Raw genomic sequence first — 71092 nt, forward strand, 5'->3', positions numbered from 1 at the left:
AAATGTTCCATATGTAAGAAAAATATTTATATTTTAATCTTGTTAATTTTTTTTTACAAATAAGTTCTCGGTGCAAGTCTCTTTGATGCGCCGTCAAGTTAGAGAAGCGGTTGAAGAATGATTTTTTTTACTTCATAAAAGTCTAATTTAAAAAACCATTTAAAGAGGCTATTGGAGATACTCTTTACCCCAATGAAAGCAGGACGAGGAGAGGGAGAATCCGAATCTCTGAACATTCAGAGGGCCGAACGATTTGGATGGCTAGAAGTGCCCCCTCTTCCTCTACATGGAGATCGTTTCTCCTTTTGAAACAGGCAACGATTCTGCTTTTCCTGTGCCCTGCCTTTTTATCATCAATCAACTTTCCTTGTCATTCATTCAAGTTGAGAAAGAGTGGTGATGGTGAGAAGGCAATGATGGATGATCTCCAAGCTGAATCGCTCTACATCATCATCATTCTCCTGCAGAATTTGTAATGGCAAATGATTGGAGTGAAACCCTTTTTATGTTTGGGGTGGGTGGTGAATCAAATCCGAAAGCAGCACCTGCATCAGTGTACTTGAAATTTTTTCTGAACAAAATGAAGTGCAGAATTGGAGTAGCAGCATCCAGCAATGGTGTTTCAGATTCAGAAACTGAACCTGTAGACCCAATAGAGTAGCCGTACGGGACAAGCGCCAAGCGGTGATAATACCAGCCCAAATAAGCCCAATGGGCTGGAAGCGCGGAAATCGATCGCTGTGGGCCGTGGAGGTGGTCAGGAACTCAGGATGTCTTGGGCTCTCGCCTCTCGGGCGGACGCCATCAAGCCCACTATCCAGTGTCCTGGACGGCGGCAGCTTCGCCTGTCCTAGGTTTATAGTATACGGAGTATTTTACAGCGGGGGAGTAGTAGCTTCGCTTCGTACATGTCTAAGTAAAACTCACTATTCCAGCAAAGTGGGAGCAACAAGATCAAGTCATACATAGATCAAGTCATCAAGATGATGAAATGTAATATGACTTGCAGTAATAAATGATATATCAGGAGGCCCAGATGAATTTTAATTACACATTTCACACAAGGTTCTATCTTCTATGTATACAAGGCAGTAAGGTACTGTACATAGTTCCCAAATACTCCTATAAATATATGCATTCATGATTGGTGTTCTATGGAGCACATAACATACACGCATAACCTTTTTTTTGTTTTGTTTTCATATCCTTCTGTGAAACCTATGAACACACAATACCCAAAATTCTTAGTATCGCCGTGGATCAGAGCATCTTGGGCTTGGACGGTGCGAGCATGGCGACGTGAAGAAAGCCACAACCAAGCAACAGAAGCACGAAGGCCAGGAAGACCGCCACTGGTTCACTGACGAACCCAGACCACAAGGCCAACACTGATAAGACAATCATGGCGTAGCCGCTCCAGGCTAGACTGCCCCCATCCGGAATGGTGTTCTCCTCCACAGCATTATTCACCATTCCATCACTGCACGTTGCAAGAGTAATGTAAGTTCTGTATGGTTACACCCACAACCCAATTTATGAATGGTGTGTGAAAATGTTTACTCGCATGGGATCCCATATGGCATGAACATGACACTGAGGGTTTCAGGGCAGCACACACGAGTTTTGTAAGAATAAAATCAATTTTAGGTTAATTAGAAAGAATATCGCATCCTGTGATATAGAATTTTCAACAAAGCATGGTTGATGCATTTCCAGCAACTCATATAGGATGGTTTGCAACAAAAGTGGTGGTATGTGCCTTACCGTCCTGCTCCTGCACTTGCTGGTGCTGCTGCACCTTGGTTGTTGTTGTCACCGTGCCAATGATAATATACAGGAAAAGCGATTTGAAAACCATATAGCCTGAGGCAGCCGATGAACCAGGTCATCAACGCAAGAAGCAGCAGAGGCCACGGCACATGTATCACTTGCCAAGCCAAAACCATTATCTGGGCTGCACCAAGCATGAGACTGAACCCTGACCAGTTAAACTGCTGGGCACCATTGGCTGGCACCCCGCGGTTATGGTCAGGGCCTGCATTCACCCTGTTGAGATCAACAAGCTGGCCACCACAGAGGCGGTGCACGATGTCGATGTGCACCGGCATCTGCACGTACAAAAACAACCAAACATGGTAAGTGAGCACGAGAAGTCACAACTATACATGGAAATCGATATGCACAGTGCTTGTAGATGGTAATAATCTAGCTGCAGTGATAAACATGAAGTAAACAACTAGCAAACAGCCACCACATACATATAGGTCGATTGTGTTAGGATGTCGGTTAAACTGCTAGATTTCAGTGTTCAAGTTATGGCTGAAACCAGTGGCCATTGATATAAGAAGTGGTGAATTTAGAGAGTAACTAACATGCAGATGGAACAGTAAATCAGGACGAATCACAAAGAAGCAGATAACAAGTAATCTAGTGAAATTTTGATGTAGATAATAATCAAGTGGAATCTGTATCAGCAAAACTACTGGAAATGCTGATAATAATAATCTTCAGATAAACGATGCGGCATGCCTAGCAAATTTTTTTTCCAACAATATAAATTTCCTGTTTCGATACTTAGAAATGGACTAGGAATACTGTCCAATCATAACTATAGTCTACATTAGCTGGTCCAAACAATGATTATATCGAAGTCTACGTGAACATGTGCAGTAACAATCTAGTTCGAACTCACCACCGTGGGACAGCAAGTCAGCAACAGCACTAGAGCAAAATTTGCAGCGACCAATTGGCCGAATCAAAGCATAGCACATAACAGCTCAAAAGGGATTAGTTATACACCAGAAGTGATCAGAGTATCAGACCATAACATCAACAGATCTATATGGATCTTAGATTTGTGATCACATAATTTCAAGTAAATTTTACAATTCTAGAACTGGGTTTTTGCAACGAACTGTCTCAAAAACCTAAGACCTACAATTTAATTCATACAATGGAACTTGTGGGTTTATGGATTTTACTCTATGGTGTTCCTTCGAGCCTGTCATATTAAACCCGGCTACCAAAATCGAGCTCCACAGACACACATCCAAACCAAGAAATTTCGTTATATGTCAATTAATTCGCAACCATTTTCGGAATTTACCATCTAATTCGCGGCGGCTTCTAGAATTTACCAACAGGGATGCGGATTGTTTTGTTCCGTGCTATCTATCTTTCTCCCCTTCCGTCCGTTCGCATCCACCTCATGGCGCCGCCGCGCAATCGCTCCACTCCTCCTTCCTTCCGCTGCCTCGGTTCGCCCTACCTCCTCCTCCGGCCGCGCGCGCGGCGCGGTGGAGGGGATATGAGCCGAGGAGCAGCAGATCGACGAGCTAGAGCGGAAGGGGGGGGAGCGCCCGATATCTCGAGGTCGGGAGCCCCGCAGCGGCGACGCCCACGGCGCAGTCAAACGGAAGGGGAGAGATCGAAGACGGCACGAAGAATTCAAACTCACACATCCCCCATAGCATATATTCCAATAAACGTGCGAATTGGGTGACAAATTCCGACAATACGAACCGGAATTCCTCGATCCGAACAAAGATATCAGGGAACATATACTGGAATGAACGCATCGGGGGGTTTATGATGCGTACCTTGATCGATCGATCAGAAGAAGCAGCGGGGCAGATCGGCGAGGCTGATGAATCAGGAGAGGAACTGGGAACGGGGAGAGGATCGGAGGAAGAACAATGGGCGGATCTGAAGAGGGGATTCGGAGGCGGAGAAGAGAACCCCACGGAAACCCCAAGCAGCGGGGTGAAGCGGAAGCGGAAGGGTTTATAGCTACTAGAAGGATCGATCGACTAGCCTTGCTCACAGACTGACAGCTGGGACCGTGGTGCGTGGTAGCGTGGAAGCTCCCATTCAGTTCCACGTCTCCGGGCCGGGCCTCTACGAGCGGAGAATGGGCTCCGAGCCTCCGAGAAAGGTTCGAAAAACACAGTTAAAAGCAACTTTCAAAAAGACACAGTTGTAAAACACAGTTACTTTAAAGTAACTTCTCCCATCCACAGTTACTTTAAAAGCACAGTTACTTTCGAACCGTTTTTCGAGTAACGACAAGAACTTTAAGGCCATCATCAATGTGTAGCCCTAGGTCGTCCCCGTAGTCCCCTCCGTACGTCGCCGTTTGCTTTATCGTCGGCGCCGTCCCTCCACGATGGAACGCGTCCCTCGCTCGCTTTTGGCAGGGGAACGCAACTGAGGGGGCGCGTTGGGTGCAAGCATGGCCTGTGGACACCGTTCCCACCGAAAAAATTTCCCCTTCCACCCCTCGCAGCCGCAGGCGACAGGAGAGAGAGGGAGAGAGAGAGGCCAGCGGTGGCGGCGAGGGAGAGAGGTGCGATTCGGCGGTGAGAAGAAGAGGGAGACGAGAGGCGGAGACGATGCCGGCGACGATCTGCGCAACCTCCTCCGCCGGCGCCGCTCCATCCCGATCTGCCCGCGAGGGGGCCAGATCCACGCATGACGGTGCCAAATCTGCCGCCTCCGGCCGCCGGTGGCGCCAGTGGGGTGAGGCTGGCGTGAGGCGGCGACGAGCGGGGGTTTTGCAGCCTCTGGCTGGCGACGACGGTCGGCTTAGGTCGTGAGCCCGACCCGGCGACGACCGCGCGGCACCGCTTGCCATCGGCCACCGCGAGGGAGAGAGAGGCGACAACGAGAGAGGGAGAGAGAGGCGGTGGAGAGAGAGAGAGAGAGAGGGGATCCGGCGCCGGCGAGGTGGAAGGGGAGGACGAAGGAAACGGAGCGGCGGGGGAGGGCGGTTGAGGCTACAGGGGTCGCGACACCCATTATAGGCTTGAGTATCTTCATCCAGTGGCCTCATATTTTGGAGAGCCCATCTAGGGTGTCTTCCATTGTGAGGGGAGTGCCCAAGAGAGTGCCTCAGTTAGTGAGGGCACCCATGAAGTGTCCCTAATTGTAGATGCCCTGAAAATATCGAGGGGTTTACTTTAAAAAGCATAGAGTTCGAAAAAAAGCTCTATATGAAAGTTACTTTAAAAAAACACATCGTTTAACGGTTCGAAAAAAGTGAAAAAACGAACGGACCCATCGTCAATAAGCCAAACAAATAGTAATTTTTGAATAAAACTTTTATATGCGTGTTTTTAACGATATAAAAGCAAATGTTGAAAAATAAACTTCGATGAAAAAACCTCAAAATCAGCTTCAAATTTAAGTTTGAAAATTCAAATTTTAGCTGATAAGCATAAACATAAGAGAAAAGATGAGACTTAAAGAAATAGAAGTTGAAAGGAGGACGATGAACACAGCCGTAGAATGTTTTGGAAGAGATGGTGTCCTAATAGCAATTTTAGTACTTTATCTGTCCCAAAATAAGTGTAGCTGTGGGTTGTCCAAAAGTTGGATAAACTTTTGGATAAAAGTAGCACGCTTTTCAAATTGCTGAACGATACGTTTCGTGCGAAAACTTTCTATATGAAAGTTGTTCTAAAATATCAGATTAATCTATTTTTTCAAGTTTATAATAATTCAAACTAAATTAATCACACATTATTACCACCTCATTTTACGTAAAACGCTTAATTTTTATCTTCATTCCAACACCACCTCTGTTCCACCATTGGTTTGCGTCCTGCGTGTACCGTGTACAGTTTATATATTTTAAGGCAATATGGGAATCTAGTCAAAACCCGTTCTGTGTCGATTGCCTGGACGCGAGACCGTTCTTCGTCACTTGATATGTGGGGTTCATGTATAATCAATCCAGAAAGTTGTCAAAGTCTACGGCTCTCGTCTGAAAGGGACTTTTTTTTTTTTGAGAAATGGATGAACTTTAAAGTTTGTTTATTTCCTGTTGTTACCAATGTCTTACAAACCCTTGTCCCCTAGTACTTAAAACACACATAATTCTGTTTTACGTGCCCAAACTACACTAATTCCTTGCTTGCGTCCTTATCCTCTTTTCCTACTTTGTGTACTTGACAAATTTTGCGTCCTTATCCTCTTTTCATACTCTCTGTACTTGACAAATTTTGCTATTTTACAGTTCTAGCTTCTGGAAACAACAAATGTCAATATTTATAAGAAAACACGTTTGAAATATAGATATTTATTATTATACATAGTAGCAATTATAATATTTCTTTCTGATTAAATAATTTGAATTTAAACCATAATTTGGTATTGTTGATGCTAGAAAGGGTGAACATAGCATGTGTCTCGGTGAAGATTTAGGCTGTGTTCTTCCCCATTTTTTCCCAACTCACGTCTCTCATTTTTCACACGCACGCTTTTCAAACTAATAAACGGTAAACGGTGTGTTTTTTTGCAAAAAAGTTCTATACAAAAGTTGCTTTAAAAAAATCATAATAATCCATTTTTTAAAAAAATTAGCTAATATTTAATTAATTTTGCACTAATGAATCGCTTCGTTTTACGTGTTAGACCGTTTTACGTGTTAGAGGGATTAGTTCCCAACCGTGGAAAACGAACGCAGCTTAATAGAGTGGTAAAATTTTCATCGTATTCAAGCCCATTTTAGGAATTTACAATTAAGATTATCCTGTTTTCAAGATCTTGACAGCCTGGCTTTGTCTCTGGTCAGCAGTTACATTTTATATGGGATTCAGTCCATTTCCAGTAAGGCAAAATAATTCACATTTTGATCAATCATGAGGGTAAAATGTAAATTGACGTACAGTAATAGGTGGTACATCACTAAGATCAGGAGGCACAAGTAATATACAATACGGTATTTATATTTCACACAGTAAGGTTTTGTATTCAAATACAAGGCATATCGGACATACACCACACAATAATAATACACAAGAAAATAAAGTTCTATGATGGACCCTCTGACCCTGCACACCACACACAGACTTTTTTGAATAGTTATATGGGACATACACAACATAACTACTAGTATAATACCACAGTACAGCTACAGAGCCTACAGGTACAGACATTGCGGGGATAACTGACAACTCACAAACAGTTTGACACATGTTTTTTTTTTTTTTTGGTGGGACATACTACTATACAAGATGTTTAGCTAGCTTCTTTCTTTTTTTTTTGATGTGGGCCATGAAAATGTTGCAAGGACATCTTGAACTTGGACGGTGCGAGCATAGCAAGGTAAACAAACCGGCACCCAAGAAGCAGGAGCAAGAATGCCAGGAAGGAGATTTCTGGTCCACTGATGAAGCCAGCCCATACGGCCAACACTGGTGCGGCCATCAGGATGTAGCCGGACCAGGCCACCTCCGCACGGTTCACCAGTTCAACACTGCAAGGTGTAAGAGAAGAATAAAAATTTCCACGGGTACATCCACACCTCAATTTATAAGTAGGGTACGATTTTACATGCACAAGATAATATATGGCATGAACATGATATTGAGGATCTAAGGGACACTAAGAAGAGTGCATTCATTCTATGTGAATTAGAAAAGGCAGCCAATTGTTCAGCACAAACTAGATTGAAGTTTATTTTAAAGTATAAGATGAGTGTTCGCAAAAAAAAAAGTACAAGATATACTTCACAACTCTTACTTTCATATTTACGCAGACGATTGTATTTTCTTTGTATAATTATAGTTGAGCAGTCCTGTTATAATTTGGGAGCATCATATGATCCATAGTCTAGATATTAGTCCTCTTTTCCCCGATTAACATGACAATTTAAATGCATTCATAGCAAATGTGGGGCTCATTTTAGTCTTTCTATAATAATACTGTATATAATAGATAGATTATCACATCCCGTGCTCTGAGAATTTCAATATCACAGGTTACAATTGGTATTTTTCGTGCTACTTTATACAGGACAGTTTGTCAACAAAGGAACTAGTGGTATGTGAAGGTCTCTCATGTCTTACCATGCTGGGCTTGTTGGTGTTGCTGCTCCCATGCTGTGGTTGTCTCCATGATATGCTGGAAACATTATATGGAGAAGACCGAAGAGCTTGAAGCAGCCGATGAGCCAGATCCCCAACAGAAGTAGCAGAGACCATTGCAAAGGTTCTGCCTGCCAAGCCACAGCTACCATTGGGGAAGCACAATACAGCAAGATCACAAATGCCGACGTGTCGACCTGCTGGGCATCACATATATATAGGACGGTTATGTAAAGATGTAGCTTAAACTGCTAGATTTGAATGCTTAGGGTATGGCTGAAACCATCAGTAATTAACATAAAGTAGTGAATCTAAACAACTAACATGCAGATGCAGCACTCCATCAGGACAAATCACTAAAGTAGTAAAATCTAGATGGATAAATATTAGCCGATTAGAACCTGAATCAATAAAACTAGCTGACATGCATCTTCACATTACTTAGAATTTAGAAACGGATGTTCAATCGCAAATAGGATGTTCTTCAATCACAAAAGGAGTAGTCAACATTAGCTGGTCCAACAATGAATAGATCAAAACCTACATGAACCTTTGCAATAATAACCTATCTGAATTCACCACAGCACAGCAAGTCAACATTCAGCGACAGTATTGGAGCAAAATATGCAGCTATCAAAGGCTAAATCACGTCATAACAACTGGAACAAACCCCATAAGGACTTGTTTGGTTAATCCCTCCCACAAGAGGATTGAGATGGATCTGGAGGGGATTTATTCCACACCTATTGTGGTGTGGAATTATTTCCCCTCAATCCCCTCCTCTTGGGGATTAAACAAACAAGGCCTAACACAGTAAAAAGGGGAATTTAGTAAACAAGGCCTAACACAGTAAAAAGGAGAATTTAGTAGCCCGGGAAGCGATTAGAACGTACAACATCAACTGGACTACATGGATCTGGGATATGAATCATACAATTTTGAGTTAAATTTCATATTAAACCAGGTGAGGCATGGATAACGCAAAATAACATGTTCCCCTTTGGTTTGGACGGAATTGAAGGGGATTGGAGGGGGGGATAAATCCCCTCTAATCCCTCTCTCACGGGGATTAACCAAACAAAGCCTTAAAAGTTTATATGACTAGATTTCCCGGCAAAAAAGAAAAAAAAAAGACAGAGTGATAGATATGGAAGCAGGATGTTTCACAAAACTCAACCTTACAAACAACGAAATAGCCAGTAGGCCAAATTCCCCTTCCCCTTCGCTGTTATGGTCAAATTCCACGTATTGGTGTCATAGGTCGAACAGAAACATGAGGCGCCAGCCAGTCGGGCCACATCTTCCTCCGATCTAAAATTTCTAAACCCGCACTACCGAAATCGAAGCTCGGCACACCCGCACACATACGCATCTCGAATTCTCGATCGACCGGATCAAAACACCATGAGCAAAATACTGGAATAAACGGATCGAGGGGGGGTCGCTGTACCTTCACCATCTTGAGGGGGCGGAAGGCGGGCGGAACGAGAGGCGGATCGGCGAGGCGAGGCGACGAGGCTGCGCGCAAAGGGAATGGAATGGAAGGGAGTGAGGAGGCGATGGAAACGGGGAGTAGTATATTTGAATAGACTACTCCGGCCTCGGCCCGGCCCGTTTTGACCACTCCGTGAGTTGCGGCTGCCTTCTCTCCTAAGAGCAGGTAAAATAGCAACTACAAACATATTTTAAGAAGATAAATGAGGAGAGAGAAAAAAAACGGGCTACAGATTTATAGCCAGCTGTAGCACGGACTTCAAGACGCAGTGTGTGTATGGCAGGTGGGATAAGTATTAATAGTGTAGTATATAACTATTGTATGAATGAGCTATTCAGATTAGCTATAAATGAATTGGAGCTAGTAGTTGGCTATACTATTGAACTTGCTCTAAGCCTCCCTTGGAAGCGATCTCATCCGTCCATCTCTCCACGATTCGCCGCAGATCAGGACGAGGAGGGGAGGAGTTGGCGTGAGGAGGAAGACAAGCTCGGCTGTGTTCTTTTGCCCTGGGTTTCCAACCCCCTCTTTTTTCCGCGCGTACACTTTTCAAATTACTAAACGGTATGTTTTTCCAAAAAGCTTCTGTAAAAAAATTGCTTAAAAAGAATCAAATTAATCTATTTTTTTTTAAAAAGATAATACTTAATTAATCACACGCTAATGGACTGCTCTGTTTTTCGTACTATGGAGATGGTTCCCAATCCCTATTATCGAACACAGCCGAGAAAGTTGATGGAGACCTTTCTGTTTTCTATTTTCATTCATCTACCTAATGCAGTATGTTTATTTTCTAGGCAGCCTTATTCTCGAGATCATTTTAAATAAGATGGACGATTAAAACATTCACCAAAATGCTTGATATGAGACAGAGAGTACTATTCATCTTGATTAAGTTGAGTGCGTAAAAACAGAAAATCATTAGCATATAATTAAGTTTTAATAATTACAAACTCCACAATATATATGTTTGATATTTTAAAATAATTTTTATATAGAATGTTTTTCGCACAAAACATACATTTTAATTATTTGAAAAGCATACTAACGGAACCAAGGTAAAATCTAAATCTTAATAAGAAAAAATGGCCTTAACTATTTGTCACTCTTACTAATGACAATTAAAAATTTATTACTAAATCCACATAACATAGATGTGAGTGATAAAATTTTAATTACCGCATCTTAGAAGTGATAAATAGTTAAATGTCCGCTCGTTCTCACACATGTTTCGAAGGCGGAGTGACTCGCCGCTTTGCTGTTGGTGAGGTCGGTCAGGTTGGCTGGCATGATGTCAACGCTCACCATCGTTAAAATCAGGAAAACCCAGAAGGCCAGAGTTATTTTTCTTTTTAAAAAAAAGTATTTTTTTTCTAAAAAAAGGGTATTTTTTTTCCTAACCACATGTATATTGGGAAAATGCTTCTCAGGATACGTCCGACGCGGGATGATTCGTCGGACGCCAGTACGCTGCTTTTCTCTACTATATTCTGTACTGCTCAAGTCTTTGCAGCTGAAAAATATACTCTTTGTAGGCTGCTCCAAGTATATAGTAACGGCCTTTGCAGCTGCGTACTTTAGATAAATTATGGGAAACTGATCTGAAGTATATATGGCCCGAAGCCCGATGGCCTGGCCCAGGCACGGCATGGCCCGATTCGACTCGTGCTCGTGCCGGCCCTGCCCAACAACCGTGTCGTGCATAGGCTGCTACCTCAGCATGTTGGGCTGACACGGTCCGACACGAAGTTGAAGGATGCGAAATAGACTTGTTTCAACCATATGTAAGGCACGATGCAAAGTATAAAGAGGAAAAATAGACATTATATGTCACAGCCCAAAGAGTAGGGATGTAAAATAAACTTATTTTAGCTATATGTGTTACAACCCAAAGATGAGGCAGGGAAAATAGACTTATTTTAAATAAGGCACAATGGGCTGCCCGTGCTTTCGGCCTGAGGTGCAGCCCGTGAGCCGGTATGTAACGGCCCGAAGTGCTGGTCGTGCCGTGCCGGCCCGATCGCCTCGGGCCATGCCTAGGCTGGGCCATGTCGAGCGGGCCTTATGGCCATCTATAATCTGAAGGGTAACTAAATAGAAGCAGGTTGTGTTCTTTTCTTCTGAAGATAAAAATAAAGATGAAGATAAATACTAAGGACCTATTTGGTTGGTTAGGCAACTTCGGAGAATTGCATGTGCTTTGCCTGGCCACTTGACTGAGAGAAAAATTTGATTGGACTTAGATTATTTCTATTAATTATGTGTTCAGGGGAAGAAACAAAAATCGACCAAACTCGGCGTCCACTCCAGATGTGGATGCGGATCCTCTGACTTTACTTGCTAAAGTCACGGTGTGACTTTCGGCTAATCTCCACCGTCCGACTCATCCGACGGAGGACGTCTCCTGCGGGCTGCTTTCGGGCCATTAAATGCCATTTCATTGCTGATCCTAACCAGCGATTAGTGAACCTAATTACCTAAACAATATAATACTACATGAGATTAGTCAGATAACTGTAAATTACTTCTAATCTGTGTGCTAAATCGCTGATTCCATGTGAATATATTACTGTGTAATCAGCATTATTGAAAAATTTAGTGTAAGCAGTACATGTGATTAGTTTTCTCGCTAGAACGTATCGATTGATATGTTGCACGTACATAAACGAGATCCCTCCAAACATTTTATTAAAAAGAAATTATAAGCGTGGTGGGGATTGAACACGGGACCTCGAGGTCAAAATCAACAAATATCAAGTGCACCTCTATGTTTCACGTATATAGCAATGTATTTTTTTACATAGTTATTTGCTTAAATTTCTGTTGCTATTAGAAAAAATATGCGTGCATTGCAATTTTTTCTCGATCTTTCAATCCACTTGATTTTCATTTTTTCATTTCCCGTAAAAACGCGGGAAAGCAGCTTTATTAATTTTAGTCACCAAAAAAAAAATTCATGCAGTTGCCGGACTAATCTCTCATGGAGTAGTATTGTTTAGGTTTATTACTCGTTGGGTAGAATCAGTACTAAAATGACATTCATCTGCAACAGATTAGAGGTAATTTTCAGTTATCAGACTAATCTCATGCAGTATTATATTGTTTAGATAATTAGGTTCATTAATCGTTGGTTAGGATCAGCAATCAAGGCATTTAATGGCCCGAAAGTAGCCCGCGGGAGATATCCTCCGTTGGATGAGTCGGACGGTAGAGATTGGCCGAAAGTCACACCGTGACTTTAGCATGTAAAGTCAGAGGATCCGCGTCCACTCCATCCACATCTTAGCTCTGAGAAATTACTAGCATACTCACAAAGTAGGGAAAAATAAATAGGATGCTGAGAAAGAGATCCCCAAATCTAACAACCGGCAAATTAAACTTTCAATTCCCAGCCGCATGCAAATCAAGTCAATAATTAACGAAACAAATGGAGGCAGCCATCTCCGCAAGACGGTAGATCCAGCTAGACGACAGGGGCTGCTTCATGCGAGAAGGTGAGAGATCTTACTATACCGTATGCCACAGCAAAAAACTAAACCTAGCGAATCGGCAGGTTCCTCCGTTCGACCTGGCATGGCGATGGCTCCGCACGATGGGCGACGGTGGCCGGCAACAGTGGCTTTGCGCGATGGTGGCCAGCACAGGGGCTTCCCACGATGGCCGGCGGCGGCGGGGGCTTCGCTTGACGGCAACGATACCGATGGCGACGGCTTTGGCTTCGTGCAGTGCTAGCTGAGCATGCATGGGACTTCGCGAGAGATTAGGCTGGTAATCCTCGAGCAATGCTACGCCTCGAGCTCAGGCGCCTGACTCATGCTAGTGACATACCGGGTTTAATCATACCGGGCGAGTGGAAAGGAGGCTCAGGGTGGCAACCAAACAGAGGGTAAAATAACTCAGGCTTGTCTCAGGCTAGGCAAGTTTTTCTCAGGGTAACCAAACATGTGCTAAGTGTTTTACGTAAAATGAGGTGGTATTATCGTATGATTAATTGAGTTTTAATTATTACAAACTTAAAAATTGATTAATATGATATTTTATTGCAACTTTTATATGTCGCACACGAAACATACCGTTTAGCAGTTTGAAAAACGTGTCATGAATATCCAAAATTTTATCCACTTTTTATAGTGGAAAGGAACGGGACCTCAGGTGACTTGCAGTTTGGACCTCTCTTATCAAAATTTTATCTTGGAACCCCTTTCTGCATATTGAATCTTTCTCTTTTTTAGCCTTTCCATCTCTAAATTAAATAGGCGCGGCGGATGGTAATGGTGGATTCAGAACTATTTTCAAGCCTGAACAAACTTAAGTATATACCTTATCATTTTCTATAGAAATTCTATCTTCAATCATTTGGACAACTTAAAAAAAGTTTAACAGAACATTCTTTAACGAAGATGATGGCGGGCGATCACTCTTTAAAATAAAAATATTGGATCAAAAGGTTCCAGCGTGAAACTGCGTAAAAAGATGTTCAAATTGGAATCAAATCGATATATATTACTAGTATCATTTTTGGATGATAAAGTTCTATATTTACATGGCGCGATGACAAGTAATTGAGAACTACATCGCGGCCACTGATGTGCTAATGAGTATGTAGCCGCACAACTGCAGGGTGCCCTCGTCAGGGAGAGCGTCGTCCTTCACCATCCCGCTCTTCTTCTTCTTCTTGTTCGCTTTCGATCTCGTGTAATGTATCGTCGTATTGGCCTGGTACCGTATTTAAGGCGGGGGAGCACATATAAGAATTACTCCATCCGTTTTATATTGTAAGACTTTCTAGCATTGTTCACGTTTATATATATGTCAGTTATGTCTAGATTCATTAATATCTATATGAATATGTAACAGAGGGAGTAATTCGTGCGTCCAGCGATTGAAATTTGAAAAGGTCACTGGCTACAGCTAGATTGCTTCAAAACGACCTGTCGTTGCTGTAATTTATTTGCTCAACATAGTATTGTCATTTTAAAACCTTTCGTACAAATATTTATTATGGCCTTATGGGCATAACCCGCGGCCGTGTCAACAAAATCCATGGGTTATTCTAATTGTATATATAGCAACTTAAATTATCCAGTTAGATTACTACTTACTAGAGCAGCCTTGATCAAAGCGTGCGCCCCAAAGAAAGAAGCTTCGAGAGTGGTCGAGAAAATGAAATATAATCCATTTCTAAAGAGAAAAATATGTGGGCATTATCGCCTCCTATAATCTCAAGTATACCCGTTCTATTTCTATGAGCACCTTAATACGAGTAACCATATTCAGTCTAGAGCTTGAACAGTAGACATATTCCACAACAATAGAACTAAGCAGCTGAGATTCACCTAGAACATATATTTAGTTTAACTTATCATTATAGAATTTAGGGTGAATAACCAAAGTGATCCTTCAAGTTTCATCTTGATGTTTCAATCTATCCATATTAGTCCTTCAAGTTTTCATTTTAGTTCAAACTTATCCTTGAACCAACAACTCTCTTCATAAATGACACTTATACCCCTCATCATTCACATATATAAGAGAGAAATTGCATGCTTGAATTTTTTATAGATAATACATAGTATATTATGTAAAACGAAAAAAAATTATGTACTAGCAAGTGTATACGATAGCAATTGCTTAAGTTTCATGTGCACATGTCGAAATAATGGGAAGTAGATCTGTAATGTTGTTTATTCATGTTGGCTTTCTCTTTTCTAGTATATAGATGTATACAAATTAAGGGCAAAAAGGGCATTTTCTAATAGAAATATTGACTAGAAATAGCCATATGGCATATTAAGTGGACCTAAGGATGATTTCAAGCCAAAACAAATATTTGAAGGATCTATGTGGACAAAATGAAACGTGAAGGACCAAATTAAGCCTTCGCTGAAACTTGAGGGACTAAATTAGCTATTCACCCTAGAATTTATATGGTTGTTTTCTTTTGAAATACAGTACAAACGTAGACACTCACAATGTGTATATATTCACCCTATAAACGTACATACTCACACCCTATTTTTATAAACATCTCTTAAAGACTGGATTGATATAACTTAAGATTCACGAAGTCGTTATATAGGCGCCTCGTTGTCTCGATATTTTCGTTGATTATCTTTAGGAGGGAGATGGGGATTTGTCTCGTAACATTGAATCTTTTTTATTTAACTTTTACAACTCATTGACTGTATGTCTATTGGTGGAAGCCGTAGATGCGAATGCTTTTCATTATTAAAAACTTATTTAATTTAACGACTTATTCGGTTAGCATGTCTTAATTTTGACCAAAGCCATGTCAAATTCACCAGAGGTGCAAGATACATATCTTCTCACTATATCATTTTATAAGTTTTAGTAGAATCTGTCATTACAACTTAGCCCGGCTAACTCGATAAAACCCATCGATTTTATATCGTGCTGTATATGAAGAGATATTCTAATAGTTTAATTATAAGGTTGTCTCTATTTTTTCTCTCTACTCTTTTTCTCTCACTATAAATTTAATGTAAATATTCTAGTGTATAGTTAGCTCTTCTATAAAATTCAATACTCATCACTTTTCTTTAGCTCCTCCATTTTAGTTTATAGTTAACTTATAGTCCATTATTATTATCTGAAGCCCAGCGAGATAGTCGTCGGCGAGATCACTGGAATGCACAACACACACCTACACACGCGAGGAAGACACAGTTGCACACAGAGATTGTGCTGCATAATACGGCGTAGCTTTTCTGTTGCTTTACTTATCCTTTTATTTGCAAAATACAAGACGGCGTGATCAATGTGATCCGCATTGCCCGCCACACAACCCAGTGGGTCGTGCGCCATCCCACACGATCTGATCGTGCAGCGAGCGACTCGCTACACTACTGCCACGTCGTGAACATATATACGCACGGTTCGGGCTTATGGACACGCTTGTTCTAACAACTGAGCCCTGAAAACATGTAAGTACTAAAAAAACATGAGCTAAAACCTAGCCTAACAAAGCGGTAGAACAGGTGGTAACTTAATCAAAGTATCCAACATTATCCTTTGCTCTAACATATACTAGCATGCATAAGAATTTTTTTTAAAGAAATAAATACAGGACTATATAAAATTATCCTATAGATGGAAGTCAAAAATCTGAAGACATTGTTTAAAGGTGTGGTGGATAATATTGAATGGTCTCAAAGGTTCAAAACGCAATGCCGTCCCTCGGATTCACCGGAAGTTGACTCCCGGTGGTTTAACGCTCTGCAAAGAATCCAACGGTCGCACTGACTGCGGCTGGGCTTTGTTATGGTAGCGTGGTTATCGTTGATTGTTCATGGCTTTTCTTCTCATTTCTTTGAGCTGAGATTTATTTTTTAAGCTGAGAATAAAGAATGGTGGTGAGAAATGGGATTGATCTCCAAGCCGAATTGCTTCTTCATCAATTATGATCATTCTCCTTCAGAACTTGCAAGTTGTAATCAAATTATTGGAGCGAATTAAACCCCTTTCAAATACTTAAAAATATGGATTAATATGGTTTTTCAAGCAATTTTGCTATAGAAATTTTTGCTAAAATACACACCGTTAAATAGTTTAGGAAGTGGGTGCACGAAGAATGAGAGAGTAGAAGTTAGGAAAGGGGAGAAACGTACATATCCTAAGGCTGAGTTTGGAACAACTCCCACATGTTCTCATCTTCTACTCCTCCATTTTCTGCGTGTATGTTTTTTAAACTATTAAACGATGCGTTATTTGAAAGAAAAAATAGTGGATCTGAACAAGACAGTTGACATATAATAGGGACAAAAAAATTTCACATGATAAAGTTATACTATATATAGCCGTGGTTTCAAGTTCTATATCGTACATACTTACAATCATTTCAAGCTATTCAGTACAAGTAAAAGTATTAGAGCTATAAACAGATGGCTGATCACATGGTGAGAAGAAAATAGCTATACGGTCGTTCTTTGGTTCTTTCTTTAAACCTAAGCCACACACGCACGCATATGTATATATGTATGAGGGCTGTTACAAAACAGAATCCCGTTACAATGGGATAGACATATTAACTATTCTCTTGCATGAGTATCACAGGTATCAAATCCTAGGTATTATAGGTATCGGGTAACAGGTATCACAGGTATCGGGTACCATGCAGCTGGTACCAGAACATATATTAGGTATCAGGTACTGTCTCATAGAAGGATATCTCATTCCAACGGGATACCGTTGTCTAGGTTTTCTGTATATGTATGTACCAAGAGTAACAGAGGCAACACTCGAGATGTCATGGGCTTTGGACCAGGAATCCTAGACCCATTGGATAGAGTTAGGGTTTGTAGGATTTAGATTAAAGAGTCCTCTATTTATAAGGAGGGATCCTATCCCAGACCAGTTAGACATTAGATCAAGATTTTGCCTTCTCAGTACTACGGAGAGCGTCGCACCGTTTAGGTTCAGGGCTATTCCTTATTATTTCCTCTATTATAATCCAATCTATTTCCCTTCACCACGTTTCATCCAAAATAATCCTAGCACGCGACAACTTGGTATCCGAACTAGGATTATTTGGGATGAAACGGGGTGAAGGGAAATAGATTGAATTATAATAGAGGAAATAACAAGGGAATAGCCCTGAACCTAAACGGCGCGACGCTTTCCGTCGCACTGAGAAGGGCGCGACGCTTTCCGTCGTACTGAGAAGGCAGGCCCATAGGCACTAAGATAAATCTTGATCTAGGAACCCTCCCAATATAGATGGAGGACTATTTAGCCTAATCCTAACAAATCCTAACTCTATCTAATGGGCCTAGAATTGCCGGCCCAAAGCCCATGACACGAGAAGTTCACAATCGTTAGGTCTAGGAAGTCGTATAGTAACTATAGTTAGCAATAGTTGTGCTAATAGGGACGGTCGGGAGTGCAATCGATTATAGGATTCATAGCATCTTGGGCCTCGACGGTGTGAAAGGGAGCAGAAAATAAGCCCGCATCCAAGCATCACAAGCATGAAAGGCTTGAAGGCGGAAGAAGGGTACTGGTCCATGGCCCATACCAGCCCACATGGCCCAACACAAGCAGTAGTACCGCGAGGGCATAACCGGGCCATGCCAGACAGCCATCGTCACGGCCCAACGATCCGTCGTCGCTGCTGCCTGCCACGGAGAAGCACAAATTTTATGCGTCTTGGCGTTTGTAACGTGATGATCTGTTCGAATCAGTAAAACGAAATTAAAGAAAGGAATTTACCGTAGTGTGTTTGCCGGTGCTGCTTCCATGTTGTTGATCATCCGCTGGTTTGTTGAATTGTGATCCAAATTCATTTACACTTAATAAAGGCCAGCTTCTGCCGTAGCGGAGCTTTGTGGAGTTGATTCTTACATTAACTTGTTTTGTGACAGTCAAAGTGCTATATGCCTCACCAAAGATCAGATGTTTCATGAGAGGACAAAGCACATTGATATCAAGTACCATTATGTTCGCGATGTAGTCGCGCAAGGTAAGCTAAAGGTATGCAAGATAAGTACTTATGATAATCCTGCTGATATGATGACAAGCTTTGCTCAAGCTTAGTTGGTATAGTGGTTTAGCCCGAGAGGCTATTTGGCGCCGAAAGTGTTTTTTGTCTTTGTTGTGTTCAGGGTGAAGGATTGATTCATGTTATAAGAAGGAATTTGTCTCAAGGTGGAGTTTTGTTGAATTGTGATCCAAATTCATTTACACTTAATAAAGGCCAGCTTCTGCCGTAGCGGAGCGAAGGCTGAAGCTGGCCCATTGGGCTGTGCGCCTGGGGACGCCCGGGGGTGCGGGGGCGGAGCCCCCGCGGTACGGATCATCATCCCTTTTAGGGTTCCACTATATATATACCTCTTGTAAGCCGCCGTGCAGAGATGTAACCTCACCTCAGATATAGTGAAGATATTTTGCTGGCTGGCGCCCGTGGTTTTTTCTCTCCTATTTTAGGAGGGTTTTCCACGTTAAATCTCGTGTCTTTTGTGATTGATCTATTGTTTTTTATCGTTTGTTCGCCTATCGTTTCCTAACATGGTTTACTAACGTTCATGGGTTAATGTGTTACTGATCCATCTCGGCGACCTATTTATAGCGCGATAACGAGCATTGAAAAGGTCGTTACTAAATACTGGCCATGTTACAAATACTGTAGACGGGTACAGCACATCGATAATCACATTCTAATGAGTCGTTCCATTTTGTTTTGTGAGCTAGCTCGAGCGAAAAGTCCTACTGGTTACTAGCGTTGAAGTATATTTTTTCCTATAAAACAGTATGTACAAATTGCATAACTAAAAGACAATCTTTCTGAATCTTGGTGCAGAGCCTAGAACCCTAGGGGCTACCCGGTTCAACAAGCAACGATCGGGAACATATGCCTCTCATGCTTATAGCTAGTCTTCTTTGTGATAACAACGGAACTCATAGATTAAAGTAGAGAACAAAGATGACTTCCGATCAGAGGTCAGATTGGGTTAATTCTTTCTCTTATTCCATAAAGAAACTATTTTCAATTGATAAAGGTGGACAAAATTTTTGTTTAATTAGGTGGCTTTATTTCATATTGCCAGCTAAAGAGAGATTATTACATATAATCCGTTCAGTCGGTAAGCCGAAATGACCTTAACTGAATTGCCATTATTGGCTAGAGAAACCTAAAATACATAGTCTTTTTCAATATTTGCAAATTAATTTGGTTTAAACATAATAAAGTGCAAATATAGGTTGGACCATAAAGTAATAGATAACTTCATTGCGCCATGGTGCTGCATAAGTACTGTCGAAGGACGTACCGGTGGAGATGGTCAGTCACACAAAGCGGATAGAATATATGCATATCAAATATGAATATGCATATTTGAGAATAGGTAGATCAAACACAATAGCCGAGACAAGTCAATGTGGTAATAGATATTCTTTAAAAAAACCTTTGTGGAAACGTTATCACAGCACAAACCCATGGCTAACTTGATAAAAACCAGTGGATTTTCGCATATTCATAATATAACATCACTAATTGGTTGCACCGAAAGGAAGAAGCTTCTAGTTAGTGTGTGTGTGTTTTTTTTAAAAAAAATATATTTGATAAAATATAGATTCCATATCGCATCGTATACGAAAAGGGATTACATCGTATACGTCATATGTATGAGTCATAAGAAAATAAGAGACTCAAGTTAGTAGTTATCAAGTTAGTAGTTATCCTATAGATAAAAGTCAAATATGATATTGTCGTTTTGCACATGCTTCAAGTCAAATTCCTATAACTTTCCTATCCGTGGCGGAGATCAAATATAGATTGCATATCGTGTTGTACACAAAGAGGGATTACATTGTATACGTTGCACGTACGAGTCATAAGAAAATAAGATACTCAAGTTAGTAGTTATCCTATAGATAAAAGTCAAATATGATATTGTCGTTTTGCACATGCTTCAGTCAAATTTCTATAACTTTCCTATCTGTAGCGGAGACAGGAGATGTGTGGCCTGGCCCCCTCCAACAATTTATTTTGGGACTTACACATAATCATCTAATTGGTGCTCCTTCTCATTTCAGATTATAAGTCGTTTTGACTTTAATCAAAATCAAACTTTTTAAGTTTGATTAAATTTGTAAACAAATATACTAATAACAATAACACTAAATTAGTTTCATTAAATCTATAATTAAATATATTTTTATAGCATATTTGTTTTGTGTTGGATATGTTGCTACTTTTTTAAAAAAATTGATTAAACATAGAATAGTTTGACTTTGATCAAAATTAAAATGACCTATAATCTGAAACGGAGGTAATAATTAACCTAATAAAGGAGTATTAGACTCCCTCTCTACGACTCAGCCACCCTATGTTTAAATCCTAGCTCTGTTGTTGTTTCCCATCAAGTTCTTTCTAGCTAGTATTTAAATTTCAAATCAGTGTAATTTCAGGCTTCACCATATGCAATACCTAAGCACCTAACGATGTTGAAATTTTTGGAGACAAAAAATCAATCAAATCTAAAACATTAAGGCCATCTAGGACAAATCAATAGATTTCATATAAACTCCTAGTGAGAAAACACCTGCATGCGCGTTACCTTGCCTTAAAAAGGAAAACTAATTAAGATTGATGAATGGATGCATAAACCCACACAATTTTATCATCACACAAGGGCAACCTTTTCAGGGTAAAATGTAATTTAACAAAATAATGGGTCATTGATCTGGAGGTCCTATCGATATTATAACGTATTTGACGTAATAAGATTGTGTCTTGTGTGTAAACAAAGCATAACTACACACCGTACATACACATCGTGTTTTTTTATTTGAACGAAAAGCATAAAATGCCTTATTTATTGAATATAGAAGGGATCAATAATTACGAGTAAGGAGTAAGTGTAATATTTAAAAAAACGATTACGGACCATAGCAACACCTCTGCTAGGCGTTTGGCTCCCGTTATAACCTAAGATTTTGACTCTTACTTTATCTTCTCAATAAGGGCTGCTGTGGATAACTCCTTATTTCGGAAATACACACCGTGTTGAGATAAAGCTAGTTAGCAGAAGAATGTTCTAAAAAAATGCTAGCAGCAGAATAGTGGAGCTATATATATATAGGATAGATGGCTGACAAAGTGACAAATGGCAATAAAAAACAGGTGTACTCAATATTACAGAGTTCGGTTTTGTTAATTGTTCTTTTTCTAAAACCTGCGCGACACACATGAGTAAAGCCATAGTAAAAAACAACCTTACACATATAATCGATTCTTTTTTCATTTTTAACTCTAATATATATTTTTTTAAAAAAACTCATGTTTTTATTTATTAGTAGACATAGAACAAGATACATGAGTTGCAGCAGTACAACAAACATAGATCACTATAGTACATCCAGTTTTGCACAAAACCCCCTCTAGAATGGGTAAATTACACTTGAGATCAGAATTTTGCAGAAAAGGACTAGAAAAAAATACACAAAAGCAATCGGGTTCTCTTTTAGTTGCATGTGGTGTTGATGGCGGATGCTTGGAGCTTGATTCTGGCGGAGCTTGAAACAAGGCCAGCTGCAAAAGGTAGAGCTTGTGCATGAACTCTGAAGGGGCCTCCATATGTGGAGGTTGAGGCACGGCAAACAATTTGGATTGTCAGCCACACTAACGAAGATTTCCGCCAAACCTCTTTCAAAAGATCAACACAACAACAGCCATAAAAACGGCCAGATCAAATCCACCAACGAAGGAAACCAATCAAACGTAACACGGTGAACTGCAAAGAAAGCTGGGGGCCATACCCAAAAGGGGCCTTCTTGCAAAGGAGGTTCAGATCTTCCTGGCTAGAATCAACCACATCAGCTACCTCTTGAGAAAGTTTCGCCGGAGATCAGGAAGAAGACCGCTTTTCTTGAAAGGGGCTCGCCGGAGAAGACGAAGTGGGCCGGCACAACCTTTACTTGAGCAAAACCAGTAGCACTCTTGCCGGTGGCTAGGGAAGGGAACCCGCCGTCGTCATAGCTCGCCGTTCGAAGGTGATCCGATGGAGAACCCCGCAACAACAGGACGAGAGCAGTCGGCACCCGCGACCATCTCGACGACAAAAAAAAAAGTAAAAACACCAGAAAGACCGAAAAAATGGGAGAACCCCGACTAGTTCTCCTCCTACTACTTATAGAGCGCGAGTCCGACCCCCCCCCCCCCCTCCACCCTCCGCCGGTGGCGAGCTGCCGGAGGAAAGGAGGAAGAGGGGGCTGGAGAAATGGGAGAAGAAATGATAACTGAATGGAGTGGAGAGGCTTCAAGAGAGGACCCTCTAGCAGTCTAGCAATATATTGGATGTGTGTTAATTTATCGGCAGAGATTGGGTATGTACATAATCTACATTATAGAATAATATATAATCGTCCTTTCTAGCTGGCTATTGGGAGTTTGGAACCGATCAGAGCAGAGCTTGGGCGATCAGAGCAGCAGAAGGGACCAAATTAACCAGTAGCGCTAGAGGCAGGAGACGGTGAGGCCATGTCACGCTCTGTCTCTGTAAATCCATCGCCGACTCCACCATTTCGGCCTCACCAACCACCGCAGCAACCATCGCCAACTCATCTTTGCCTCGCGCTTAGGGGACGCGCGCTGCTGCAGCTGTGTTCATCTGGTAGAGATCCATATATGTGCGTATTTATATATGTAAGATCTCGTGTAAATTCGTGGTGACCATAGGATTTCATACAGGCGGAAACTGAGCATCTTGGGTCGTTTTCGTGTATGTGTGTTTAACTGGCAATGAAAAGGTCACTAACTAGGCTTGTTTGAAAACGATTGTTTCTATAAGTAAACCCATATAGGATTATGAAAATTGAGGAAGCTACTCCAAGTTCAGTCATTGCTATCATGGGAGCTCCAAACTGTGGATCCGTAAGTGAAAAATTGTTTAATTGGCTCACACTTTCAACTGTTTTATGTTATATATATATATATATATATATATATATATATATATATATATATATATATATATATATATATATATATATATATATATATATATATATATATATATAAAGAGTAAATTGGATTGGTAGTGCACAAACTTTTTAGGTGGGTGCAACTTATTACATAAACTTGTGAAATGCTTGTTTCGATACACGAACTTGTCTAGTTTGTGTGAACGAGGACCAAAATAGCTTGGCAATGTTAATTTTACGAAGTTGATGTTGATTAGGATGGGATGTGCATACGTACTAAGATATGCAATATTTATAAATTTGTTCTCTACTTTATCTTTCATCATTGAAGTGTTGAATTTCATATATGTCTAACCCTTAAATCATGGCTCGTTTTTTTAATCTTTTTCTACGATCATTATATCCATTCTATTTTTATTGAAGAGGTGTATGTCTAATAGCAAAAATTCTCAAATATATGTTTACATAGTATCCTAATGAGCTCCTAAATTAATAAGATTAGCCATGTAGTGTCCTTTTTGCCTTCATCCACACGCACCAAACAAGTTCATGCACCAAAACGAGCATTTTACAAGTCCGTGCACTAGATTGACCCACCTGACAAGTTCGTGTACCGGCGATGCAATTTACTCATTAAAAAAAATAAGTTATACTATGTTCCATAGCTAACTTGGCATAACCCATGGCTTTTTACTTAGCAAATTCAATTATACTAGCCACTTGGCAGCGCTTTGCGCGACTTTGAGCAATGCCATAACCTGCGTATAGGAGTTGACGATGGATATTGACAATTACGGGATAGGTTTCATGAGACTATTCTCTTCGTCCTCGAATATAAGGATTTATATATTGTTTAATAAAGATTGCATTCGAGCATAAAAGGCTTTTACATCACTTTACTAAGGAATGGTTGGAGTTGAGAAATTACTTGAGAGTAAGATGAAATGAAATTTGAATGGGAACTGAGGTTGAAGGGGTAAGTAATACTCTATAAATCCTTGCATTCTGCATAATTTCAAATATTGTAATGCTTATATTTGGTGGTTTGAATGGGAGCTGAGGTTGAAGGGGTAAGTAATCCTATAAACCTATACAATTCATCTCCACTTAGTGAAGTTAATAGGAATTTCCTGCATTGCGGTTGAGCCATGTCATCCAAAAGAAGGAGAACCATTCAGCCCCTCTCTATTCTCCTATCAGCACAGCCCGACTTTGTGCACATGAAGGCCCAATTCACAATGTAGCCCATTACAGTTGTCGTCCCCTAGCTGCAAGTCTGCAACGCCGCCACCGTTCGGCGTTCGCTCTCCTCCTCGATCGCGGCGGGCAGCCAGGAAGCGCGACCATCACGCAAACGTCACGCTTCTTCCATTCACCGCGCCGCTTCCTTTGCTGATTTTATGGCGACTCTCCCCCTCCCAGCGCTGCTATGCGCGGTAGTCGAGGGATCACGACCTCCCGTGGTTCGCTCCCCATTCACCCAGATCCCTTCGTTTACACTTCGATCTCCTTTCTCTCACATCTGTATATCATTGGCAATATAAGCATAAAAGCCATCGAATCTGTTTCCTCCGACTATCAAATCGTCGCCCATCTTCTTAAACTTCCCCTCCATTTTTCATCTCCCATGTATGTATGTCGGGGCACCAGGTTGAGTCTAGCTGCACATCGCCTACTCCTCTTCGGGCTAAAGAATGCACCTTTTTTTTTAACAAGGGTGGCCCTTTCTGTGCCCAGCGCCATGGAGGTAAGCACCACCACCGCTTCTCTAACCCATGAAGGTAAGCACCATCATCGTCAATTTTGCAGCCCAAATACAGAAACAGAAGGAGGTCGCTGGCGCTGGGCAAAATTGCTCAACTTGCCTTCTGATTCATCACTATATCTATGTGACCAGGTCTGACCGTCTGAGGCATTGTCCAACTTTCAGATGTAATTTTTGCATACGGCAAATGGATTCAGAATTGCAGACACTATTCATAAAACACAAAGGTAACCATATCTACCAGCGTTTAAACACTTATTTACATTGATGCTTCTGTTAAGAAAAATATACCATACGTACTAATTCAATTGCTGATCGATTGCAAAAATATATCATGGAAAAAACATTCTCTTATTCCATAAAATTTTCAGGCTGCAAAACTGCAATGCTAATCTTCTCTTTTTAACTCATGACACATGAACAACCTACCAACAACAGTTCTTCTTCTCCTAGATTGTAACCCATGCGTTTATCCTCCAGATGTGTTCCCTTTCATATTATTGAATATTGACCCTTTATATGACCATCATGTTATCCCTTCTCCTAACACAAAAGTTGAACTACTGCATCTGGAGGCTCCTAACATAAAACATCATGGCACTAAGAACAACAGCCAAATTTAGTATCATCATATTATTAATTGCCAATTTTGTTTGATTTACGAAAAAAAATCCTCATAGACATAGCACTCTTGAAAGTTGAAACAACATAAAAGTTTTTGATTCATATTCAAGTTATTACAATTTATCTGATTTAGCTATTACAATGTTCCGCAGCAACGCAGCGGGGTATCATCTAGTACTCTATAAATCCTTGTATTTCTGGATAATTTCAAATATTTTTAATGCTTATATTTGTATACAGAGAGAGTAACTACCTTTAAAAAAAATTGAAGCGAGAAGAAGAGGGCAATAAAATTAAAGGAGAAGGTTATGTTTTATTCTTATTTTCTTGTCATAAAAGGTGAAGGTTATGATCGATTGAGATAAAGAAATCAAATATAAGATGGTTGTAGTTAGTTGAGATGAATGAATAAGTGAAGTAGCTGTGTATATTATATTTAGGACAAATTTTAAATACTAAATGTGCCTATATATATTTTAAGATAGAGAGAGTAATAAAATTGGCACTAAGGTGGATGTTGCTCTTCCATTGTAGGCCACTGGGATGAGCTTCTATTGGTCTCCATCTACGTTTGTGTATTGTGTAGTATTATGTTTACTAGAAAAAGTATCCGTGCATTGCAACGGGTAAAGTCGTTTTCCCAATAATACATCAATAGATATTACGAACTATAATAAGATTAATTTTATGTGAATTTATAATCTAGCTACCTTGGTCAAAAAATAAATCCACCTAATGAAAACATCAGCTAAATTTTTCGTTGGTTTCATTTTGTTACAATTGAATTAATAAGCAGTCATAAGATTTTGTAACAACTTTAAGCAATTAAAGTGGTACCAATGCTATTTCTATTAAAAAAACTCAAAACAAGCTAGAAAGATCACCAAGCTAAGTGGTGGCAGCGTGTGGCTCCGATTGTGTGTGATTCCAACCTAACCTGACTTCGCATGCGCGGTCCATGAAGCCCACCGGCCCAGGGGTGACACTGGCTCGACGCGAGAGGGACCGCTCAGATTTCCCCAACTCAATCCCCTTTCCTCCTCATCAGGGTGTCGCTGCTACCTCGCTCCTCGCCAGATCCGGCCTGAGACTCGTTGGATATAGCCTTGAGAGGCAGTGGTGCGTGGCGCAGCTCGACCGAGCCACCGCCAGCGGCTACTCCACGCACCCTCCTCGCCATATATGGCCATGGGAGGCGGTGGCGGTAGCTCGAATGTGGTGGTGGTGGCTGAAGTTCGACGGCGGCAAACTCATGTTGCTCGTGTCTCTAGCGAGGTCCGACGACGACGTGAAGTTGATTGGGAGCACATGCGACGAATAATGCCATGTGCGGCCGAAGATCGAAACCGGTGAGACCATGACTTTTGTGATTGGATTTTTGCTCGATTTTTTTCCTCGTTTGATGCTCTTCAATTCTTGTATTTGGGATCTAATTCGAGGAAGTTTGTAACCAAATTTTGTATGCTGTATATGCAAGTTCTTTTGGTTTAACACGAATTGGTTTAAGTTTAGTCCTATATATATGTAAAATCCCGACCAGAACTGATTTGACGTGGACTTGGGATGATTTTTGTGTTTTATTGATACGGACTCGGGATGATTTTTATGGAGTGGACTCGGGATGTCGCGATCGGAAAAATTTAGGTGACTTTAAACGAAAATTTTCACCGGATTCCTTGCGTATTTTTTTATTAGGTATAGATATTGTATTTGGGTTCTAATTTGAGGAAATTTTGTAACTTATTTTTGTATGTTGTATAAGCAAGTTCTCTTTGTGTAACACCAACTGGTTTAAATTTAGTCTCATATATATGTAAAATCCTGATCAGAACCAATTTGATGTAAACTCGGGATGATTTTTGTGTGTTATTTGATAGGGCACTGAGTTAGAGAATTTGTTTCCGTGGTGTAACATTGTATTGCCCGTGTGTTTTTTTAGTGGCTGCCTATTCAGATGCTCCCTATTTTTATTTTGATACATGCGTTGACTAACACTGTAAGAAAATAAGAAAAAGAAAATTCTAACAAAAAAAGTGAAAAAAATGGTTCATCAGGATTAGTAGCACTATTTGCATTAGGTGGTTCCAAACTTCCAATTGGTCCAAGAAATAAATAAAATTTGAACTTAACAGAAAATTAACACGTCCACCCAGGTTCGACAGGTCTCGACCCTATGCGTGCACTCTGTTCATGCACAGTTTTTCTTGGAATAAGTTTACCGAGATTTTTTTTTAGTCTCTTAACCACAAAACCAGAAATGTGTAAGTGAGAAGGAAATCGGAAAGGCCCACTTGTCAGCATCATCCTCTTCCTTTCTATTTTCTTCTCCTCTTTTCCCTTTTCTTGCCGCAGAAGGGAGAGCTGCAGCAGTCGCCACGGCAGCGAGCGGCGGCGGCGAAGAGCGGAGTCGGCGGCGGGCGAGCATGTAAGTGAGAAGGAAATAGGAAGGGTCCACTTGTCAGCATCATCCTCTTCCTTTCTATTTTCTTCTCCTCTTCTTCGCTTTTCCCTTTTCTTGCCGTAGAGGGGAGAGCTACAGCAGTCGCCGCGGCGGCGAGCGGCCGGAGCGGCGGCAGCTGAGAGCGGAGTCGGCGGCAGGCGAGCGTGTAAGTGAGAAAGAAATAGGAAGTGCCCACTTATCAACATCATCCTCTTCCTTTCTATTTTCTTCTCTTCTTCTTCTTTTTTCCCTTTTCTTGCCGCAAACGGCAAAAACATCTTCAATTTTTATAATAGTAGAGAAGTAGAGATAGAGAAAAGGCATTTAAAGAGGCTATTGAATATACTCATTACCCAATGGGAGCAGGACGAGGAGAGAGAATCCGAATCTATGAACATTCAGGCTGTGTTCTTTGCTTCAAGTTCCCAACCCCTCTCCCTCATTTTCCACGCGCACGCTTTTCAAACTGCTAAACGGTGTGTTTTTTGCAAAAAGTTTATATACGAAAGTTGCTTAAAAAAACAAATTAATCCTTTTTAAAAAAAATAGCTAATACTTAATTAATCATGCAATAATGCATGATGGGACCCCTCCTCCCGAACGCAGCCTTAGAGGGCCGAACGGTTTGGATGGCTAGAAGTGCCCCTCTTCCTTTTGAAACAGGCAGGCGATTCAGATTCTGCTTTCTTGTGGCCTGACTTTTTATCATCAATCAACTTTGAAAAAATTTCATATATACCCCTAAAAATTTACTCAATCCCTTCAATACCCATGGCTTTGACCTCATCCCTAATATATCCTTGAGTTTTCGTTTTTATCTCCTCTATATACCCATCTCCGTTAGTTGACCGTTAAATATTTTAATATGACTATATTACCCATCCTATATATATGTGGTACCTACCCAATAAATTTTCATATGAAAAAATTAACTTATACAAAATACAAGCAATATAATCATTTAATGCCCAACTTAAAAAATAAAACTTATTATTTTTTATTTTTAAAAAATTATGATTAAATCCATACATTAGTTTCACCAGATAATTAAGAGCAAAAACTAAATGTTATTTAGGTTTAAATTTTTGGAAAGATATACAAAATTCATCAAATTTGATCTAAAATTTATTTAAAAATTTTAAATTTGTTTTCTAATTTGTGATAAACTAATTACATCCCCTTTGTTTTTTTCATAACGAATCTTTTTTCACTAAATATTTGTTGAAAAGTAATTTTCAAATTTTATGCAGAACTTTTTTACAATAAATATTTTTTTATTTTAATGAAATAGTGTTTTATTTTTAAAAATTCATAACAAATATTTAGTAATTTATTCCTTATTGGTTTTCACAACTCAAATAATTTACACATAAAACATTTCTAGCTTTTAACAATATACCAAGGACAATAAAGTAATTTCTACAGTAACTAACGGTCAAACTAACGGTCAAGTAACGGAATGGGTATGTAAGAGATCCAAATAAAAACTCAGGGGTATATATAAAATATCAAACAAATTTCAGGGACGTAGAAGGGATTGGGTGAAATTACAGGGGCATATAGGGAATTGGCCCAACTTTGAGAACATCAACTTTCCTTATGGTCTGGAAGCGCGGAAGCTGATAGCTGTGGGCCGTGGAGGTGGTCTGGAACTCAGGATGTATCAGATCATTGTCTATCCTAGTCTACTACAGAGTATATTTTAGAGTAAAGTGTACGGGCGGTCCTTAAACTTATAAGACTTGGATATGTCATCTAGTTCCCTAAACTCTCAAAATGCATATCCAAATCTCAAAACTTTTCATAGTGTGTCATCTAGGTCCCAAATCGCCACAACCACTTTAGAATCCTACGTGACATTGATGTGGCATGCCACACAAACATGACATAACATTATTTTGACTGACAAATGAAACCCATTTAATTTTTTTCCTTTTCCTTTTTTTTCTCTTTTCCCCCTTTCTCCACCTTTCACTGTGACCCGTGCAGAAAAAAAAGGAAAAAAAAAGAAGAATGAGAGGAAAACAAAAAAGAAGAAAAAAAAGAAGAAAAGGACACGTCAAGTCCATGTGGCATTGCCACATCAGTGTCACATATGATCCTAAAGGGGATATGTTAATTTAGGACCTAGATGATACACTTTGACAAGTTCTGAATTTGAATATGCATTTTAAGAGTTTAGGGACCTATATGTCACAATCCTACAAGTTTAAGGATCGCCAATACACTTTACTCATATAAATATATATACACATGATTGGTGTTCTATGAAGCACATACCAATATACCATACACGCACAAACCTATAAACACACGATACCAAAAATTCTTATAATCGCCCCGTGTTGGAATTGCTTGTGATCAATCAGAACATCTTGGGCTTGGACGGTGCGAGCATGGCGAGGTGAAGAAAGCCGCACCCAAGCAGCAGAAGCAGGAAGGCCAGGAAGACCGCCACCGGTTCAGTGACCAAGCCAGACCACAATGCCAACACTGATAAGACCATCAGGGCGTAGCCGCTCCAGGCCAGACTGCCCTCATCCGGAATGGCGTTCTCCTCCTCCATCTCTGCATTATTCACCATTCCATCCCTGCACGTTGCAAGAGTAATGTAAGTTTTGTATGGTTACACCCACAACCCAATTTGTGAATGGTGTGTGAAACTGTTTACTCGCATGGGATCCCATATGGCATGAACATGACACTGAGGGTTTCAGGGCAGCACACACGAGTTATGTAAGAATAAAACCAATTATATGTGAATTAGGAAAATATATCAGATCCCGTTGTCTAGATTTTCAACAAGTCATGGTTGATCCATTCCCTGCTTTTATAGGATGGTTTGCAACAAAAGAATTAGTGGTATGTGCCTTACCGTCCTGTGCTTGCTGGCGCTGCTACACCTTGGCTGTTGTTGCCACCGTGCTGATGATAATATACAGGAAAAGCGATTTGAAAACCGTAGAGCCTGAGGCAGCCGATGAACCAGGTCATCAACGCAAGAAGCAGCAGAGGCCACGGCACATGTACCACCTGCCAAGGCAAAACCATCATCGGGGCTGCACCGAACAGCATGAGACTGAACCCTGACCAATTAAACTGATGGGCACCATTGGCTGGCACCCCGCGGTTATGGTCAGGGCCTGCATTCACCCTGTTGAGATCAACAAGCTGGCCACCAGGGAGGTGGTGCACGTTGTGCATCAGCATCTGCACGTACAAAAACAACCAAACATGGTGAGTGACCATGTGAAATCACAACTATACATGGAAATTGATATGAGCAGAGCTTGTAGACGGAGCAAACAACCACCACATTTGTTCTGCTTTTACTCGATGTCTTGGAATTATTCCAGGCATGAATGATCCTTGTAGAAAAAAAAGAAAAGCAAACCACCACATACATATAGGTCGATTGTGTTAGGATGCCACTTAGACTGCTAGATTTCAGTGTTCAATTTATGGCTGAAACCAGCGATATAAAAGTGTTGAATAGTATAGGGAGAGGAATACAACTGCGAATATTAGACCATAGGCCCAGAACCGTGAGAAGATAATAATCTAGCTGTTGTGAACTTGTGATAAATCGAGTAAACACATACTCCCTCCGTTTCAAAATGTTTGACACCGTTGACTTTTTAGCACATGTTTGACCATTCGTCTTATTCAAAAACTTTTGTGAAATATGTAAAATTATATACCTACATAAAAATATATTTAACAATAAATCAAATGATAGGAAAAGAATTAATAACTACTTAAATTTTTTGAATAAGACGAACGGTCAAACATGTACTAAAAAGTCAACGGCGTCAAACATTTCGAAACGGAGGTAGTAGCAAATAACCACCCTGTACATATAGGCCAATTGTGTGAGGATGTACCTCAAAGGCTCAAACTACCAGATTAGGATATGGATGAAACTGATAGTAATTAATGTAAAGAAGTGGTGAATTCAGATAGGGCAGTCCTAACCCATAGTGTCCATAAGCAGTGTCTATGGTGCCATGTCAATAGACATCACAATAGAAACTACACTCTACAACCCATGGTTTTTTAAAGTGGGTCATTAATAAATACATCATCTCTCTTCTCTACCAATCATATTTATTCTTCATCTATTATGAAGACACTATTCTCTCCCAATGCAAAACTTGATAGTGTCTAGTGCATAGGTTCTCGTGTTGAAGCTGTGTTTTGCATGAGACCCAGTTTCTTCTTCTCTTCACTCTCTCTCTCTCTTAATTAATATAGTGCCACATAAGCTAAAAGTCCTACATGGCAATGTAGTTAATGCCATAGACACCATCCTAGGTGGAGGGTTGAGACTGCCCTAAGAATTAGCATGCAGATGGAGCAATAAATCAGGACAAATAACAAACAGGGCATATCAGAAGTAATGTACTACGAGTTCTCTTTAAACATTCATCCTGCCCAAACTCTATGTGAACTTGTGCAATAATAATCTAGTCTGAACTCACCACTGTGGCACGCAAGGCAGTAGATAGCAACAGTATTATAGCAAAATCGCAGCCATCAGTCGGCCAAATCGCGTGCTTATCTACTAGAACGGAGCCCATAACACCAAAAGGGGGAGTCTAGTTACTGCAGAATCGGACAGATAGTACATCAACTGATCTACATGACCTTCGATATGAGTTCGTATATAAATATCTGCATAAATTTCTGAATACCACAGGCTTATGATAACACAAATCACCAGGTTTTAAGGTTAAATAAACATCAGATTTGAGGTAATATAAGCATTAGATTTGAGCAATATGTTACTTCACGAAACTCGTTTCGGGTAAGATCTGACCAGTGGGCCATTCCTGTCAGTCCCACATCCCCATTCATCTTTCCTCCCCCTTCCTTCTCCTGATCCCCTTGCAAATATCAGACAACGCGATCAATGGATCATCGCTCGAGAAGAGAGGCGCCGAAAGGGAATCGTCTCGAGCTCTAAGGTTTATTGAAATAAATAAAACCCACAGCCATCGTTTTGCGTTATTCATCATGCCCCCAAAATTCGTGGTCTAATTTTTTTTTTGTTGTTTTCCGACCATACATATCATCTAAATCCGCTTCCCGAATCGAAGCTCTGACATACGTAACAACACACAAATCCCAAACAGATTGAACAGCACGGAGAAATGGATCGAAGGGGTTGCTCCGCTGGCGTACCTTGACGAGGACCGTGCGTGGGGTGAGCCTCGCGGAGATCGAATCGAATCGGTCGCGCGGTGAACGAGGGGCTCACCGTCACCGGAGAGACGACGAGGCGGGGGAGGGGCGGCGGCGCGGCGGGGGAGGTCTCCGCGATGAGCGGCGGCGAGAGGGGGGAGGGGGAGGAGTGGGAGATGCCACTGTGTCGGCTCGCGGAGAAAAGGGAGGAGGAGTTTCCTTCTCTCGTAAGCCTCCCCTGTTTAGAGCGATCTCAACCGTCCACCTCGCGATCTGACGGCATGTGCGGCCAGCAACAGCCTTGACACTTTTGGTTTGGGGTTCTGTCATGAGATCGGGGGTTTTAGGGGGTTTTAGACTTGCATTCAAGTGGATGAAAGTTGAATTTGAGCTTTTTTTAAAAAAAAAAGTAAATTTCAATTGAGTTGTTTTTTTTCCATCTACTAGGTAAAAATCTCTTAGCTAGTTAACGTCATAATAGCGGAGTTGAGTAAGATATAGATGAGTGGCATGACAAGTGATAGCCGTTCATAATTTTTATCCGTTGCTAAAACTTACTTCCTCCATCCAAAAAAACTTAATCTAGGAGGAGATGTAACCCCTCCTAAGACAACGAATCTGGACAAACAAGAGGGAGTGGATAACAAATAATCCCACTGAAGACTGGCTTTTCCGACCTTCCACCAAATCCTAGGCAATCTCAGATCGTAGAGATTTTGAATTACTATTCGTCGTCTCGCAATAATAACATGTGAGACTTCTAGCAATAGTGTGAATTGAGCTCTAATCGCAAATCTTTTTTCTTCCACAAATACGTAAAAAAATTGCACGTCGGTATATTAGAAGAAATAGAGTTTTAGTTACGCAACACAACTAACTAGACCGGTCATTGCCGGTTACCAGGAAAGGACCTCGAACGAAAAAACAAACGCTGAAAGATGTTAGCTCTAATCATAAATCATCGAGTCCTACCTGTAGTGAGAGTAATAACAAAAGCAATACGAGGAAAAAAGGAAAAAAAAACCTTTACATAATCGTAATAAGTCTATGAATTGCTTGGCAGGGAAGACGGTGAGAGCAGCAGCCAAGAGCAGAGTAGACAGATGATGGAGATTAAACAACGAGTGCTAGAGGCAGGAGTCGGTAAGCCCATGGCACGCGCTGTCCCTGTAAATCCATCGCCGACTCCACCATCTCGGCCGCAACAACCACCGCAACATCCAACTCCAACTCATCATCGCCCCGAGCTTAATTAAGCTTCGCTGCTGCAGCTGCGTCATCTGGTAGAGATCCATATATGTGCGTATTTATATACAAGTTCTCGTCTAAACTTATATAATATGGTGTAATGGTGATCATGGGATTTCGGGCCTGTTCACTTTGATGACAAAAAAAAACTTTACTAAATTTTGGCATTTGCCAAAATTTTGGTAGGATTTCTTATATAGTTACCAAAATTTGGCAGCAAAATAAATATAGCCACTTTTTTGATAACTTCACCAAAATTTGGTAAGGTTGAAAATGCATCAAAGTGAACGGGCCCTTCGTACAAGAGGAAACTGAGCATCTTGGGTCGTTTTCGTGTATGTGTGTTTAACTGGCAATGAAAAGGTCACTAACTAGGCTTATTTGAAAACGATTGCCACTAATAAGTAAATTAAACCCATATAGGATTATGAAAAATTAAGGAAGCTACTCCTGGCTGAGTCATTGCCATCGTGTTTGCTCTAAACTGTGGATCCACAAGAGAAAAATACAAGTTCCACTCAACAATCCATAGCTAAATTGGCTTAATCCATGAGTTTTCAATTATATATCTATATAGTTACATTAGTCGTCTCGCTTGGGGCAAAAGAAAGAAGCTTCGAGTAATGGCACAGCCACTGAAATCTGAGGTTGTGGACATCAGTGAAGTGATCTTCTGTTCTAATAATACAAATGCTAGTGATGGTACCAATAAGCCAGTCAAATTTTAGGCCTGTTACCTGTAACTTACTTCAGGTGATTGTGATCAGAGAGGGCGGTTGGGCCAAACAGCTAGTAATGGTACCAAACGAGTTTGGCAATGATAGCACCAATATGTCACTGAAATTCTAGAACCTCTTGTGCCTTGAGCAAAGTCTAATGGCACAAGCATACCGTTTTCTGGAAATAAAGAACACATATCCAGAATAAGCAGGATTGATTTTTCTGAAAAACAGGGACAAGTATCAAGAACAAGCAGGATGCTAACTAGAGTTGTTCTTAACATATATCGTGTCACGACGATGATTGAAACCCAAATGGGAACTTGAAACTAACACCATCACAAACTTCATTTGCGCAAAGCCACCGCCCACCAGGCGTAGCAAAACATCTGAACCTACCGGCCACCACGGAGGCGGAGCACCAGGTGCAAGGTGGACTCCTTCTGAATGTTGTAATCAGCCAGTGTACGTCCATCCTCGAGCTGCTTGCCTGCAAAGATGAGGCGCTGCTGGTCCGGGGGAATTCCCTCCTTGTCCTGAATCTTCGCCTTCACATTGTCGATCTTGTCCGAGGACTCGACCTCAAGAGTGATGGTCTTTCCTGTCAAGGTCTTCACAAAGATCTGCATGCCTCCCCTGAGGCGAAGGACAAGGTGGAGGGTGGACTCCTTCTGGATGTTGTAATCCGCGAGGGTGCGGCCATCCTCTAGTTGCTTGCCAGCAAAGATGAGACGTTGCTGGTCAGGTGGAATGCCCTCCTTGTCCTGAATCTTGGCCTTCACATTGTCAATTGTATCAGAGGACTCAACCTCGAGGGTGATGGTCTTGCCAGTGAGTGTCTTCACAAAGATCTGCATCTGTACATAAGAAAAGAAGACAGGCTTATGAGAAAATCAATCAAGACAGAAGCTGGAACACGGATGATCTATTTCTTGTTATAATCATGGAGTAAACAATGAAAAAACAACCAACACCAGATTCATATGAACTCCTAGATTAGAAGATTTCATGGTTTACGGAAGTAATGGGAGGACCATATACATATGAGCTCGTAGATTTCATGGTTTAAAGGAAGTAATGCAAGTTACCCAAAGATTATAGTATACAGGAGAGCTTCCAGGTAGATGTAATAGTGAATTAGGAAAATTTCTGAAGGGGTCAGATCATATATGAACCAGATGGATCAATGGGTACTGGAATGAATGATTTCACTTTGAAACGTACAGTATACCAACAAACCAGAGCATCCTTAGAGGAGTAATCTCCACATCGTAAAATCGAGTAGACTATATTAGCGGTCCATATTCATCATCTAAGCGAACCTGTTTCCATGATTTCATCAATCTACCAACAGTATTTTGAGAGAAATCCCCAAACATCCATACGTAGCAAACACTAGCAACTAAATCGAACTAGATGCACCCAGCGGAAACAAATTTAATTAGATGGGGATCATCAGAACAGATCTATCGCTAGTCATCTAACCGGAGCAAAATCGAACAGAAACCAAGGGTATAGGGTAATAGGGATCAAGCGGCTGATGCATACATACCTTGACGAAGATCGCGAGCGCCGAGCGGCCGCCTTGCTTCAGATCGCAACGATTTCTCGATTTATGTCGGGGGATTTGTATTCTTTGGATTGGGGCTACTTAAATGCGGGGAAGAAGAAGAAGAACATGGGCCGTCTCGGTTGCGACGCGTCACGGCTCACGCAGCTGAGACGGTTTTGCGGAGTCCACTTCTGGGCCCATAGGCTGGACTCTCTCTCTTTCTCCTACTCCTCCTGTGTGATGGGCTGGGCTGAGCCCATATTATGTGGGGCTAGCGTGAGTTATAAGGCCCATGGATGTACCAGATTTGGGCTGCAATTATTGGGCGCCATTTTTAGCCTAGATTATCTCCAGTCTCCTCGGCCAATTCCCGACTTTTGCTTTTATTTTCTTCATCTCTTCTTTTTTTTGAGAACTAAGAAATCTCTTCTCAACTGGAGTACGAAATTTTATCTGCTTGTTTCGTGGACAAAATTGTAATGTTGACAGCGTGGATAACGACAAACAATTATTCGGTCTGTGGGCCCATGAATAATTCCGACAGCGTGGTCCATATCTAACTACTAGTAGTAACGTGCTTGTATTATTAGTTGACTAGGTCGCGCCCGGGCGCAGCGAAGACTTGCAAAGAGGTAGAAAAACAGTAACTGACAGATGGGGTCGCGTGCGGTTTGGTCCCACTTATGGGCCCATTGTCAGTGCCAAACCTAGAGACGAAAAGGGTACGCAAGCTTAATGTAGTGGAGACTTCATCTTAGTGCTGTTTTTAAATTTTTTATTTATAAATTAACAAGACTCTCACCAGTTGACCTTGACTTGGGAAGATGGCATATAGACGACTTGCATTGCAGATCTGGAGAGAGCTGGAAAAAGAGCCATGGCCATTCAGAAAACTGAAGAGCAGCATTCAGCATTTTTCCATTTGCAGAGGTAAGTAAGTATAGTCTCGAAACACACTGTTTATTCATCCATATAATCCATTACCAGCAAGCTAGCTTAGAGCCTTAGAGAACTTAGTTTACCTTCAGTTTCATCGACCCGTTCAGTTCCTTCTGCTAGCTGCATGTCTGCAGCAGCCTTGCAGGGGATCGATCGACTGGGTTAACACTTCGTTCTTCAACGCTGTGTAATCTATGTATATATATGTAGCTTCTTGTTAATTAATTTCTCTTATCACTTATGCCTTTTCCTGCAGGTAACAAGCTTAGGTTAAGAATTTCGGACAGGATATGATGTTTGGCTATATATGCACAGGCCCTAACTCAAAAGCAGGTACGAGACTGTCTTCCCTACATGTAAGTCGTATACGTATCGGACCAAGATGATTGTTTGTCATCTCTGTCTTGTGACTCTCTACTGAAACTGAAAGTAGCTAGGATTTGTCGTCCATGGATTATGGTTTCGATCGTAAGTTGAGTGTTGATGGATGCTGCATGCTCCTAGTTCAGCTGTTTAAGTTTTAGGTGAGATTTCCATGTTCCAAGTTGGCCGACCACTAGTGAATTAGTGATGCAATGATCGATGTACTGCACTAATCACTAGGTATGTCTAACTTGACAGTTGAGAATACCAGGTAGACAATATTGGGCCGCAAGAATTTTCCCTTCGAAGATATTACTCCAAACAGTAAAATTTTTCTTTCTACTATGCGTGGACCAAATTTACACCAGACAAGGTTTTGGCGCAACTTGAGTAGTTGCACACAGGGAAAAATATCATCTGGCCCAAATTCATTGAAATATATTTTTAATAAAAAAAATCTCTATCCGGCCTGCCGGAATATATTTTCTTTAAAGAGGCCGTGAAAGCCCATACAGGCTCTCCACTAGTAACCACGGCCTTTATCTATCTGGGCCTATTGAATTGTCTGTTGGGCTGTACGGTGGGATTTCCCTACTCGCGTCCACTGTTCATATTTTTTGTTGGGTAATCAGAAAGGGACTGACAAATTTTCTACCACAAATTTGTCAAATATAAATATAATACAAGCATAGTGTAATTATAATGTAATTTGTATAGAATTACAATGTAACTTGCATATAACTTTCAAAAATCCCGCGATAACACGCTATTTTCGCAAAGCGGGGTTTGCAGGAACAAATCCCCTCACAGGTGCACGCGCTATGATTTCTTATACACTTGCGTGAATCTTGAAGTAAATATAATGGTTTAAAATCATATAAAAGTTATATACGAGTTACAATCTACTCTCTCTGTCTTAAAATATAGTTTTTGGTTAGATATGATACATCCTAATACGTACTACGAATCTGAACAGAGATATGTCCTATCCAACCCAAATCCACTATATTTTGAGACAGAGGGAGTAGTTACATGCAAATTACAATGTAATTACACTACAATTAGCACTGCATTTACAATTGACAAATTTTAGAGTAATTTGTTGGTAAATATATAGCAAAATTGATCAGAAATCTGATTTTCTGTGTTGTACGGTGTTCTCTGTAGAAAATAAGAAATAAATAAATGTTGGGTCGATAGAGATGGATCATCATATAGACATTTTTGGCCACAGTACGTTCATAGTATCCGGGACGTCTGATAGCATTATTGCACTTTTTCCATATTATGCTAAGCGTCTTTTGATTCCAAAAATCTTCGTTACTCAAAAGTCAAAACGACCGTGTATGTTATATCAAAACTACATGCAAGATCTGGCAGACAAGATAGATAAAAATGGGAATGTCTTAATATATATGTTGTATAGTAATTTCTTGAGGAGTACACAACTTCATTTAATTTAGGCATGCATGCTTGTCCATATGTAGCAAGTATGCATGCAGCGAAACCCCACGGATTAATTAATTTGGCGGTAGATCTCATCATAACAGAGAGTACGTACGTAGTAGTACTGTAGTACACTTTGGATTTATACAAATTAAGCCAACACATTAGTCTTCAGATTACAATACCAAGCCTCTTGACGCTTCACCTTGAAGCTGTCTAGGTTGACAGAGATCGAGCGCATGCACATCCTGGGACTTGGTGGTGGTGGTGTTTGAGATAAATCTTCCATCAAATCGATCCTAGCTTTTGTATTTTTCATATTCACGTGAGGGCAGATTATTCAGATTATTTTTCATATCTAGCCAATTAGCTGGATATAGTCGTAGAAACGTAACGCACGCAAGCGCGAAATTGCATGCGTATCACAAGATTATTCAGTAGAAATTGCTTCCAAGAATGAATGATCAAGAGGAAGGATCGGAGAGGGTGGATGGATCTCTCTCTCTTTTTGAGGAGATCGAGGTGGAGATAGATGCATCATGCATGTCGACTGGGTATAGACCGATAATTAACTGATCTGTCGCGAGTACTGGCTGATCGATCATCCGTCAGGTTAATTTGGTGGAGGAAGGAATTAAGCGGCGATCGATCGCCGATGGGAAGTGCGATCGTACGTCCACCAGTTGGGATCGTGGTTGCGGTAGCTGGTTGAGGGTGGTAGCGGCTGCCGGCGATCGAAAAGGCTTACCGTATGTGAAGCAGACGGCCGGAGTTGGCCGGCGTTGCCGCGCGCGAGAGTGCTCGTCAGTTCATCAGATAATCCAGCACGTACAACAGGTTCAGCCCCGTGATCCAGAGCACGTAGGCGGCGAAGAACCACCCGCCGGAAGGGTCGTCGTCGCCGTCGCCGTCGGCCGGGTCGTCCCGGCGCCCCGCCGCGAGAGCGTCGGCGAGAAGGAAGTACGCGGCACCAGCCACCATGAACCCGACGGCGAACACCTCGCCGCGGACAGGCCTCCACCTCCGCCGCCGCCTGATCAGCCCGCGTCGGTGCCCACCGTCGATCTCGTGGCTCGGCGGCGGCGGCGGCGGGGACGGCGCCTTGCCTTTGCCGCCTCCGCCGTCTCCCGCCGGAAAACAACCCGCCTCGTCGTCTCTCTCCCCTTGCATCACCGAGACACAAATTAATCCTCCGGCCTCGATCTTTTTTTTTCTCCCGTTCGATTTCACGCAAAATTGCGCACGGCTTGTTGGCAACGAAGCTCTCGTAGGCGTAGCTAGCCTATATCTTTATATGGCTACTCCTATACAAAAGATGGCTGTATTTAGATCCAAAGTTTGGATCCAAACTTCAGTCTTTTTCCATCATATCAATTTGTCATATGCACATAACTTTTCAGTCACATCATCTCTAATTTTAACTAAAATAAACTTTCCGCTGAACTAAACACAGCCGATGTGCTGCTTTAAGGGGGAAAAAAAGCATGTCCTACGAAGCTTCGTGGAAGCGCGCGCGTAGGTACGACGTAGCTTCTTGGAAGCTTCGTGCATGAACTGCTCCGAGTTCACAAATCAGTCGATCGATCGATCGATCAGCAGAGACAGAGACTATCTTGCGTCTGCAATCGTCCACAGGAACACGGTATTAATTGTTGTCGTTTCTATATAGAAAATCTGGGGAGCGGAAGACAAGAGTACTAATCGTGGGGACACACACTACAGCTCTCAATATCGATCTTATCTCTTATCAGTTGATTTGCATCAGTACTGCATGTTAATGGTGAGTGTTTCTTGGTCTTTTAATCGAATTCATTAATGCGTGAAGCAGCTCATGCTTACGTACGTCGGGTGTCATGCAGCAGTCTATATATAGATAAGATGATAAGAGCGGAAGCGCGTAAAGGTTGATAGTAACATATCAGTCCGTTAATTAAGGGAGAAGATATAGTCTAAGGAATTAATTAACTTTCATTGCTGCTGGATCTGCATGCTGGTGTGTCCAATTAAATATGCAGTTTGTTTGTTACTACTGCATGTATCTATCATAGGGACCGCGTAATTTCCTAGCTTTAGTAGATAGAAGCTGGAGTACTTGCTATTTATGACCAGAGAAAATTAATTAAGTACTGTAAGAGTATGGCTGGTCTTCACTCAGATGCCACATTGAAAGGAATCTAGCTACGTGCGGACGTGACACATACGTACATTATTGTCTTCAGCCACAAGTGGGTGGGCGGCGGTCTCTTTTCAACCTACTCACTTACTTCCTCCGTCTCATAAAAAACCAACCTAGTATCGGATGTGACATATCCTACTACTATAAATCTAGACATACATCTGTCTAGATTCATCGTACTAAAATATGTCACATTCGATCCTACATTTGTTTTTTATGGGACGGATGGAGTAGGTTCTAGTCACGTGTAGTTTCAGTTAATCAGAAGTTGTATGGACGCATATAATCAGATAGCGTCGAAAAAATTCAGTGACCACCACCAGTAGTTCTCAATATATTCAGATAATAAGGTTTTTTTTCTTTTTGAACAGTAGATAATAATTAAGGTTCTGAAGCCACAGACGTACGCAGACTGCAACATTTTCAGTACATAGATAGGAGTACATTGATCTTCAATCAGCTCTGACTGTATAGCTTTGCAGCTACGTTTGCTCTCCATCCATTTCTCTACTAGTAATTTCTTGCACAGTAGTAGCGATCAAATTAATAGGGCCTATCACATGTGTATAAAATCAAAAGCTTACTTCACCAATGTCAGATTCCATTTTATTTCTACGTATAAGGAAGATGAATTACATCTCTCGGTTCTTTGCATATTTCAGATTCCATATGTCAGGCTTATCTCGTACTACAGTAATTTACAGTACAAGTCCAAATTTTCAGGGTTTTGGACGTTGCAGAAATCAGCATATACATGATTGCATGCATGCATGCATATGTAGAACCAAAATAATGAATGCACAACATATATGTTGCCTGTCAATTGAGCAATTAATCGAAAACCTTATGATATGCCGTTACAGCCTTACAGGTACTACCAGTCATCCGTGTGCTTGTTTTTCTTCGTCCTCCATCACGCGCCGAATTAGCTGCCGATTTGATAGAAGAGAGCGAGCGCAGCGAGCACGACGGTGCCCAAGCCGCAGCACGCCAGCACCGCCGCCGCGACCGCCACGCTCGCCTTCCTTGCCGGCGCCGTGGACGCCACCACCCCCAGGCTCACCGCGGCGACGAACGCCGACGTCAGGAAGAACGTGCACACCTTCAGCTGCGCCTTGCCCACCGCGCCGCTGAGCAGCCCGCCGAACACGGCAAGCACGGCCCCGAACGACACGGACGCCACCGCCACGGAGATGGCGTACATCGTCCCCAGCTCGGCCTTCCCGTCGCCGCCGTCGACGTCCTCCTCCTCGCCTACCGCCGCAGTGCAGAACTCGATGAACGCCCACGCGGCGGCTCCGGCGACCACTGGGAAGACGACGGCCGGCACGAGGAGCCCGTGAAGGATTGTCGCGGCGATCAGCAGCAGCGCCGGCACTAGCATCGCGAGCATGACGGCGTTTGCGATGGCTAGTATAGTCTTCTGCCACATCCGGTGATCTTCACTGCTGGACAGCAGCCTGCAAAGGAGCAGCGCCAAGATTCCGGCGAGACCGGAACCGAGCATGAAGAAGATCGACACCTTGGCGTATGAATACTGACCACCCAATTTCTCTGCCTTGTGATAGATTCCAAGGAGATCTCCAATGAAGCCAGAGAATGATGTTGTCACCAGACATAAGGTGAGCTGAGTTGCACTCTTCAGTGCTTTCTTCAGAGCTTTACTCTCTTCAGGCCTTACATCTCTCACATCGAATTTGCCATTATATATGAAGTGAAATACACCAACAAGGATGGAAGGGACCAATGAAATGGGCAGGAAGTAATAGGCCTTCGGAAGCAGAGAACAAGTGATGGAAATAAATGACAAAATAAGGGAGGATATGGAGATAGCCAAGAGGACTATGGAAACTTTGAGCTGGTTGATGGCTCTGATGATGCGCTCTGACTTGATCGTCATCAACTTCAGGGTGTGGAACATGAGGGAAATGGCGGTGATAAAGGCTGTGAAGGCAAAGAAGGCGGCGAATTTCAGTCCATGTGGAAGTTTGAGTGCATCTCCACGAAGAAATAGAATGTCAATCAGGGGGACTGTAGAGATTGTGACGAGGAGCAGTGCAAGTTTCAGGTAGTGATGCATCAGGCGTTTGCCCTCTTTCCTTGCAATGCTACTCGTTGATGATCCATTCTGCAACGTCAAACGCACTGATCATTAAGGTTCATAATGATCATATACTCCCTCTGTTTCTAAATATTTGACGCCGTTGACTTTTTAAAACATGTTTGACCGTTCGTCTTATTCAAAAAATTTACGTAATTATTAATTCTTTTTCTATCATTTGATTTATTGTTAAATATACTTTTATGTATACATATAGTTTTACATATTTCATAAAAGTTTTTGAATAAGACGAACATTCAAACATGTTTAAAAAAGTCAACGGCGTCAAATATTTGGAAATGGGGGGAGAATAAACTTGGGGATACACATGGATATCCTCACAAAAAAATTCGCTGATATTTCATGCTAACAATATCCAGAAAGGTTATGTTTGTGAGTATTTAGGCTTAAATGCTATGAACTGGATCTTTGAGGCCATAAATAGCTTTGGGATAAAAATAACAGAAGTTTATATGGAAGCAAATCAAAAGGATAGAAAAATAATTAATTAATAAATACGGTAAAAGTTCCCCGCAAAAAAAAAGCTTTGAAGTAAAAGTTAAAAACATGTAAAATTCTGGAGGAGATCGAATGACTTCGTGGATTTGCATGCAGTAGATAGTAGTCACTAGTCAGCTTCTACGAAACAATCAAGATCAATTATATATATTGAGGATTTTTGAGTTACCTCAGGTGGCAGGTTTGATGGGTGATTTCGTCCTGCTTCTATATCTTCCCCATGATGGCCATGATTCGGCAAAGCTTGCACGTCCTGCATCTCTTTGTCTTGAGATAAGTCCCCCGTCTCTAGCAGTGGCTGCAGCATGAGTGAAAGATAATCGTCGTCAGATCTGGATGAACATATATGGAGCCAGAATATTTCCAAGCCTAGGGCTCAATTGGTTGAATGTATATAATTTTGTCTTCATCTTCTAGTTTTTGAAGTTTTAAAATGGAATATCAATGAATATTTAGGATCATGAGTAGGGCTGCAGCCCCTGAGTGCAATGGAGATTCACTAATCTGATCCTTTTGTACAACATCTTCAGAATCAGGTGTGCGTGGATAACCTTTGAGAGCTTTCTGGTTTATGAATCTTAGCTCTGCTTGTATGAGTTGTTCTTTACTTGACAGATTTTAGGGCTAAATAAGCAAAAACTTTTGCCGAGTTCCAACGATGAGAAGTTGATGTATGCATATATACCACCGTGGCACAGCAAGTCAGCAACAGCACTAGAACAAAATTTGCAGCGACCAATTGGCCGAATCAAAGCATAGCACATAACAGCTAAAAAGGGATTAGTTATACACCAGAAGTGATCACAGTTTCAGACCATAACATCAGCAGATCTATATGGATCTTAGATTTGAGATCACATAATTTCAAGTAAATTTAACAATGCTAGATCGATCGAACTGGGTTTTTGCAACGAACTGTCTCAAAAACCTAAGACCTAAAACTTAATTCATACAATGGAACTTGTGGGTTTATGGATTTTACTCTATGGTGTTCCTTCGAGCCTATCATATTAAACCCGCCTATCAAAATCGAGCTCCACAGACACACATCCGAACCAAGAAATTTCGCGCTTGCCATTTTCGGAATTTACCATCTAATTCACAGCGGCTTCTAGAATTTACAAACAAGGATGCGGATTGTTTTGTTCCGTGCTATCTATCTTTCTCCCCTTCCGTCCGTTCGCATCCACCTCATGGCGCCGCCGCGCCATGGCTCCATTCCTCCTTCCTTCCGCTGCCTCGGCTTGCCCTCCCTCCTCCGGGTCAGGCTAGCTAGAATCTTCGCGCGCGCGCGGCGCGGTGGAGGGGATATGAGCTGGAGCAGCAGATCGACGAGCAAGCGCGGAAGGGGGGAGCGCCCGATAGCTCGAGGTCGTGAGCCCCGCAGCGGCGACGCCCACGGCGCAGTCAAACGGAAGGGGGAGAAGACGGCACAAAGAATTCAAAATTCACACATCCCCATAGCATATTCCAATAGAGACGTGCGAATCGGGTGACAAATTCCGTCGAAATTCCTCGATTCGAACAAAGATATCAGGGAATATATACTGGAATGAATGCATCGAGGGGTTTATGATGCGTACCTTGATCGATCAATCAGAACAAGCAGCGGGCAGATAGTAAAATGCACACGTAGTTACGCACCTTGGTAGGAGTAGTAGCTAGATCTGAATCTGGGGACGAAGAGGCGAGGCGGCGCGGTGCGAGGAGGAGGGAGCGGAGGAAGATGAAGGAAACCCTAGAAGAGGAGAAGATGCGTTGCCGCGTCAGCAAGGGGGATTGGAAGCTTTTTAAAGAGGAGAAGAGCAGGAGGAAGACGAAGACCAACAGAGAGAGAGAGAGAGGAGTAGGAGTATCGTAGTTCCCGCTTCTTTGGTCCGCGCCTTTTCCTGACTCTACTGTTTCTTCTTATGTGAATTGTTAGCAAAAAGGTGAATCACGTTTGTAAAATTTGCAACCGTGCCCTTGCTAGTGTCTACCGGCTAGGAGTGGGACGAGATTTGGGTTAAGGCAAGGGGGCCATCGGCGAAATCTGCGTGGCGTGTGGCGCGAACTTTTCGACGTTGGGGCCCAGAGCGAGCGAGTGGGTGGGCAGAGAGAGAGAGAGAGAGTGGTGGATGGAGGTTAATTACCAAATTAATTAGGGCTTATTCGGAATGTAAGTTTGAAAAAAAGGAGGCGTCGGGTGCCTGATTCCGGTTTGGGAAAATCGGACGTCCATGCCACGTTAACGTCAGCTTGATGCATGCGTGTAAAACCATTTTAAACTTTTTTTTATATTATTTATCCAAATCATGATCCGATTACACCATTAAATTCGTTGCAATTAAATCTTTAAAACAAGACCACACATGGATATATTTCGATGATTTTTTAAGCTCATTATTGAATTATTTTTAAATATTGTACGATATTCCACTAAGTATATCGAAATTATTTTACTAAGTAGATCGAAAATGTTTCAATCGTTTAAATCGCGCACTGTTTCACGTTATATAAAAATAATGTTTCAGCAAATAGCGAAAGAATTAATGTTTCAGTTCACTGTAACATTTGATCCATACTCCCTCCATCAAAAAAAACAAACCTAGGACTAGATGTGACACTTTATAGTACAACGAATATGGACAGAGGTATGTCCAGATTCATAGTAATAGAATGTGTCACATCCAGTACTAGGTTGGTTTTTTTATAGGACGAATGGAGTACATAGTGAAACATTATAAGTACACTAGGTGAAATATTTTTGGTGGAAAAAAAATGAAACAAATTCCTTTAATAGAGGGTTTCCATAATATGTAGGTGATTTGTTGCAAAAGAATATTTCAATTCACTGCAACATTAGATCTATACATAGTGAAACATTATGAGTACACTAGGTGAAACTTTTTTGTGAAACAAAAAATAAAACGAATTCTCTTAATAGAGGGTTTCAAAAATATGTGGGTGATTCGTTGCAACGGAATATATGGTGGAGACACGTGGCGGGGACGCACGGAGGGGTGGGAGCACGCGGCGCGGCGCCCGATTTCCTCGGCACCCATCGAGCGCCCGACGCGCAGCAATTTCTTTGAAAAAACATAGAAATATGATAGGAATGTATGTGTACAACATAAGATTTGAAAATACAGGAATTTCATAGGAATGGATATCTAGATGAACCATGTAAAAACACAGGAAACAATGATATATGCAAAGCTGATTAGAGAGTTAACTATTTTTTAGAGAGTTAATCATAGTCTTATCATAAATAATAGCACTAAATATTAAAAAGGAGAAACCTGAAGATGCTTAAGCCTTGCATTATTAGTGGCATCATGGCTTCATTTGCCTCGATCCTACGCAACGGGAATGTAAACAAAGAGGTTTGACTGGATTTTTTTTCCCTGGAGTTTTCCTATGAAATTAGCACCGTAGCAAAGTTTCCTCCATTTTTCCTAAGTAACAATCCTCCATTCCGAATGCATAAACAGTACCAATTCCTATGGGAATCGGAATACTGCATTTCTCCTCCATGAATCCCTCGATCCGAACAAGCCCTTAACCTTTCTTGGGATACTGAAGATCTCACCCACTCAATCACTCGCTTCATCTTTTAATATATGACGATTAGATACCCACTAGTACATTTAGACGGACTTGAGCAATAGGAGTATATAATAAATACTACTACAGTATATTTTGGAATTGATGGAAGGGGTACTTATCAATAGCTGAGCCAGAAGCTGACACTGCAGGTTTGGGACCTCAGTTAAAGTAGCAAGAAACATAGCTCAGGCCCTATTTAGTTCCCACATAAAAATTTTACACCATATCACATCGAACGTTTGAATACCTATATGAAGTATTAAATATAGACTAAAAAAACAACTAATTGCACACGAATCTTTTAAATCTAATTGCTCCATGATTTAACAATATGGTGCTACAGTTAACATTTGCTAATGACAGATTAGTTAAGCTTAACAAATTCGTCTTGTTGTTTACTAACGGATTTTGTAATTAGTTTTTTATTAGTGCGCGAACACCTCGTACGACACCCTATATAATACCCGATGTGACACTCAAAAACTTTACACCTCTGGATCTATATAAACACCCTTTTAGAGTAAGTTTAATAGTATATCTAGCTACTGGCTTCAAATTATCTAATAGTTAATTTAGTAGCCAACTCATACAATAGTTACCTACTCCCTCAGTAAAAAAACTAATCCAACTCAGGATTGAGGTTTTTTTTGGACGGAAGTAGTATAACATATACTTCTACTACATAATTCATACTTGGTCCCACATGTCATACACATATGCATCTTGGAATCATTTGTGTTACAGCTAGCTATAAATCTGTAACCCGCTAGTCTTCTATCTTTTCTTTTATCTCCTCAAAATATGTTTATAGCTGATTTACATGTATCTGCTCTTCAAAAGACACAGCTGTAAAACACAGTTACTTTAAAGTAACTTCTCCCATTCACAGTTACTTTGAAAGCACAGTTACTTTCGAACCGTTTTTCGAACAAGGGCGAGAACTTTAAAAACATCGAGGGGTTTACTTTAAAAAGTATAGAGTTCGGAAAAAAACACTATATGAAAATTACTTTAAAAAGACACACCGTTTAACGGTTTGAAAAATATGAGGACACGAAAAAGTAGAAGTTGGGAAAGTAGGACGATAAACACAGCCGTAGAATGTTTTGGAAGAGATGAAGTCCTAAGAGCAAGTTTAATAGTATAGTTAACTACTAGCTACAAATCATATATAATCAATCTAATAACTAATTTATACATTATAGTTAATTACAAATATATTTATATATCTAAAAGGTATAGTTAATTACAAATATATATATACTACATCATTAATAATTGATTATACATGTTATACATATATGATGTTTTATAGTCCGTGCTGTAACTAGCTATAAATCTGTCTGTAGTTCACTTCTCTTATCTTATTTTCTCTATATATGCTTATAACTAACTTAAAGTCTGTTATTTTACACGCTCCAAAACGAGGGGCATTTAACTATTTGCCACTTTTAGATTTGGCAATTAACTATTTGTCACACCTATCTCAATAACCTATAGGTTCACATGTGTCTATAACATGTGGGTCCAATGATAAATAATTAATTGCCACATCTAAAAGTGGCATATAGTGCAATTAATATATCCCAAACGGAAGAGGTGAACAAGAGAAGACGCCGGTTGTTGGACGCGGACGCGTGCGACTTGACTCGGACGCCACGAGGCCACCACACACTCGCGGGCTCGTGGTGCCAGCCACGGTGGGTTCGGCGGTAACGGTAGCTACTTTTTTGGCGTCTCGACAGCGAGACATTATACCTTTGCCTCAAACGCACACGATTTGTTGTGTTGGGCTTACTGAAAGATTGCGTCTAAGCTCGATTGACTGGTTCGCTTCCTGCGTGTACCATGTACGGTTTATATTTTAAGGCAATATGGAAATATAGTCAACACCCGTTCACTCGATTTCCTGGACGCGAGACCGTTCGTCACTTGATATGCGGGGTTCATGTTTATCAATCCAGAAAGTTGTCAAAGTCTACGGCTCTCGTCTGAAAGGGATGATTTTTTTTTTTTTTTTGAGAAATGGATGAACTTCAAAGTACTGCTGTTACCAATGTCTTACAAAGCCTTGTCCCCTACTTAAAACACACATAAATCACTGTTTTACGTCCACAAACTACACTACTTCCTTGCTTGCGTCCTTATCCTCTTTTCCTACTGTCTGTACTTGACAAATTTTGCTATTTTACAGTTCTAGCTTCTGGAAACAACAAAAGTCAATATTTATAAGAAAACACGTTTAAAATATTTATTATTATACATTGTAGCAATTATAATATTTATTTCTGATTAAATAATTTGAATTTAAACCATAATTTGACTTCCAACTTTTCCGTCACATCGTTTTAATTTCAATCAAACTTCCAATTTTGACGTGAACTAAACACACCCTTAGCTTGGAAGAAGGGGATGAGGAAGATCAAGTAACGAGGTCAACGCAGCCTGACAGATGAGGCTTGTCCAAATCAGTGAACCTAGTCCAATGTGCCAACTATGGCAAAAATATCCATGTTATGTGAAAAGATGACCATAGCCCTAGTCCAATGTCTAACTATAGTATTCATCTTGGATTAAGTTGGAGCACGTAAACAGAGAAAATGTAATGCCCCGCTTTTTGCGAGACGTTGAAAACTAAATTAATAAAAACCTATTCACGAAAATTCCATTTGAATTGAGATTCCCTCTAATCGACATTAAAAATCGCCCCCTCGAAATTCCTTTTTCCAAAATCAAATTCCGAAGATTAAATCTCTCCCTTTGTATCATGGTCAAATACTTGTCCTGATTCCAAAAAATATTAAATTTCCACCTTGAATCCCTTCCTTACTCCTCCCTATTTTCCTGAGTACAAAAATCAAATTTGAATTCGAATCCGAGCTCCAAAACCCTAAAATCCCTCAAGCCCTAATCTGTTGAAGAAGTCTTTTCTGCTTGGAATAAGTCCATGTTGCCTCCCTCATCTCTTGCGCTTGCATGAATAACCTCTCTCAACCGGAAAACCAGGTATAACACCTCCTTCTTCTCTGAAAACTAGAGCAAATCACCTCCCTCGGCGGTTTCGGAGGCGGTTTTGTCCTACGTGGCACTTACTTGGCGGGTTGACTTCCCATGTGGCATCGACGTGGCGCTTACATGGCACTAAAATAAAAATAAACCTAAATGGGACCCACATGTCAGTGAGTAAAACAATAAAAATAAATTTTGGGCCCATGTGTCAGTTACCTTTCTATTCCCTCTTTATCGCTGGTGGCGAGCGAGAGCCGAGATGGAGAGAGCTCAGCGGCAGGAGGACGGCGGGGCGGCGATAGGAACGCTGGCGGGGATGGAGCTCGGCGGGGCGGCGGGGCAGCGGGAGCTGCAGGAAGGCGGGAGTGCGCGGGGTGGCGGGATCTCGGCAGAGCAGAGACAGTCGCGGGGCGGCGGGATCTTGGTTGGTCGTCGCGCGTGCTGCCCGGCGGGAAAGGGGTCGTGGCGGGGCCCGGGTGAGCCGACCTTGATGCCGACGACGGTGATACGAGCGAGCGAGCGGGAGCGGGCCAACCACCACGCCAGCCTCGGCCTCACTACGCTTCCACCCGTACACAGCCGTCCCCCGCGAGCCTTCCCAGCAGCGGTGATGTTTGGTGACCGGGATCTGTGGAGGGGGATGGCGGCAGCGGTGGAAGGAGGCAAGGCCGAAGGAGCTCCCCGGAGCGGCAGGAGCGGAGAGAGAGAGAGAGAGAGCGGAAGTGAGGAAGCCTCACCGCCTCCCCTACAGCGCCCCTCCTCCAGCGCGGCCTCGATGGCGCTCCGGGGTACTTCAAGGTGGGTGGTGGCGCAAGGAACCGACAGTCGGGGAGTGGATGGAGGCGCGTGGCTTTCCGTGGCGGCCGGAGGACAACACGGCGCGGCAAGACGAGGGGCGATGGAGGGGAGACGGCGAGGCTTCCTCACCTCTGATCTCTCTCTCTGCCGCCTTGCCCCTTGCCTGACCGCCGCCTGCTGGAGCCTCCGCCTCCTTCTCCCTCATCCGGCATGCCTTCGCCACGCTGAGCAGCGACCGGCAGTGTCGCCGCCTCACCTTGCCCAGAGCGCGGATGCGGTCGTGGACTACACGTCGTTGGTCCGACGTGGACGGAACCGGAATGCCGCCGCCGTGACCTCGCCAAGCTCTGGCGTCCTCCATTCGGTGCTCGTCTCGCTGCTGCCACGGGGGATGGAAAAGAGAACATAGGAAGAGGAGAGTCGCTGACAAGTGGGACCCACAAGCAGATTCAGCTAATCAACAGAATCAAAGCTGCCACGTAGGACAAAACCGCCTCCGAAACCGCCGAGGGAGGTGATTTGCTCTGGTTTTCAGAGAAGGAGGCGTTATACTTAGTTTTCCGGTTGAGGGAGATTATTCACACAAGAGATGAGGGAGGCAAAATGGACTTATTCCTTTCTGCTTCCCTTGTTCCCTTGGGCCGTTTTCTCCTTGCCCAGCCCATTCTTTTCCCTCGGCCCGTCTGGCCCACATGCGCCGCACGTGCCACTGGTGGAGAAACCATCTTTGGTCAGTCAGCCAAATTCCACAATAGTCCCGGTTCTAATAAAAACCAGGACTAAAAAGCATCTTTAGTCCCGGTTTAAAAGTTGAGGGGTACTTTTTGATCTTTAGTCCCGGTTGGTGTTACCAACCGAGACTAAAGTTCATTTTTAATCCCGGTTCAAGAAGTTGAGGGGTTCAAGATAGACCCCGATTATTTTTACTCCCGGTTGGTATAAACAACCGGGACTAAAAACAGATCTTTAGTCCCGGTTGTTTATACCAACCGGGAGTAAAGAGTACCCCGAACCGCGCGCCAGATATTATCTGCGCGCCACAAAAATAATTGTTTATACCAATTATTTTTACTCCCGGTTGGTATAAACAACCGGGACTAAAGATACCAACCGGGAGTAAAGAGTACCCCGAACCGCGCGCCACTCAGTTATTATCCGCGCACTCCTCTCGATCTCCTCCCCTCTCATTACTCCTTCTCCATCCCTTCCTTTCCCCCTTCATCCCCTTCCTCTCCCCTTTCCCCTCCCGTTCCTCCCTTTCTCCTCTTTGAGCGGTGGCCGAGCGGGAGTAGCGGCGCCTGGCGGGAGCGGCGCGGGCTGGCGCGGCGGCCAGACGGGCGGGCGGGCGCGGCGCTCGGGCAGGCTAGCGCGGCGGCCGGCCAGGCGGGGGGTCGCGGCGCTCGGGCGGGCTGGCGCGGCGGCCGGCCAGGCGGGGGGTCGCGGCGCTCGGGCGGGCTGGCGCGGCGGCCGGCCGGCCGAGCTCGCACGGAGGCCGCAAGGATGGTGGCCGGGAGGCCGGCGGCGCCCTCCTCTCTGCTGCCGTTTTTTTTGAATTTTTGATTCATTGGATTTGATCTGTGATATATGTGATATTGGATCTGATCTGGGAGTTGTGATGTATTTCTTTTAGGATTTGTGATGTATTTTTTGTTTGAGATTTTATGATGTGATGTATTGTGATCTGTGATGCATTTTTTTCCAATATGTGATGTATTTCTTTCCAGATCTGTGATGCTACTTTGATTTGGGGATGATTTGGGAATATGATCGGGGATATTTAGGGAGCAGATCGATTTGAGAAAAAAAAATAATCGGGACTGCTCCTACCATCACCAATCGGGACTAAAGATGGATTTTTAGTCCCGGTTATTTTACCCGGGACTAAAGATGGGTATCTTTAGTCCCGGATTCGTAGTCCCGGTTATATAACCGGGACTATAGGGGGGTTCCCAACCGGGAGTAAAGCCCCTTTCTCCACCAATGTGCCCATCAAGAGAGCAAGAGGCCCACGCCACATTCTTCAGAAAAGCTAACGCGCGCGCGCCGGCGGCGCGCGTTTCGGGCCCAAAAGGCCCACGCCGGCGCGTGCGCCCCTCCTCCTTTTTTTTCGTTTTCTTTGCCGATTTTTCCGTTTTTTTCCCAATTTTTTCTGATTATTTTTTTTTATCTTTTAGCATGTTTTGAGTTTGAAAGTTTTTAAATTTTGAGTTGAAAATTTTCACATCTAAACTTGAAAGTTTTTAAATCTCGACTTGAAAGTTTTCAAATCTCGATTTGGAAATTTTCAAAATTTTTCAAATCTTGATTTGAAGGTTTTCGAATCTCGAGTTGAAAGTTTTCAAACTTTTCAAATCTGGACTTGAAAGTTTTCGAATCTCGTTTCTCGACTTGAAAGTTTTCGAATCTGAGTTGAAAGTTTTGAAATCTCAAGTTGAAAGTTAATTTTTTTCAAATCTTGATTTGAAAGTTTTCGAATCTCGAGTTGAAAGTTTTCAAATCTCGAGCTGAAAATTTTCAAATCTCAAATTGAAAGTTTTCAAATTTTTCAAATCTGGACCTGAAAGTTTTCGAATCTTGATTCTCGAGTTAAAAGTTTTCGAATTTGAGTTGAAAGTTTTCAAATCTGAGTTGAAAGTTTTTAAAATTTGACTTAAAAATTTAAAACTTAAATCGAAAGTTTTCAAATCTTGATTAGAAGTTTGACGGCTAGCGGCGAGGCCTTGGATGACGTCGACGATGTCAGCAAAAAGCGGCGGAACGAGCAAAACTCCCTTTCCACCGCCCCGTCCTCCCTTTTTCGCTCCCGGGCTAGACCTCCTCTCTCCGCCCCTTGTCTCTCTGTGCATCCCACATGTCCTTCCCTGAAGGCATGTGCATGTACACGTCCACTATATTGTCAGCGAGTACACTGATCAATGCTCCACGGAACAAGCAATCCGAAGCCTCAAACTTAGCCTCCTCCTCAGGAGAGAGAGGCGGTTCACTTTGTTTGCCCCGTGAAACATAGAAGCATTGCATCGCTGTCAACCACAGTAGTGCACGTGCTTTCCATCTCTTATAATTAGAACCATCAAAAGCATGTGGTTTCAGTGTTGCAGCAAAGCCAACTACCGAAAATGACCTATCAGGTTTTTGGATTGTTGGAAATTTGGTCATAATTCGGCATATTTTAATCCAAAATAACAAGATAATAAACATGATATTTACAATGGGATTTGATCCAGTGATAGTGGTGAATGTAATCAACATGAGCATGCATAATGTAGAATAAGCATCAACAATCACATAATAACACAATGTTGACATTGCGATGAACATTAACAGTAAAACTTCTAATTGAAATAATGTTAGAAGGTTATACCCCAAGAATGGTACTCCGCTGGAGTTTGAGGCATTATTGCCTCCGTTGGTGTTGATGGGAGCCTCCTTCTCCTTGTATCCAGTGTTGCCGTTGTCTCCAGTGTTCGACATATTGGTGAAGGTCAAGTAGATGTTGACGAACAGTGAGTAGTCGCGCCTTGCGCTCCCCAAAAACCTGATCGCCCGCCCGTCCGTACAAACGTCGCAGCAGCGCGTGGTTTCGGAGGCCTACTCTCCCAACGCGTGTGCACACACTCGTCGGGATAGGATTACCGTAGCAGCAACAACGTTGGAAAATGGATGAAAGTGTGTCTCACTATTCTCGCGGGAGATCAAATCCATTCTCATTTTATAAGAGGAATGGAAGATGAAGAGTAAGAGTCATGGAATAGGAAGAGGAATAGAGCAACTAATTGTCATCAACTAGCCATGAACCATCGTCCACTACACAACCATCAACCAACAATTAATTAGGAGTAATTGATGTAAGTTACCAATGGAATAGGAAGAGGAATAGAGCAACTAATTGTCATCAACTAGCCATGAACCATCCTCCACTACACAACCATCAACCATCCATCAATTACGACTAATTGATATAAGTTACCAATTCCCTAATCAAATGGATTAATTCTCAAAACTCTTCATCCCATTGATATCCCATAAAAGAATAAATACACATGAATTCCTAGCATAATGAGCCTTGGAATTTATTTGATTTAATTGATTTAAATGGATCAATTACCCAATTAAATCTAACACTCGGTTCGTCTTCGCCTCGCCGCTCTCGTCCACCGCTGAGCGCGCCGGGGGATCACGTCTCGCGCCGACGACCGTCCTTCACACTTCACAGCGCCCTTCCCATCACGGTAGCTACTTCATCCCTCCGTTCATCTCTCACTTAGGCCGCTAGCTAGCTAGCCTCTCCGCCGCCGTTTGAGGCGTGTAGACGCTGTGCTAGCCCTGTCGCCACTCGTCATAGCTCGCCGGCCGCCTTGCTCTGTCCCGGAGGCCTCTCGTCATCACCGTCGCTCCCTAGCGTCTCTCCACTCAAACAGTCGCTTGAAATGAGTTCCCGAGACCGTGTAGTAGCTCTAGACGTGCGGAATCGGTCCCTCGCCGCTCCGGCGAGGAACCCCTCTTCCTCTCGCCGGCGGCAAGCACCGCCGTGATTCGTTCTTGCCGTCCATTCCCATTCGAATCCAAACCATTGGCTCGCTTCCCCTCGACCCACTCGTCACTCCGGTGCCCCTCCCCTCTCCGGTCTCGTCGCGCCGTGCTCCGGTGAAGCACCGCCGCCGCCCATCGTTGGATGTGGCCGGCGCCGTCTTCCTCCTCTCGACGCCACCGTGGCCGCCACGTCGGCCTCCCTCCTCGTTCCCATACGCGCTGCCCACAGAGAGCCTAGCGACTGCACGTGGGCCCAGGGCCTGTCGCCATCCGGTCCACCCGGCGCCCGGACCACGTCCATTGATCCGCCTAGTCACATCTTGCGTGCACCCGTTCCCCGTGGACTGGGTCGCCGCCTTGTGGGTCCCACTTTGCGCCCGGAGCGGTGGACCGCGTCCACCGGCCTGCCTCGCGTGGGCCATGACTCACCCGGCCGTGGGCCGCTCTCCTTCGAGCGCCGGCCCGTTTCGCCCGGCCACGCCTCACGTTCGGCTTAAATGTCTGAAACGGGCATAACATCAAGTCAGGTCAACAACAACTACAGATGAAAAAGAGTGAAGATGGTACTGAAGGAGCTGTTGAGACTTACAAGTATGACGAGGCGGTTAGCCTGAAAAAGTTCTATATGGCAATCATCATGCATGAGTATCCCTTTAACATTTTTGAGCATGATTACTTTGTGGATTTTATTAAGTCTTCACGCCCTACTTTTCCAATTAAGAGTCGCATTACTATGAGAAAGGATATTCTAAACATATATGAAGAGGAAAAGAAGAAATTGTGACTGCATTTGCTTACACCCTCATGCCATTTTAGCACAACCATGGACATGTGGACATCTAACCAAAATAAAAGTTATATGTGCATCATAGTTCATTGGATAGATGACACTTGGAACATGCAAAAGAGGATCATTAAGTTTATGCATGTAGAAGGACATCATTCTGGAAGTAATATGTGCAAAGAGTTTTATGAGTCCAGAATTGGTATAATTGGAGTTTGTAAAGTTTGTGTCTTGTACGGGAATGTTTTCTAGGGGATCAGGACTTGAGTATGAGTTGGATTCGTGACTTTAGGCTGCCTATCTATGGGTATAATTAGTAGAGGTGTTGAGGCCTCTAGATATAGATTTTGTGATAGTTGAGTTTAGAGAAATGTTAAGGTTTCGAGTTTAGTCGAGATTACCAAGAAGAGTGTTGTTGTTGCACTTTGTAAACACGAATAAGCAATACAATTAAATCTACTTTGAGAGATCTTCAATTTGTGTTCGCTCGGGTATTCGGCAAGGCACCGACGGTCAAACCAGCAGCACCGCTGCGGTCAGACCGGTGGCGGCGACGGGCGACGACGGTTTGACGGGGCGGTTACACCGGAGCTCGAACGTCGGTCAGACTGGAGGTCTACGGGCGGTCAGATCGATGCATCAACTCTGGTCAGATCGATCTCCATTGATTTCGAGAGTAACTTTTTATTCCGCTAAAAATTTTAGTTTTTGAATACTTCAACTATTCACTCTCTTTTGTTGACTTAGGGTGTGTTTGAGGAGAAGGGGATTGAGGAGATTGGGAAGATACGCAAAACGAGGCGAGCTATTAGCTCATGATTAATTGAGTATTAACTATTTTAAATTTCAAAAATGGATTAATATGATTTTTTAAAGCAACTTTTCTATAGAAAATTTTTGTAAAAAACGCACCGTTTAATAGTTTGAGAAACGTGCGCGCGAAAAACGAAACAAACAAACTCCCTCTCTTACCCTCTCGAACGCTGCCTTAGTTTTTGCTGTGCGATTCTACGATCTAGAGGTAGTGGTGCAAATGGGTGAAGACCGGCGGCGACGACGACGGGCGCGGTGGTGGTGACGGCATTTCTGCCGATTGGACCTGCTGTGCGCGTCGTTGCCCCGTCTGCTCGAGCTAATCCAAATCCAACACATACGCCGTTGAGCAGAGTCATTCCAAGAGCGAGAACAGGAGACGTACTCACTCGGATTATCCTTAACATTAGGTTTGCGTTCAAATATACAACAGCTAGGTGCAGCTATTTTTCTCACACCAATCGTTTTATTATTTACTCCAGGTCTCCAGTTAACAACTGATTTACAAATTACGAGCTGAGCACGCCAGATTACTATTGCGCCGGAACAAACTACAAGCCGAACAAGATACCTAAAAAGGCCATTATGCTCAGAACCAGCAGCCAGACCGTGAAGAATGACAGTATCTTCGCCGCCGCCTTAAGCCCTCGACCGCCGTCGGCCATTGCCATCCGCTGCGTCAACATCCTCCATCCCAGCGCCGCCACCACGTCGGCAGCGGTGACTAGGACGAACGCCTCGTCGTACATGCTGGACATCCCCCCGCCCTTTGCGTGATAGGTCAGCACGGCCAGCAACACCGTCAGCGCCACGCTCACGAAGCCGTGCGACGAGGAAGGCTCGTCGCCGCCGTGGCCGTACTCGAGAAACGCCGGCAGCCACCGGGGCGGAAGCACCCACGCCGCGAGCGCCACCGCCCCCGGGAGGAGAGCAAGCGCCGCGTACCCGCCCACTTTGGACGCCGCGATCGCGATCGCCGTCGCCGCGACGCCTGAGACGAGCGCCCATGTCATGGCCTCGAGCTCCGCCGCCAGTGTCAGAGTCAGGAACGTCCTACGCAACCGCGGTACGGCCTTGAGCATCGTGAGTGACGCCGCGACAGAGGTGATGAACGTGAAGAACTCCGAGAGGAGGAACCGTGCGTCGCGGGCCTCCTCCGGGAAGTTCACGAAGTAGAAGAAGGCCATGCCGAACCAACCCAAGAAGATTATGGACGTGATGTGGCTGGCGAGCTCGATCAGCTGGTGGATTATCTCGTCGAAGTCACGGTACGCGTCCAGATCGTCGTCGAGCTCCGTTCTCGCGCACTGCCAGAGACGGTGCGCGATGAGCACCGCCGTGGCGGCGACTGTCACCGATGTCACGACGACGTTCATCCGCATCATGAGCGTGAGGCAGAAGGAGAGGGAGACGAGGAAGAGCGCGCAAATATGGACGAACACCTTGATGGCGACGTAGCGCCGGCGACATGGTCGTGGTTCGTGGAACTCACCGACGAGGATGCCGCGGAGGAAGAGGCCGGAGGACAAGGTGAAGAAGGCGGAGAGCTCCGTTGGGAGGTGCAGCGACGACTGCTTCTTGCTGTTCGAGTGCTCCACGACCATCGGCACCACGATGCCGGCGGCAAGAAGCACGACGACCTGTGACGACGACCGGATGCGCTTGTTCAGATACTTAATACCCCCTCCATTTGCATCATCTTGTACTGCCGCCATATATGCCTAAATTAGTAGTAGAACAATATCAGAACATGTAGCTACATAATCCGATCGAAACCAAGAATCCATCTGTATTTATGTACAGTCTTTTAACTTCGGTTTGGGATATCGACAGGAGAAGGAGACTTTGAACTATTCCAGGTCAGCCATGGTCGTGGGTAATATACAAGAGGAGACTTGGAACGGTTCTAAAAGTCAATCAGATTTGTACTACTATTACTAACCAGGGTTCACTCTATCGGTTGAGGCATTTGTATCGGGGGTCACCGAAATCCCGAAATTTCAGAAATTTCGGAAATTTCGGGAAATTTTGGGAAATTTCCGAAATTCTAAGCAAATTTTAGTTGAATTTGGACAAATACTACCCAAATTCATGAAAAAAATTGAAAAGTTTCGGCCGAAATAATATCGTATCGGGGGTGACCGAAATTTCCAACCTGTTACTAACTACTACTCCTACTCCCTTTTCTTATAAGGGAAAATACATAAATCGATTATACTACTCCCTTCATTTTTAATATACAACATCATTAACAATAAGATATATATTTAACCATTTATTTTATTTAAAAAGTATTTTCAATAATAAAATACAACTACATATTGTATCTTACTATAAAGTTGATGTCCACTAAACATGCAAGTGTGTCACATCATCACCCACCAGCACTTATTAAGAGTATTTAAAATATCGTGCAAATATATATGGCATATTATTTATAATTTTATTGTATTTTTGGAATTCAATATATAATCAATGTCAAATCATTATTTCACATTATTTCACCTTTGGAAAGCCAAAAACCTTCCTTGTTAGTGTTACCACATTACCTGCAGGAAGAATTAGTACAAAGGAAAATATTGTGGTTAGAGAAGGGTTAAGTCCATTTTACACCCTTCAAGTATTCAATTTGTCTAAAACACACCCCACAACTTTAAAACTGGGCATTTGACCCCTTTAACTTTCAAAACCGTACAGAAGTCTCCCCGAGTGGTTTTCTACACCATTTTTACACACAAGGATGCCATAGTGGATGCCACCTGTATAGATTAGTTACCCCCACATGTCAGTTCGGTCCTCCTTCCTCCTCCCCTTTCTTCCCCATTCTCTCTTTCTCCCCTCCGGCATGATCATCCACTGTCAGACGGGACTGCCGCACACTCATCGACATGTGGGGCTATATACATATGTACTATATACATCTAATGTATATACTCTATATATATACACGTGTATATATAAGTATGTACATACGCGCGTGTGTGTATATATATACAGACGAATATATTTCAATGCATAAAATATATATACACACATACACAAAGTTTGTATACACGTATATAAACTTTGTATATGTGTATACAAACTTTGTATACGCATATAGAAAGTTTGTATGTGTGTATAGAAAGTTCTATACGTACCAATACAAACTTTGTATTTATACATCTTAAAAAAAAAGAAAAAAACCGAATAGAAGATAAACCAGGAAAAAACAAACAGAACAGAAAAAACCGGAGGAAAAAACCAAACAGAAACGAAAAAACCAGAGAAAAAAAACCAACGAACAGAAAGAAAAAAAAAAGGGAAAAAACAAAAAACGAAAAACTTGCTCTCTCGCGGCGGATGTGCCGCCCCCTCTCCGCGCGCGACACGTGTCCAGTCACGCGGGGAGGGAGGCGCACGACTGATCGCCTAATAGCAATCTCGTTCAGGTATCCGGTATTGACAGTTGGAGGGTGTATTATACCCGGTTTTGTAGTTCGAGGATGTATTTTAGACAAGCTCAAAAGTTTGAGGGTGTAAAACGGACTTTTCCCTTATCACATAGGGAAACTGATAATATGAAAGATTAACTCTCCCTAATCCAACTCCCTTATATAGGTGGTGTTCTTTTATCTTTAGATAAAGATTAAGTTTTTTATATAAAACGAGGTGGTATTAACGTATAATTGATTGGGTTTTAATTATTACAAATTTAAAAAGTATATTAATATGATATTTTAGAATAACTTTCATATAGAAAGTTTTCGTACGAAACTCACTGTTTAACAATTTAAAAAATATGTCACGAAAATCGAACTTCGTCCAATTTTTATTGAAGAAAAGAACGGGACCTATGGTACCGTTCCTCATCACCAAAATATTTTTACCAACTGGAGAGCAGGACACAGCGGCACCGACCGGGTGGAGACGATGAACGATGTCGATCTCCTTGTCTTCCACGCGTCCCTGGTCGTTAGCAGAAGAAAATTATATACTCCCTTCGTATTTTAATTTTAATGTATAACGCCGTTGACTTTTTGATAAACGTTTGACCTTTCATCTTATTTAAAAAATTTATGTAATTATAATTTATTTTATTGTGACTTGATTTATCATCAAATGTTCTTTAAGTATGACATAAGTACTTTTGTTTTTGCATAAAAATTTTGAATAAGACGAGCAGTCAAACGTTGGTTAAAAAGTCAACAGCGTCATACATTAAAATACGGAGGGAGTAGGACCGAATTCCTTCCCTCATCTAAAAGACTTTTATTCCTTTGTGCGACATGTGTATAGCACGAATCTAAAATCCCTGTGCAAACACACCCTTTATAGTCTGATCACGACTCTTTTCCTGGCTAGGTCTTGAAGCGTTGAGATTTGAGAAAATTAAAGTGCGGGGGCAAGAAGACGTCGGGGGCCCTAATGGGTGATGAGTCTGGTCAGTTTCTCTCCTGTCTATTTCATACATGTATATACGTGTATGCAAATTTTATACGTATATATAAAAAATATATATACGTATACATATTGTATATATGTATTTTTTAATATGTATATATTTTTTTATACACAAAGTTTGTATACAACGTATACCAAGTTTGTATACGACGTATATAAAATTTGTATATGTATATATACAAAATATACCAACTTTATATACGCATATATACAAAGTTTGTAAATATAATATAAAAAGTACACATATACAAACTTTGTATAAACGTATGTAAAGTTTATATACATGTATACAAAGTTTGTATACGTGCGTATTAAAAACAGAAAAAACTGCAAATGATATGGAAATGAAAAAAACATAACAAAAAACGTGCGCAAAAAAAAAAAAGAAACCGAAAGACACGAAAAGAAAAAAAACAAAAAGGAAGAAAACCATGGGTAAAAAGAAAAAAAAAAGAGAAACCGCGAGCTGCCCGCGCCGTCCTCTCCACGCGCGACACGTGTCCAGTCACGCGGGCGCGCACGACTGATTACTCATTAGCTTTTTCGCAAGATGTTGGCCGGCACCGGCATCCCCGTGGGCGGCATCAAACACATATGCCATTCCTGCCATGGTCGGCGACGGTGTGGCTGCGTGGGTGATCAGCTCGCTGACCGCCTCGGCGGCTCGGCCGGTTGACTTCGCCACTCTGGGTGCTATCGAGATTTTTCGATGGTGCTACAAGTGGCATATAGGATCATAGCCGACCAAAACCCGTCACCAGACCAACGCTGGCTTTTATTTTTCTAGGCAGACAAAAAAAACCCTCTTATAATTGTGTATGAAAATAGCTAAAGAACCTTTAGATTTAGTCCCACCCACGAAAATCAAATTTTCCTGACGGACCCTTAAGAGATCCACCTGTAAAAGTACCCTTATTTTTACAAACAAACCTCTTAAAAGGCCTGCCTGAAAAATATATGATTTTTGTAGACGAGATCAAGTGGTCCGCCTACAAAATATGAGAACCCTATTAAATTTAATAAAACCTCACTCCCTCACCTCACCCTCCACTCTCCTCCTTCACTTATCTCTCTCTCCTCCTCCCTCTACCTCTATCGAACACGGCGGCGGCGCCAGCCATAGCCGACGACGACGGAGGAGGCAACACGCGTGGCCCCTCCCCTCCCTTCGTCTCCCTCCTAGATCCGGCGGAGGGGAGGAGCCACGCCGCTCCCTCCGCGTGCGTCGGCACCCTCCCCTGTCCAGCCATGCTGAACAATTATATTAATGATGCTTTTTATGGTAACTTATCTGTTTACTCGGTAATGTATTTAATTTACTCTGAGGAGGAGACCGGATAGAGATGAGATGAATTAATATCGAATGTGATACATCTTAATATTACGAATCTCGATGATCTTAGTATTATGCTATAGCTTTTAGTGAGACGAAAATAGTAGTTTATTACTGGATACGCTGTCAGTCAGGCCAAGATGAGAGGTGGTTAGAAATCAGCCGTTGAGCGACTTGTTCGAGTCGTTCTCCATTATTTGTCCTATTTTAGTGCTTTCTTTTTGTTTTTGGTGACTTGTTCCAATAGTTGACTTGACTTGCAGGGCTGCTAGCGTATACAAACTCTAGATCTTGGAATCGTGGCTGCAATAGCGACGTAACTACGACCAGATCAAAACCGAAAGCGGCATCGCACCAAGCTTGCAGTTCTCTATATGCGCAGCCTGAATTCAGCCGTTGAGCTAGTTCTTCGTTCGTTCGTTCTACTTCAAGTTTGCTAAGGCAAGTCGATCAGTCTCATCATCTGGGCTGCTTGAAGTTTCAGATTGATGCTCTTAATTTATCTGGAAATCGATGCTATTAATCAGTTTGCATCTTTTTGTTCTTTCAGCTTCCTTTATCCCTCGTATTTTCCATTCGATAGCAATAGTTGCCAGAGAGATTGGATAAGAAGATGTCGACAGGAAGCAAGCAGGTTTGAGACATATTTCTTCCAAGATGAAATTACTTCGCTTTTATCTGTACTATGCTCTTATATGATTATATTGCCGCCCGTTCTATGGTTTAGTACTACTTTAAGAGTATGATGTCCTCTTCCAAGTTCCAGCCAGTCAGACAAGTTTCATTTGAGGTCCCCGGTTAAATTGACTCCTCTGTTTTTCGAAAATACAAACCTCCAACGAAGAATAAAAAGTACATCCACTAATATGTACCGCCTGATCTGCTGATGGTGTGTAGCTAGAGCAAATCAATTAGGGATAGGTGCATGCCGACCCGCGAACTTAGTCCATTTGGTGGAGGCATGGGAAAAAAAGCTTGAACTCTTGAGCTAGCTAAGCTCAAACTATCTGATTCTAAAGAAAAAGAAAAGGCTCGGGTCATTAATTTGGTTTGATGCGTCATTATACACATACCCTTCGGCCTATCTTGCGTCCATTGCTGCCTGCGAGGAGTCCACCTTCGTCGGCTCTGGCTTGCCACCGCTGTCATCCTCCCTACCTCTACTGTTGTGAGGGGGAGGAAGAGGAGAGAGACGGGGAGAGGTGAGGTGAGGAAGAAGATGACACGGGGAGGAAGTTACTAACATGTGGATCCCACCCAGTGACCTAGCGAGTCAATCGTTATTAACCTGTCACATCAGTAAAAACTGCTTCCTACATAATGGAAGGAATCGAATTGCACTGATTTTTTTTTAAGACAGGAGATGTGTTATACCTGGTTTTGCGGTTGAGCAGGGTGATTTAATCAGGGACAATCAGGCGAGAGATGAGGGTTAATCAGGGGAAATTAAGCCAGACATTAGGGAACCAAAATAGACTTATTCCTTCCAACATAGGCCATCACATGTCAAGACGCGCCGGGCTCCCGGCCCATTATAAAACACTAGTCAGATTTTTTTTTCGAGAAGTATTTGTGACGTGTAAATTGTAATCTTAGATATCAGTATAGCAAGTGGGCCTACTTTACATGGGAACACCAGGACGAGTGAGCCCAGAGTCCGGAGGAACTCACGCAAATACAATCCGGCCCATAGGACTCGTTTTGTGGGCTTTGATATGCAACAAGGCTGTCCAAGCTCATGAACCCACAGAGCCACAGTATGGGCCTATTTTATTAGTGGGCTCATATTCACGTTAGGTCGGCCTGATAAATTTCGTATAGTAATACTGTACGAGTACGTTTTACTACAGAGAAACGTACGGTACTGGTTACTCCATCTGATGGGACGATATTCTCTTCATAAAAAAAGAGAACGACTACACCACGGGATACGGTCGAACGGGATACCACTTACCTCTAGGGACACCGCACGTCACATCATCCGATACCCGTGCCACCTACATTATCTCACACTCACACCGCTTATGTCGTCTCGTATTCGTGTGCTCATTGCTTCATGTGCGTGGCAGGCATGCGAGCACAAGTGGTGGTAGACATACATCGTATTGTGTGAGTCATACAAATAATGCAGTAGCTAGACCAGTCATTTGTGTGACAACTACTAGACCTAGCTACTTTTTTCTAGATGGGCCTCACCTATTGGCCTGGACTATATCTATGGCATGCACCAAGTAGACTGGGTCAAGCTACCTACTTCTACTTTTTTAAAAAAAGTAATAATCAGGGAATGAATCTAGATAGACATCTGTCAAAGATTCAATCCTAAAAGTTGATTTTTATGGTGTATTATCCGATGATACATGAATATCACAAAACCTTATCCAATCCTCCCTAGTATCTTGGGTAAGGTACCGAGATGGTACCTAGTATACTGGTATCAGCTGGTACCCTGATATCGACTGATCCCTGGTACCCTGGGTATCGAGCTGATACCTAGGTATCAGGCCTTGGTACCTGGGTATCGACTGATACCTGGTACCCTGGGTATCGAGCTGATACCTGGGTATCAGGCCTTGGTACCTAGGTATCAGACCTTGGTACCTGGGTATCAGCGTAATATCCCAAGATAGAGGAGGAGGAGGAGGAGTCGCGGGTCAGGGAGGTCAAGCAGCGGGGCGGCGGCGGAGGAAGAGGAAGAGGAGGCGATAGATCTGGTGCCTACCTTGTGCCATTCCGTCGCTCGTCGTCGTGCCTCGCTCCAAACCGCCGAACCCGTGGCTCCATCGACGCCGCCTAAAGCAGCTCCTACCTATAGTTACCATACCTGATAGATGTGGGTATCAGATATGATACCTGTTGGTATTAAGCCTGATACATACGTATCGGACTTAATACCTAGAGGTGCTAAGTCCGATACACATACTAGAGCTGGTAGCTATGGGCATGACACTAATTTCACTTTTTTCTATCATGCAATTAATTTCACTTTTTTCTTGATGCAAAAAGTCCTCGTGTAGGGCTAGTGACCGGCAGTACTACTGTATGGAAGAGTACTTGAAGTACTGCTGCATATGACATGTTATTTTGTCACAATCTTGTGCATGTGACTCTACTACATGCGTCAAGGGTGCATGATGTGACATTGGGACCTACGTGGGCCATAGGGCTACTAGGAAAGCGTGCGTGAGAGATGCAGAGGCGCTGCACACAAATGATCATCATTAAACTATCCCGTTTGGAGGACGAAGGACGGGATTCCGTCCTATAGTATTTCTCATAAAGAAAACAAACCTAAGCGATCACATCCGGCTTAGATTGTGTTTTTGTGGACGGAGGGGTAGGTGATTAGCTACGTAGAAGTTGGATTACAATAATAATATATATATAATCAACCGAGCTAACATAAGCAAAACGCCGGTTTTTTTAGAAAGAGAGCAAGAGAGCTCTCCCATTTCATTACCGAAATGAGGTGACAAAAGTCATAGGGTGTGGTCGGATGTCCCTTTTCCCAGTCCCTCTCCCTTGTTTTCCACGTACACGCTTTTCAAACTGTTAAACGATGTGTTTTTTAAAAAAAGTTTCTACACAAAAGTTGCTTAAAAAAAATCAAATTATTCTATTTTTAAAAAAAAGCTAATACTTAATTAATCACGCGCTAATAAACCGCTCCCATTTTCGTGTGGACTGTTTCGGTTTCCAACTATGAATGGCGAACACAGCCTTAATTAAGTTTAACTAGCCAGAACAGCAAAAGATATAAAAAATGACAACGTTCTCCCATAGACACTATTACAAACCAACTTGTCTTGAACTAACTACTGGATCAAACACAAAATAAATCAGGAAATTAATGAAACAGCCAACATCTCCTTTTGACCATCTTCTCTGACAATTTCATCCAACCAAGCAAAGCGCCGTTGCCATCGTGGTGGAAGAAATTCAGCGATGTGACGCTGTGCGTAAACGCAAGATGAGGACGGCGAATACTTTAATTTGCATCCATGTAGAATTATACTTTCTCCTTCCAAAAGTCTCGACCTATTTCATTCTTTAGTTTTTCGAAAAGTCTAAATCCTTTTTTAGTCACTAGTATATGCTAAATTAAATTGTTGATCGGAATTCAAGAAACCATTTTAGTACTTAGGTCAGTCCCAACCCAAGACACTAGACATAGTTTTCATAAACTCCACATCATCAAGAAATTAGTACTAGACACTACTTTTTCAACGCAAACACTATTGTTCTATACTTAAATTTAATGCTATTTATCTCACATGATGTCTTGGATGTTGTGTAAAAACTATGTCTCATGTAAGACCTGGTTTTCTTCTTTTTCCTCATTTATTTATTTACCACATCATTTTCTATCCTAGATGGCAGCTTATTTAATGCTATGGATACCATCCTAGTCATTGGGTTGGCAATGGTCTTAGGCCATTCCCAACCCAAGACACTAGACATAGTTTTCATAAACTCCATATCATCAAGAAACTAGTACTAGACACTACTCCCTCTACTCCCTCTAGTTTGAAATTAGTTGATGTTTTAGCTCTTGAAGCATTGTGTGATATTTCTTGACGTTTTAGCTTTTTTGGTGCATCTTGGACCTGCTTGCCCCTGCATGCATGCAGCCGGCCATTACTACTCCCATTATTTCCAACGTCATGCATGCTTTGTCTTCTCGTTTCCTGTTCAACCATTGCTCTCCCACGCGCTGAGTAATTTCCTTCTTCTATGCCTGCTTGTTGGCTCTTTGCCTTCTACTCGCCTCCTTGTACTATTTTCGGCATTTTCGCCATGGAGCAGGTCATGGCTCCATGTTCAAGTTCATGTTAAACAGATGGAGTATGTAGGGAGTTGGAGCGTCAAACTAGCTAGTATTGCACAACATAAATAGATGGAGATGGCAAAGGGGATTCTGCTGCAAACCAGCGCCAAAATTTGAGTTATTGGCGGCAAACGCACCTGGCAAAATTTTTGTTAGCAGCGCGCGAGTGAAAAATCTTTCCCGGCGACTGCGCGCATGAACGCCTGAAAAAAGTGCATGCATGCCAACAGTCACACGTCCACAGTGCCATGCAAAAAAATGTGGCCACCAAGAATTGAACTCAGGACCGGTAGCTTCACTTTTGCATGAGATGGCCACTCAAACCAAGAGCAGGTTATGATTTGGTATGCCTCAAAACCATATTTATTAGGGGTAAAACAGGAAGTAGGCACACTAATTAATCACTCATTGGTATGTGTAATCCTGTCTAAAACGTCAACAAATTAGGAACTGGAGGGAGTACTCTTCCAATGCAAACACCACTATTCCATACTTAAATTTAATGCTACTTATCTCACATGATGTCTTGGATGTTGTGTACAAACTATGTCTCATGCAAGACATGGTTTCCTTCTCTTTCCTCATTTATTCACTTACCACATCATTTTTCATCCTAGTGGTAACTTATTTAATGCTATAGACACCATCCTAGTCATTGGTTTGAAAATGGTCTTATTGGTTATATGTTCATTGGTTTTATCATATGATGAATGAATTAAATATTTCTCGGTCTTGGTAAAAAAGAAATAGGACTTATACTTTTGGATGAATGGAGTAGGCTGTATTTTGTTTTTAATTAGTTGAAGTTAATAATTGAGTGGTGACAATCAAGGAAAATGAAAGGTCGTACACGCATGTATGGGGTACTAGTGTACTACTACGATCGAACCCCTTTCTCCGCGGGCAATTGGTACGTTTACGTACATGCCTGGGTGTATTAATTTCTCACGGTCAATTTGACTAGTACCAGTAAATTTGGCACTAGCTGACGACTGACAAGTCACAATCTTTAATAAAAAACAGTTATTTTTGTTACTTTATAATTTTCAAAAAATACGTTGTAATATTTTTCTAAGTACTTTATATATATGTGAGAGAGCGTGGGAGAAATCACATATACATGAAAAAAAAAACGACCGAAATCAAGCAAAATGTGGTACCATATTTTTTTAAAGAAAAATGTCAAATTTTACCGTAATCATTTTTACCATGTTCGTCGTGCATGCACCCCGACACATCTGGAGCTCCATCCAAGCCTCATTCTATGAACGTAACTTTGGAGTTTGGATTTATAGCTTATTAGCGGCTGTGGATATATATAGTACTACTCGTTATCGCATGCAGCACCAAAACAAAAAAAAAAAAAAAACCTCAACTATATATTTAGTACCTGTATTACAACACAAAAACCTATAGACATCACAAATAAGTAGAAATCAAAACAACAAACAAGATCGAGATCGATGGATCGAGAGAGAAGACAAAAAAAAAAACGAACCAAGCTAATTAAACGGCGACGATGTCGTATGTACAACTTCACGTTCCCACCTCGATCCGTCCGCGTGCGATCGAGCTAGGAGTAGGTCGTAGAGAAGAACGTACTGTGCGTTCGCGAAAAAAAAAAAAAAAGAACGTACTGCTAGTGCTAGCTCGTGCCAGAGTTAGCTAGTCTGCGGCCGAGTCAGTTCATGTTGGAAGCATATAACCTGATTAGCCCCACGATCCACAGCACAAACGCCACGAAGAACCACCCCGCCGAAGGGGTCGCCGCCGGCGAGGTGAGTGCTTCAGAAAAAACAAGGTAGGCGGCCGCGGTCAGCATCAGACCGAAAGCCAGGACCAATCCGCGGCTGCGCCGCCGCCGCCTCCTGTGCCCGCGGCGGTGACCGCCGTTGGCTTGATGGTTACCCGGCGGCGGCGGCGGCGGCGGGGCGGGATCCTCCCGGCCGCTTCTGCTGAACCCGGCGACGACGGCGCTCTCGTCCCTTTCGCTTTCCATCTACTCGCCGTCGCGTTCTTCCGCTCGATCTCTGGTGCTGGGCCGGGTGCTTAATTATATTAGAGCGGTTTATTAGATGATAACAGAAG

The 71092-nt window shown here is 42.3% G+C and overlaps 6 protein-coding genes and 2 long non-coding RNA genes across 10 annotated transcripts; 1 reads left to right on the plus strand and 7 right to left on the minus strand.

The window, feature by feature from the left end:
* Nucleotides 1–968: 968 nt before the first annotated feature.
* On the minus strand, nucleotides 969–3801 carry LOC127775552 (uncharacterized). The gene is made up of 3 exons (XM_052301808.1): nucleotides 3600–3801; nucleotides 1765–2108; nucleotides 969–1480 (listed from the first exon to the last, which is right to left on the minus strand). The coding sequence occupies exons 2-3, from the start codon at nucleotides 2106–2108 to the stop codon at nucleotides 1261–1263; spliced, it is 564 nt and encodes a 187-aa protein (XP_052157768.1). The 5' UTR covers nucleotides 3600–3801; the 3' UTR covers nucleotides 969–1260.
* A 2909-nt stretch (nucleotides 3802–6710) lies between these two features.
* Nucleotides 6711–9449, minus strand: LOC127775823 (uncharacterized). Of its 2 annotated transcripts, none has more exons than XM_052302129.1 (3): nucleotides 9319–9449; nucleotides 7851–8068; nucleotides 6711–7258 (listed from the first exon to the last, which is right to left on the minus strand). In XM_052302129.1, the coding sequence occupies exons 1-3, from the start codon at nucleotides 9325–9327 to the stop codon at nucleotides 7021–7023; spliced, it is 465 nt and encodes a 154-aa protein (XP_052158089.1). In that variant the 5' UTR covers nucleotides 9328–9449; the 3' UTR covers nucleotides 6711–7020. The 2 variants fall into 2 exon arrangements, with proteins under 2 accessions (XP_052158089.1, XP_052158090.1); XM_052302130.1 differs by having other exon boundaries at nucleotides 7851–8065; nucleotides 9319–9448.
* Nucleotides 9450–22140: 12691 nt separating this feature from the next.
* Nucleotides 22141–23464, minus strand: LOC127777236 (uncharacterized). The gene is made up of 2 exons (XR_008018302.1): nucleotides 22639–23464; nucleotides 22141–22525 (listed from the first exon to the last, which is right to left on the minus strand). It is a non-coding gene; the product is annotated as an uncharacterized LOC127777236 (long non-coding RNA).
* Nucleotides 23465–30778: 7314 nt separating this feature from the next.
* Nucleotides 30779–33996, minus strand: LOC127777338 (uncharacterized). 2 transcript variants are annotated; one of them, XM_052303914.1, is made up of 3 exons: nucleotides 33816–33996; nucleotides 31507–31841; nucleotides 30779–31222 (listed from the first exon to the last, which is right to left on the minus strand). In XM_052303914.1, exons 2-3 carry the CDS (start codon nucleotides 31839–31841, stop codon nucleotides 30997–30999), a joined length of 561 nt encoding a protein of 186 aa, XP_052159874.1. In that variant the 5' UTR covers nucleotides 33816–33996; the 3' UTR covers nucleotides 30779–30996. The 2 variants fall into 2 exon arrangements, with proteins under 2 accessions (XP_052159874.1, XP_052159873.1); XM_052303913.1 differs by lacking the exon at nucleotides 33816–33996 and adding an exon at nucleotides 33113–33775.
* Nucleotides 33997–35980: 1984 nt separating this feature from the next.
* Nucleotides 35981–37465, minus strand: LOC127777339 (polyubiquitin). Its single transcript, XM_052303915.1, has 2 exons — nucleotides 37335–37465; nucleotides 35981–36639 (listed from the first exon to the last, which is right to left on the minus strand). Exon 2 carries the CDS (start codon nucleotides 36637–36639, stop codon nucleotides 36178–36180), a length of 462 nt encoding a protein of 153 aa, XP_052159875.1. The 5' UTR covers nucleotides 37335–37465; the 3' UTR covers nucleotides 35981–36177.
* A 138-nt stretch (nucleotides 37466–37603) lies between these two features.
* On the plus strand, nucleotides 37604–38981 carry LOC127777341 (uncharacterized). The gene is made up of 2 exons (XR_008018317.1): nucleotides 37604–38264; nucleotides 38530–38981. It is a non-coding gene; the product is annotated as an uncharacterized LOC127777341 (long non-coding RNA).
* Nucleotides 38982–39484: 503 nt separating this feature from the next.
* LOC127777340 (uncharacterized) lies at nucleotides 39485–41740 on the minus strand. Its single transcript, XM_052303916.1, has one exon. It carries the CDS (start codon nucleotides 41250–41252, stop codon nucleotides 40887–40889), a length of 366 nt encoding a protein of 121 aa, XP_052159876.1. The 5' UTR covers nucleotides 41253–41740; the 3' UTR covers nucleotides 39485–40886.
* Nucleotides 41741–43122: 1382 nt separating this feature from the next.
* LOC127777052 (uncharacterized) lies at nucleotides 43123–60115 on the minus strand. The gene is made up of 4 exons (XM_052303561.1): nucleotides 58972–60115; nucleotides 46523–46782; nucleotides 45048–45176; nucleotides 43123–44386 (listed from the first exon to the last, which is right to left on the minus strand). The coding sequence occupies exons 1-4, from the start codon at nucleotides 60113–60115 to the stop codon at nucleotides 43184–43186; spliced, it is 2736 nt and encodes a 911-aa protein (XP_052159521.1). The 3' UTR covers nucleotides 43123–43183.
* Between the last annotated feature and the right edge of the window lie 10977 nt (nucleotides 60116–71092).

This window comes from Oryza glaberrima, chromosome 6 (genome assembly GCF_000147395.1).
Source record: "Oryza glaberrima chromosome 6, OglaRS2, whole genome shotgun sequence".
NCBI lineage: Eukaryota > Viridiplantae > Streptophyta > Magnoliopsida > Poales > Poaceae > Oryza > Oryza glaberrima.

Excerpts from the sequence above, each read along its gene's own strand:
- LOC127775552 (XM_052301808.1), bottom strand. The coding sequence starts at position 2,108 with ATGCCGGTGCACATCGACATCGTGCACCGCCTCTGTGGTGGCCAGCTT. Across the intron at positions 1,481-1,764 it reads GCAAGTGCAGGAGCAGGACG|TGATGGAATGGTGAATAATG; the intron begins GTAAGGCACATA and ends TGCAACGTGCAG.
- LOC127775823 (XM_052302129.1), bottom strand. Across the intron at positions 7,259-7,850 it reads ACACCAACAAGCCCAGCATG|TGTTGAACTGGTGAACCGTG; the intron begins GTAAGACATGAG and ends TACACCTTGCAG.
- LOC127777338 (XM_052303913.1), bottom strand. The coding sequence starts at position 33,211 with ATGGGCTCCGTTCTAGTAGATAAGCACGCGATTTGGCCGACTGATGGC. Across the intron at positions 31,842-33,112 it reads CTGCCTTGCGTGCCACAGTG|ATGCTGATGCACAACGTGCA; the intron begins GTGAGTTCAGAC and ends TTGTACGTGCAG. Across the intron at positions 31,223-31,506 it reads GCGCCAGCAAGCACAGGACG|GGATGGAATGGTGAATAATG; the intron begins GTAAGGCACATA and ends TGCAACGTGCAG.
- LOC127777339 (XM_052303915.1), bottom strand. The coding sequence starts at position 36,639 with ATGCAGATCTTTGTGAAGACACTCACTGGCAAGACCATCACCCTCGAG.
- LOC127777340 (XM_052303916.1), bottom strand. The coding sequence starts at position 41,252 with ATGCAAGGGGAGAGAGACGACGAGGCGGGTTGTTTTCCGGCGGGAGAC.
- LOC127777052 (XM_052303561.1), bottom strand. The coding sequence starts at position 60,115 with ATGGCGGCAGTACAAGATGATGCAAATGGAGGGGGTATTAAGTATCTG. Across the intron at positions 46,783-58,971 it reads GAGCATAATGGCCTTTTTAG|AAACAGTAGAGTCAGGAAAA; the intron begins GTATCTTGTTCG and ends TCACATAAGAAG. Across the intron at positions 45,177-46,522 it reads TAGCTACTACTCCTACCAAG|CCACTGCTAGAGACGGGGGA; the intron begins GTGCGTAACTAC and ends CTCATGCTGCAG.